Raw genomic sequence first — 72,089 nt, forward strand, 5'->3', positions numbered from 1 at the left:
ATTTTATGCACACACACACATGCACGCACCCCGTGTGCACAGAGTTATAACTACAAGGAGCATGACTGTCTCTCGAGATATGGCCAGACAGACCACCCTTGCAAAACCCTTCCTGACACAGAACCGTTTCGGCCTGGAAAAATAGAAAGGTCTCCACCTGGCACCAAAAAAGAGGGGTGTAGGGTGCCCCTACGGGGGACAAAAGGGGGCCCTTTGGCACCTAGTAGGATAACTGCTAAAAGAGAGAGCAATAATCCCCCAGTATCATCTTCTAGAATTAGTTATCCAAGTAGTGCAGTACCTTAGCAGTATCAAAAACCACTAAAAATCCAAGAAAATCAATATAATTGTATTTCCCCTGCCCAACCCCCAACCCCATTCAGCAAAGGCCATCCCACAGGGTGGCCAAGGCTATTTCAAGCCTGATCCAAATTCCATCCCAAAGCTAATTGAAATAGATTGAATTGGATAATCTGTTTCATTCAAGACTCAAGGTGACCAGCAACCAGCCTTTATGTATTAACCACTTCTGAGTCCAGGTTTGGCTTTTTCAGGACTGGTGTGCTAACTCTCCTTTAAAGTGGCTGGCAGCATTGCCACTTTGAAGGAGCAGTTGACAGCCTCCTAGATCCACACAGACATAACTTCCCTATTGGATCAAAAAACCCAGATGGACAAGGGTCAGGCACACAGCTGATTGACCAGACTTGGCTAATCACCTTGTCCCTAACCTCAGGCCTCAACAGCTGAAAACTGAACCAGATGGTGCTTTGGACACCTCTGCTAAGGGAGCATCATTGACTGTGCTGTCCAAGTCATGATAAGTATACATAACTATCTTCAAAGTGTTGATAAACACCTTATCAACATGCTGAGGTTTTACCATCTCTATTCCTGGCCCAGATTGCAAAAGGCCATGAACCACTCAGAAAAGTTCTTCTGGATGATCCTTGGAAAATGCAGTGCTGGTGGACAAGAATCTCTTTGCCACCCTCACAGCTACAACAGAAGCTTGATAATAAGCACAAACCTATATTCAGTTCATCTACATTCTAACCTTCTTCCCTCTTGTTTCAATGTCCTCATTCAATGGGTCTATCAAGGATCTACCTAGGATCTGTTTAGAGGGAAAGGATGCTTAACATTGATCATGACAGCTACCCCACAGATCTCTATATTTTACAGAGTGACCAGTAATTTGACAGGATCTCTCGCTATACCAGCAGGAAAATTCCCAGTTCTCTCTGGAACTCCTCAGAACCTATTACTCTACAAGGTTTTTGCCTTTGGCCAACTTAACATTCAACAAAAGCATGACTAGACCCGAAGGAACTGCTAAGGAAAGTAGGAGTCATCTGGTTCGGCAAAGAACTAGAAGAACAAGAAGAAGGGACAGGCATAACATATCTAACCTCCCTGTTCTGCTCAGTTGGCTTGTTGATCTTCGATGCCATATATCCCCTTAGCCATCACTGCAGCTATAGGAATACCTCCCATTCCTCCCCAGACAATCAGCTGAATTTGCCAGACACATGTTAAAACTTCAGTTAAAAGAAATATTTATGGCCACCACAATATTTAAGTCCTACCCACTAAGCATATCAGGTGTACATTCACATGCAAAAACTAAGTCCTTACCATGGCTACTATCCCTCCAAATCCAGTTCTTATCATCTCCATTCTTCATCACTCCAAAAGCCCACATAACAGCCCACATAAATGCACTCACTCTGGAAGTGCTGTGCACTTGCTGATGCTGGCAGCATGATGGTTCCTTGGAAGCAGGGACCAGATGCATTCAATCCTCAAGTGTGCATCCTGTGTCCTCTCCCCACCCCCCACCAGCTCCCTGCCTTGGCTGAGCCATGGAAGACATAAGCAGCTGCTGTGTGATCTGCAGACAGCCAGGCCTCCTCTGGAACAGGAGATGAGAGTGCCTGAGCACCTTCCCCATCCCCTCAGTTGTGCTTCAGGGCAAGATCCTGTTTGTGCAGCAGAGACTGCATGACAGCCACAGTGATCTGAGTGCAGCTCACAATGGCAGCTCTCCAAGAGAGGAGCCTCATTTCTCCCCATGGTGTCTCCTGGGATACCACCTGGGGAAGTGAGAGGCAGCAGGAGGTAGGAGAACAACCACAAGGATTCTGGTTGTCTGCCAGGCTCATCAGGGCTTCTTGGCACTTCTTGTCATGACATGGAAACTCTTCCACCAGGGAATACAAATGAGACAAAATCAAACCTGACCACCAAGAACTTTATCCAGATGTGGGAGATGCTTCTTTTCTTAAATTGTATTGTAGCTGTAAGCAATACTCATTCTTTCCGCCAGACAGTCAGTCAATATTATGCATCAGTCCTATTTGCATGACAAGCTTGTGCTGCCCATGGACCCCGTCCTGATTATTTAACCCCTGATGGTGGGTTTTGGTGTTGTGCAAACCCAGCTGGCAGCTATTATGTGAGTGTGTCATACGAGCACAGTCACTGGTAGTTAAAGTCTGGCTGCCTGCCACTTTTCCCATCTAGTGTTGTTTTCAGCAGTGGGTCAACACAAATGCACAGGACTACCACCAAAACATGAAACCCAGAACGACGTATAGTCCAGATGTAATCCGTTAGATTTGCCCTCAATTTTTAACTCAAGATGGCAGGAAATAACTAGTTTTCCTAAGCAATTTTACTTGCCATCACATCTAATAGAGAAAGACCAGTAGCTACCAGGTCGTACGAAATACACTGCCTCCTGCCGTAGTATGGACTTACTGTCATTTTTATTCCATTGATCTGCTTTTAAACTAGAGAGGACAATTGTTTTCTTTTCAAAATGTTGCTTGCCTGCAGCGGAAGAATCTCAGATCTAAGCTCACGTCTGGGACACATTTGCAAATAACTGAGTGGGCTGATTGGGATGCATCTATGTCACTGCTACCTGCCAGGAACACTGTAGCCAGAGAAAGGATGTTTAGTGGATGCTGTGGGGTCATTCCTTGATGTACATCTGCAATGACAGCTTACCTTGCCAAACAGCTTTGGCATTACCAGGGGGTATGTAGATTTCACTGCAGGCAGTGGGTACTTTGTTTTCAGTATGTCCCTTGATGCCAAGTGGTATTCCCATTATTCTTCTTGAAATATTTCCAGTGGTGCTTCTTGTCCATCAGAAGTGATTCTTAAATAAAAATGCCATTGTTCTTTCCAAACTCTTTAGTGCCTCAGAATGCAAGAAATAGAACCAGCCTAGATATTAGCGATAATGATGGTTATACATTCTGGATGTTCAGACATGAAAGGGAAAACATTAGGATAAATTACATATTAAAAGTCATTTTAGTCCTCTCTTATGGATGAAATATCTCTTCATAGCTATTCAGTTCCTACTACCACTGCACAGAGCTGACATTATTAAACAGTAGGGGTTTCTCAATATGTAGGAAAAATGATGCGGCTAAGCAGATTGAGAATGTCTGAAGAAATGGAATTTATATAGGACTGAATTTATCCCTCAAATAGGAATGCCCAAACCTTTCAAGGACTGCAAATTACCAGTTTTCCTAAATTTTTCTAGCACCTTCAGCTCTCATCTGAGAGGTTATTCAGAACAACAGTCTGTATAAAGAAATCCAGTCCATAAATCACTGTTGCCTTGATGTCAGTGGAGAGAATCACACACCTAATCAGGGTTAAGACACATGTGTTGTTTGCTGGGTTGAAATCCATGGAACAAACATGGGTCAAACACATATTAAGATGAGCATTCAGATGTACACAGAAGTGAGGATGCAGTCTGAATCACTTTAAATGCAGCCTGAATGTTCATTCGAATAAGTTTCCCCATTAACATTCTCAGCTAATTCATGCCATGTTGATCTATCTGGGAGTGATTAAAGCTGGATATATGACTTTTGTTTTCTAGCCTATGATTTTAGCTGGCAACAAAGTAAAACAAGCCCACAGCTTTTTACTAGGAAAAGGAAACAATCACACCATTTAAATGTTTCAACCTATTTTTTCCCAACTAACTTTATATCTGGAGTGACTTTGTCACCCCAACTAAAATGCCCCACCAAGATAAATGCTGCATATGAGAGGCTTTTCTTCAACTGAATAAGATTTGAATCAGCATAAGAATGGAGTTGTGGCTTCAGCCAGTAATTTAAGAATTAATCTTTTTCCAGGATTACATGACAATAACAGCTATATAACAATGCTTGGCCTATTGACCTGCAGTCAGCATACCTATAATTTGGTCTGATATTCAAATCAGCATAAAAACTTGTTTCTCTCAATGGATTTTGGTTGATGTTGTTGCTTGTGGTGGTTTGCTGGAGGTTTTTGCTCCAGCCCTTGGTTTTTAGAAGAGTCATTTTGTACTCCTAAACATGTCCTTTGTTTTGAGTTCCAAAAGTACCCCAAAAGTACCCCACAGGTGAAAATGTTGTGGCATTTTAAATCCCAGCACTGTGTTGGTTATTACACATAAAATGATTAAAGAAAGGACGTAACATGTAGAAACATGATTAATTACACTGCATTTGATGATGCTCTAGAATGACTACACTGTACACTTAGGTCTACATATGTGTAAATTACACAATAAAATGTGAGGCTGGAGTGATACAGTGAGCCACAATGCAGGATATTCATGTGGGAACAGAAATCTACCGACAAAGAAACTTGCAATGCCATAACCTGCTTGAGTGTGACATTGGTTCCACTGGTGGTCTCGGAAACACTATCAGCATACTTACCCTTCTCCTGACTCTTGCAACCACTAATAATGGCAACAGGTTCCTCCTCTTCTGACGTATCCTGAAGTTGCAGGGCTACTCCATCAGGAATATGGTGGGATACAACATTTGGACTGTAGTCTGCATCATCTAAAGTGCAACAGATGGCTTAATCCTGGGTCTAAACTAATTTGTAGAGACTTAACCACCATTTATTTTCATATCAGATTCTTTCCTTAAACCTACAGAAAAATGTCGGTATGGCATGGTGGTGAGAGTATCAGGAGATCTAAGGTCAAGTGCCCATTTCAGTCATGAAGGTCACTAAGAGACTTTGCCTCTCACTGACTCTCAGTGCAACCTACCTCACATTGTAGTGAGGATAAAACTGGGGAGAAGAAGGACCATGGAAGCTGTCTTGGATTCCTTGAAAGAGTAAAAACAGGAGAATAGGAATGTAATGATAAATAAAATTCATATTCAAAGCAGGTGCAGCAAACCACTCTGCTAACGCAGTGGAACATAAGAGTCATTAGCAGCATTTTATCATCAGTGACAGAGATCCTAAGCAGTGTCCTTGAAGCTAGACCCATCTCCACGGGCAACTTCTAGCAGTGATACTCCAACAGTAGTCCTCAGATTTTGCTTGAAATATGAAAGTTTGCCAGGGCCTGAAGGATGGTAGTTCTGTGTTTAGTAGCAGTCCTGTCATATTACAATATAAAGCAGACTCCTTGCCTCTGCAGCCTTAGGGCAATATAATGTGTAGAAGTCTTTAGGTCATCTGCCTCAATGGAATTTAGGATGACTGGACTAAGAAATGTAGGATTGGAGTTACTTGGTCTGCATGTACTGATACCACAGGGGAGCAGGTGGGAAGACATATGGAACAAAAAACAAATACTACATATTTTTGACCCATAAATTATTGCATAACTTGAAGAATTATACGATTTTTGATATTTTGGGACAAATGTTTTGACTTTCCAAGTGATGTTCTCTGAATAAAGCTAACCAGTTTTATTAATAACAGTTGTATCTTCAATCCTGAGAACCACACGCAACTGGAAGCTAGTAGTAGTGGAGTCCACTCTTTCCTCCTGCAATTTTCTTTAGCTCTGAAAAGTTTGAGTGACCCTTCAAGACAGTATGATAGGACTGCAGAGGTGCCTGGTGGGGAAATTATCCAAACCTGAGAGTTGCATCCTTCACCATCCATTCCAGTGTGTGGTCAAGGTGTGTCTAGAGCTAACGTCTTTCTTACAAGATAGGTTACTGCAGCTTCATGTGCTATCTGCTTCAAACCAAAGCCCATAAGAAGGGAAGAGATGAAAACTAGTTAGAGCATTTCAAGTCACATTGCCATGGGTATGCAAATAGTGCTTTTGCACAGTGGTTGTGTAGCTTTGTTCTGGTTTACAGGAGGATGGCTGATAATCCTCTTTTTGCTGAAGGGACCTGCAGTAAAAAGCAATGCATAGTGGTTCTCTGTAAGGATCTCAGACCTGCAAATGCAAACTCTGCCAATTTGATTCAGACAGACTACTTTATTTCAAGGAATCTCACAGCAAAGGCTTAATGGTTACACATGGACTGCCTTAGCAATTCTCTCAACAGATTGTTCAGCTAATAACTACAACCTTTTCAGAGAACCATGACAACGCAGTTGTGATTCTGTGGCTCAGAGTATAGGATGGGATGGGACAAATGATTTCTAAAGTCATCTTTCTCAAGAAACCAAAGATACCCTAATGTGCATACCCACATAGAGATCAGTCCCAACTTGCGTCCAGGCTTAATAAAGCCAAGAAATCAGAACATGTTCCATAATAAGTCTATGAAACTTTTTGTATGTAGATATCCTGTTGATCATATGCCCCAGCTTTGAAATCTCTGTGATGCATGGGTCCAGACACAGGGAAGGCCAAGATTCAAGACTGATTCTAGTCCAGGTGGTTCCTGGAGTCCACTTCATGGAAGGCACATAAACCATGGCACAGGGAGACACAGCCTAATAAACACATTCACTCTTTCAAGTTCATCACAGAGAATGTCCAGTGAAGCAAACAGATCAAGCAAGCAAACAGTTCATATGAGGAGAGCTTCCTGAAACCTAAGGTGATGGATCCAAACAAAAAGATGCAGACCAAGAAAATAAGATGTTCCTAGCAACATTCCTGAGGGTAAGCACCTACTTTTCCTTCATGCAAAGGCTAAGACAACGCTCCAAAACCATAGACTGATGAGAGTTCTTTCCCTTCATGAAAGCTCTTTTCCAACCTAGAAGTCTCCCTTCTATCTTCAGGGCTAAGGCTTCAACCCTAGCTCTGGAAATAACTTTCTTTTCTGTTGACTGCCTGTTCTTATGCATACATATGTAAGCCAAAAACTGCAGCTGCGTAGGGCAATGTCCTTCATCTGAGAAGACTGACAGAACCTTTCTTACATCAGCCTTGACTTTCCACATGGTTTTCAAGGCCTCAATCCAACCAGATTAGTTCTGCACAGATTTCAACTAAATCTAAGAGATTGGGACTCATACAGCCCCATACACCAGATATTTTGCTCTAAGCATATTTGGTTTGCTATATACATAATTGGTGTTCCTATCTCTGGAAGTGGAAACCATAGGATAGATTCAGAAGACTGAAATCTGGGGAAATCTGATCATCTGAATCTAAAACAGAAAAGAATATAATCATTTTAGCATAATTAGCCATACAATTAACCAGAGCATCAATCCAGTCCCTTTGCTTCTCAAACTATGTAGCCAACACACTTTATCCTCTATTGTTTGTTGACCTTCCAGTGATCTCTAAATTAATTAGACTTTGGTTGCCTTCTTTAGAATGCTGGCTGCCCATTCAGGTGTTGCCTTTTTAAAATTGATAGGTAGCAACAGAATTCATCTCACTGAAATGTAGAAAAACACCTATGTATGGCACGGCACATGTGAAATTAGTACTGTTACACCTTGCTGGAATTTGATCTAATGTATGGATGCAATATATTGTGTAATAAATGAAAGAATACAGCTTTATGAGATGCCATATTTTGCTGTGATATAAAAATATCCTGTAATAGGGTGACAGACTTTATTACCTTCCATAAAGATTTAGGACCTTCTCCAGTGAACATCCTGTTAGCTGTGTAAATTAATGTTGAGTCATCATAGTGAGAAGACTCAATTACCTTCAGTATTGAAATTTAGGATACTACTCAGGGGAAGGGGTCAGTCATAGAGCAACCAAGGGTACAATCAAGAGCAGAGGGAATGATTTTATAATGTATTGAGTCAATCATATCCAGAAAATCTACAAAACTATTCAAAATATGAGTGAGAGTTTCCAAAGGAGTTAAAGAGAGAATGGATCTTAGAAGAAGTCTAATCCTATTTATTTAGTGTTTTGAGAGTCAACGCATGCTCAGGGGGGAAAAGGCACTGCATACTCTAGCTGTTGTAATTACTTTTCTCATGGTGATACCCAAAACTGTAATGCCTGATCACTTAAACAGAAGCTACACATGTAAGGGACAAGTTTATACTAGGTCTTGAAAGCAAAGAAAATAAAATAGAAGGAATGATTTTAATGCAGTTGGTTGTTGTTTCCCTCCAAATGTTATCCCCTAGATCTTCAGTGCAAAATGCAAATATAATACCTGTACTATTGGATAGTTTTCTTTTTTTCTGAACTCGCTGAACATGGAAAAATGCCACCAAGCCACAATATACAATCGTGAGAGAGGAGAATGGCAGAAGATGTTTGCTGGTCCAGCTATCTGCCCATTCTCTTCAATTACTGCGAAATTACATCAATCAAAGATTAAGGTGTTTTGATTTTGTTTTAATGGTAACCGTGTCTTAAAGAAAAGAATAAGAACTCCTGACTTTATGAAATGGCCACTCAAACAAGTGCTTTAGGGCAAGGGGAGGTAAGGAAACCAACAGTATGGGGGAAGGGGTGTTTCTGGAAGGAAAAGATGCTGAGGTCAGGCCATAAATTGATAATCTTGGACTATGCATAAGGTTAGATCTACCTGTTCTTAAACTGTGCAAGGACATAGCAGATGCAGATCCTCTGTGATTAGAGAAATGACCTCTGTATATGCTCAGCAGTACTTTTTTCCTATATCCTAGACAGTTAATACTTACGTCCAACTGAACCACAAGTCCACAACATAAGAAGTTCTAAGAATATATATTCCACAAGTTAGGAAAGGTAGCGTGAAGTCCAAGAGGTCACCAGCTTAGTTAGCAAACAATGTTGAGTAAGCTGACACAGAGAAGATGTTCTTCAGAAAATGGAAGTCTTTCTCAAATGAGGAAAATAAAAGGGAAAAGAGAAAGCTTGGAGAAGGAAGCTGTAAACAGAGGATAAGGGGTGAAAAAAAGTATTTTGAGAATCATTTCACTAACAACATCAAGGCCAACAAGAAAGAATTCTTTAAATCTATCAGAAGTAGGAATTCTGTTGGAATCATTCAGCCCATTGAATGATATTGAAATTAAAGAAATACTAAAAGAGCACAAGAAGATTATATCTTCGCTGCAGAAGATACAGAAGAGATAGCTTAGCAAGCACTGAGGCTTTCAGGAAGAGAGGCTGAGTATCTAAGGCAAATAGATGCTAGAAAAGATGAGTTTCTCAAGCTTATCGGAAACTGGAAGTTAATAAATCACTTGGTCCTGATACTGTTCATCCTAGTTTGTAATGAACTTAAATATGAAGTTGCTGACCTTCTTACAAATATATGTAACATGTAAGATCAGCTTTTGTACCATGGACTGAAGAATGGCCAATGAAATACCAGTATTTAAAAAGAGATCTAGGGGAATCTGGGAAATTACATGCCAGTCAGCTTAGCATATCTTCCAAGAAAATTGGTTGAAAGTGTTATTAAAGATAAAATTAGTTAGCATATAGAAGAACTGGTGCTTCTGTTAAAGAACCTACATGGCTTCCACAAAGACATATCCTACCTCATTAAGCTTTAACAATTTTTAGGGTGTCAGTAGACACATAGGCTTGGGTTTTCTGGTAGACATTGTTAAAGAAGACTTTCAAAAGGCATTTGACAAGGTCCCACACCAAAATTTCCTTAGCAAACTTAGCAGTCAAGGAATAGGATGTAAGGTCCTCTTATGAAGCAGTAATTTGTTAAAGAAGTGGAAGCAGAGTGTAAGAATAAATGGTAATTTCTCCCAATGGAAGCATGTATACAGTGGGATTCTGTAGGGATCTATACTGATAGCCATTATTTCCAATTTATTCATAAATGATTTGAAATTAGGAGTGAACAATTGGGTGGCCAGACTTGCTGAAGACACCCATCCATGTAGGATGGTTAGAACCAAGAGGGATGGTGAGCTCTGAAGGGATCTCTCCAGAGAGAGGAGGCATTAAAATGGCAAATGCCATTCAATTTAAGCCAGAGTAAAATAATGCAGATCAGGCAAGAAGTGTAACTTCAAGTATATGCTGATGGTCTCTGAGCTAGCAGTGACTGGAGAGCTGGTTTCAAGTGCTGACCCAGTGCACAGCTGCTGTGAAAAAGGCAAACTCCATACTAGGCTGAATTAGGGAAGTCATTGAAAATACAACTGCTGCCACATCTAAAAAAGGTTATTGCAGAAGTGGAAAAAATACAGAAAAGGGCAATTAAATTGCTCACTGGGTTGCAGCAACTATCCTGTAAGGAGAGGGTTCAACAGCTGAGATTGCTCAGCTTAAAAGAAAGACAAGTAAGCAGAGATGTGATAGAGATGTACAGCTTATGCATGATGTGGACAAAAATGGAGAGGGAGACATTTTTTCCCTTTCCCATAGTATTAGTACACAGGGTTGTATTCCATCCCATGTATTGGAATGGAGGCAGATTTAAGACAGACACAAGGAATTGTTTCTTCACAATTCCAGGAATTTCATTGGATGTAGTGATGAGAATCAATTCTGACTGCTAGAAAAAGTAGACCAATCCATAGATGAAGTAGCTATCATGGCTACTAGTCCTGATGACTATATGCCACCTTCTGTAGCAGAGGCAGTATTCCTATGGACTCCATTTGCTGGGCAATTCTGGCAAGGGGTTGCTGGTGCATTCATATCCCACTCGTGGGCACCCGTGGACAGGTGGATGGCCACTATTTGAACAGTTTGCTGGCCTAGTTGCCCTAGTAGTCTGAGTTAACATGGTATTTCTTATATTCTTATGAGATGTCTTAGCCAACTAAATCCTACAAAAAGAGGTGAGGATGAAGAGCTTATCTACAGCAGGAAAGGAAGGAGAATTGTGCAAAAAGGACTAATGTGTGTGTGAAGAGTCGATGGAAGTATAAGGGGAAACTAGGAAAATATTTCTCTGTGTAAGGAAGAAATGTTGAGGAGTTTTTGGCAAGGATCAATGGAAAAGATAGCCTGTTTCTTATTCTAATGTATATGGAAAAAGACTTTTATAGAGAAGAAAAACTAGCTATGTGTTCAGAAGCATATTATTAACTTATTTCTGCTTCTGCATTCTTAGCCGTGATTTCACTGACTGATCTTGAACTGAGTATTTCTTCTTGTGACTCAGTTATCCACATCTGTATGGAACCAGTCTCCTTGAAATCACATAGAGGCAATATAATACATATATACTTAACCTGTAGAATTCTTGATGCCCCATGCTGTTTTTATCATCCGATTCATACAATGTTACTGCACCTTTTTTGCATAAGGAACATTTGAGTTTGACCATTTCGGCTCTTTGTCCACTAGTGCACACCCCTGGATTTCAGACTCTGCCCCTAGTCCCACCTTCACATGCACAGGCATATCCAGTTTTCATCTGTGCAACGCTGGAAGATATATTACAGTGAGAAATTAATGTCCTTCTTGAGTATGTTTATCTTGAGATTGATTCCAAGATCAACAAGACAGACAAACTGAAAATAGGTTGGTACTAAGGCTCATTGGACTGACCCCGAATGATTGTTAAAGCAGATGCACAACCAAAAAAAAAACCAACAACAACCTATCAGGTTCATTACATGTTTTAAATTAAGGTGCTATATGAAGAAGTGCCTTGATGTAACTTATTATAGTTCTGTAATGTGAACTTTGGGTTTTCCAGAAGACTGCTCACTGGCAATTCTTTAGGACTCAAGAGACATTTGCTATTCCCAGCCCATGAGCAACCCGATGGCAAGTGGCGGGCTGCAAAAGAAGCTCAAAGAGCTGCATGCAGCTCCTGACCCTCACTTTGGCCCCCTCATTCCATACCCTCTTCGGTTATCTAGTCAGCTCTTAGTAATGACACAGATGCTCCTCGATGCCACATTTCCATGACAGTCCTATCCCTTATCTAGGTTGTTTCTTTGCACGGAGGAGTTATACCAAATCCACAAGTATGCTTCACCTTTTGAACAACCGCTCCTCCAATCTCATTTATCATGTTTACACTCCATACTTGTTAACCTCCCAAGGTTCCTTTTTGCTCTGGACACTCTGCTTTACAATGACCTTGCTGGCCAGAACCATAGCCTTTCTTTTCCCTCAACTGAGCAGTTTCAGCCTCATGATGATACTTTCCCACCAGGTTGAAAAATCTTTTCCACTTTACAGGAAATCCTTTCTTTACTCCGTATCCCAATTTCAGATCATGACGTTCTCCTGCTATAGCCTACCAGAGAACCAATTGAGCTTCAATCTCTTCAATCTGTACCACGGTTCCTGGTGCCCTGTCTTTTACCTTTACCTTTATTTCCATGGTCAACTCAAAATGTACCTGATTCACATCCACCATTTCAGCCACTTTCTACAAAATGTCCATTTGAACTCTTTAAATCATTTCTGAAACAGATCTAACAGTCTGACTGCAAAAAAAAAAAAAAAAAAAAAACAGACCTAGATTTAAAACTTTCCTGAGGAATTCAGATCCTACCCATTATCTTTTATAAAAGATTTCTTTAAATCCAGTTGAAGACCCATTCTCATCATCTGGCATGCTGTTACAACCTTATCCAATTCCTCCCATTAAACTAGGAAGATACTACACAAAATCCATCTCTTGGATTCCCCAGTTCTTGGCTACTTTCTCCAATCCAGACAAAAACTGTTCAAGATGTTGTCTGGACACAAAAATTGTGACGTCCCCTGGGGTCCTACTGAGCTGGCCACCTTGTTGCTCCAGCTCCAAGCTCAGATGTTAGCTTGGAGGTGCCTCTTATCAAAATCACATTGGTCAGCATGGTGCCCCATCTGCCCATATCTTTTTCTGTTGAGCTTCCAGTTACACGCGGCTTCTATTTGTTGTGCTCCTTGAATTCCCACTGAAATGCCCCCATCCTGTCTGCATCTCTGTCTGCATCTGCATCTCCTCCAGCCTGATCTGTTCTGGACTCAGCAGTACAGCACTGCACAGCACAGGGATAACATTTGCCACTGTTGTATCATGACTTCTAATCAGCAGAACTCTTGTTTGCTACATTTCCCTCATACTGAAAGTGCTTTTCCTTCTTTGTCCATGTTGAAATAGTCCACCATGTCCATTTTCAGAGGTGATGGTGTTGGCTCTGAAAAAAGAAGTTCCCTTTTCCACTCTTTGAAACCAAACCTTAATATGTCTTTTCAATCTGTTTTGGTGTGGTTCCAACGACTTTGAGACTATTAACACCATATATGGCGACGTCCTTCTCACCCCACTACTACCACCACCTACTGGAAACTGCTTTCTCATTGGCAATCCCACTTATGGGGTTTTTATTTATACCTTTAGAACCCAAGGTGTGAGAAGATGATCCATTCCCACTGCTGCCAATTCTTTCGGAACATTTCAGAATTCCTCATTGTAATGAGAGGCGTAAGCCGCTTACGAGCACCAACACAAGAACCAGATGTCCTATGAATCCAGTAATTTATTAAAGGGATAGTTTGTACATATGGAATTATTAATATATACCCTAGGATTTTCAAAAGATTGCTTACTGACACATGGCAGGACCACAATGTGATATACAGACATTTCTGCACAGGCTACATTTTGCTGCACAAACTAAACCATATACCTCTGCTTGTTTGTTTCATCATTGTATAAAAATATGCACACATTTCTCAAGAAAGTACTCAGAGCATAACCCCGATTTTTCAGTATAACAGCTCCAAATGATGGACATAACATTTTCCTTCTCTCTTAATTATTCTGGTTTTGAGAAACAGCATTATATTGCACTCTGTCCAGATGAGCAAAGAAAGAATGGCACTAAATGACAGCTGGACCGTTGCTCTATACTGAGATTCTCCAAGGAAAGGAGAAGTTGATTTCAGCTTATTAAAGGAAACCAAATTACATCTTGTGTACTGACCATATGGACAGCGAGACAAACCCCTGATTGACCAATGAAAATCCTGTCACTTGGCTACGCTAAAAGGGATGTCATTCAGCAATATACTGGAAACACTCATTATGCTAATTTGGATAAATAGATGAAGGGAAACATCCCTGATGCATTTCTCTTTGCAGACAGGTGTGACAAAGGGAAACCTTATCAGGCAGGCAGTACAGCTTTTAAAGGATGCTTTTGAGGAGAAAGAGGAAGGCATTAAGGGCAGCAAAATGGTAATTTGAGAGGTAATTTGATTTTGTGAACTCTGTATGACTTTTGAAACTCCACATGAAATTTTGATGAGTGTCCATGGCTAATCTGGGAGGGTGGTAGGTCAGGCATGGCATCTACCTGCTGAATGTTCTTCCTTCCCTTAGAATCAGGCAGTCAAGGTGTGCGTTTCTTATTGAATTGTAACCTAATACCTAAAATAATGTTCTATGTTATGTGCATTAATGTTTGTCGACTTTAATTTGTCATCCTTTCAAGCGCAAACACTCTGAGGAAGCTCTTCGGTTACAGAATCTACTCCTTGATTCCTTCAGGATGAAAAAGAAATATATGAGAGAGAGAGAGAAAGCGAGCGAGCGAGCGAGCGAGCTCTTTCATGAAAAGAAGGTTTGGGGGAGGAGGTATGGGAGAAAATAATAAAAGAGTTGCAAGCTAAATGACTAAAGGATGAGAAGGGATGGGGGAGAAGGGGAGGTGGGGAGAAGCACAGCCACAAAAGTTAATGCAAAAAATGAAAGAGATGTGATGACTAAGCACCACATGAGTTTGTTCAAGGAAAGGATGCTAACGGATTTAGAAAGAAAGGTGAATTCAATCAGCAAAGGGGAATCTCTTCTCAGTAAGGTTTCCAAGGAGTCTTCCTCTGCTGAGGTATGGTTGATAATTGCTAAAGACTTTTTATTTCCCTTTCTTAGCAATGACAGAAGTGTCAGGAACAAAGATGACCAGGAAAGAGTAAAAGGAACAGCATTATACAGTTAAAAGGAGTATCATTCTTCAGCATGCTATTAAAATTTATGCAAGAACTATTTTAATCTGTTCTGTATACTTTAGGACACATTTTGAGAAAGAATGCCTAGGGTGGTACCCTTTAATTTTATGATGCATTCATTCTGTTCTGTCTGTTGTTCCCTGTCCTTGCCTCCACTACTGCTAAGAATGTGTATTTGGATTAGGTAAAAACCAGAATAATCTTTGTTCTTTTCCCTATCTTCTTTCTTTTTTTAAAAAAGCTCTTTTTCTTAATATCATTGAGCTACCACCGGATATGTTTGAGTATGTTGTGATATGGCCTTGACACAGCCACATCATTCAGTAACCTGGATTTGGCTTTGTATTCCATGTAGTATTCAGATTCCTGCCTTACAATAAGTGGGCTTTTCAGAATTGTTTTGTGTACTCAAAAAGTGCTGCTTGGTGAAAATGATTCACCACAATAATGAGTTGTAATAATGGTAAAAGGTACCATGGTATCACCCACAATTCCTGTGAGTACAGTGACAGTCTCTAACCATAGGAAAATTCTGTTTATCAAGTCTGACCATTGGCTTATCTGGTTTCATATCACCTGCATGGATTTGTAGCATCTTTGCAGGAATTCCAGAATTTATCTTCATCCTATCTGGGTTCCAAGCTTTTTCCCCCAGATCTGTTTGGAGATGCTGAAGATCAAACCTGAGGCCTTTTACATAAAAATCTATCCATGAGTTATATCCCTCACAGACAGGGGAACTCAGTATGGATCGGAATCCTTATGCTCATAATAAATCCAAACACGGGGGAGATTGGAATGCTGCTATTCAGGCATTTGGATCTGAGTTAAAGGTGAGGAGAGTCAACGCACTAGCCCTAACTTCTCCTTGTATGTGTCTGTTGTTCCCTATTCTTGAATGCTAGCTTTCTGAAAAAGAAAGGTTTCTGCTATCCATACTCAAGCAATATTCTTGTTTCTTTCTTTGGCTGCATATTGATCTAAGAATCCAAGAACAAGGAAAAAGCAAGGGAGGGGCAGGAAATCATTCCTTTGTCCGTGCTAGTATGTAAAAAGCTGTAGTTATACCATGCTGTGGCATCTTAGGTGTATGTGATGCATTGTCTGATCCTGATATAATACACAGAAAAAGTTATTTACTAAACAGTCCATATGTTCAAGATGCAAACAATAAGCTTCTGAATTTTTGGACCTTTGTTTTGGAAATAATTTTCAAAACTCTTTTGTTTATACATATGTAAAAGCAGGAGATTTCACTAATTATTCATGGGACTCAAAAAATGAGTATACGGTGCTAGTATTTAGCAAATTCTAACATCATTACATTGAATTGAAGATATTGTACAACTGTGACTTGCACATAATTAAAATAAGGCTCCTTCATTCTGGTCTTAGCCATTTTTTCAGTGAATTTTCAAACAGACAGTTAAAAAAATGTGAAATCAGTTTGGAATGTTGTAGAACTCTAGAGTTCAAGTCCAAAGTAGAAGTCATGCAAATTTCAATGACATCCCAAATAAAAATGCGTATTTCATGTCACCTTCCCCTACAAGAAGACATTTCATGATTAAATATAAGTAATTTGTTTATTACATATAATAATGGAAAAAACCCACAGTGAATCCCTTAGACCATAAACCAAATAAATGTAAAACCTGTGGACACCTGTATATACTCTTTTATTACATCTTTCTTCTTCCCAGTTGATAATTTCTTCAAAAAGAGATGATTTGGATGACTTCTGTGAAGTAGATACAGAGATAGGAGCTCAAACATTAACTAAGCCAGCTTTTCTGTTATTCCTTTAGATTTAGAAGTTGGAAGGCTGTGTGGTTATTCCTAGAAGTTAACAAGGGAGGAGTTGAGTTCCATCCCAATGACAACTCATGGGGCTTTATTTCCCTTAACCTTATAGGGTTTGACTGCCTGAAGCTGGGAGAAAAATCAGAAAGGAGGTTATTTATTTGTTTCGTTTTATATACCACCCATAGCCAAAGCTCTCTGGGCAGTTTACAACAATCTATAAAACAGAGCAATAAAATACAGTACAATTAATATAAAACAGCAACATTAAAAGGGTTAAAATTAATTTTAAAAAGCTTTAAAATACATTTTAAAATACAATAAAAGGACCCAGCAAGAAGAAGAAGAACCAGGATAATACCCTCAAGTCCCTGGATAACCAAGGAGATCTTTAGGCCTCTGTATTTTGGGCTACGTTTACCTGCCACTGAAAAGATGGCAAAGAGAAGATGCCAGGCAAGCTGCAGCAGGGAAGTTGTTCCAGAAATGGGGGGCCACCACAGAGAAAGCCCTCCCTGCAATTGCCACCCTCAAATGGGGCTGATACCCAGAGGAAGGCCCTGGAGGTTGAGCATAATGGCCTGGTGACATGGCAGGCCACCCTGGCTTTGGCGGTTGGGAACTACCCTATTATTTAGGAGGGTAGATAAAGCACTAGGCTTCCTGTACTGGGTCTTTTGTCTCCCTTCAGAAAAGAAAATGTCTGAGACTTTTGCCTGATGGGACCTCCACTCATGGACGGCCCATGTCCCAAGCAATATCTCCATTGCAATATCTCTAGAGCTAGTTTTATTATCATCAAGGTGAGGCTAAATTTACTTGGGTATTTCAAATGTATGTTTTTAATGGTATATTCTGCTCCTTTCCCTTTTAGCAAAAATGTGGGGTGGTTGTTTCACATGAGTAGAATGACTGGGGACAGATTGCTAGAAGAGGAGAAAGGGTCAGGCCCCCAGCAAGAAGGTTGCAAAAACTCATTCCAGCATCATTCACAGCTTTTGAATCTTGTCCTCTGATTCCCTCTGTTTGATTGTTCGTTCCACAGTGTAGGAGAATGACCCTTTACAAGGATACCAAATTCAGTGAGACCAAATCAATTTTCCAGTCCCACACTATTTTCAATACATTGAATCTCATGTCTATAGAACTTTGTGTCAGAAGGCCATCTCATGTATAAATCCCTTTAATCATAAAACCATAGCCACTAAGATAATCCCATTTTACTTTGAATGACTCATTATTTTTATAGGTAAGCTACCTCTGGAGACAAGATGAAGCCAAGAGGACTGAGTGGTATTCTAATGAAAGTGTTGTCAATCACAGCACCCCAAAACACCCAAAAGTATTTGGCCAGAGGAAGGCCCCAAAAATTGTTGTCCAGAGGGGGGCCACATAGTAAAAACACCACATTTATACTGCCCCAGAAGGGAGGGGGGATAAGAACAAAATGAAATTTGTGTAACTCTATTCCTTTCGGTGCCAGGAAAATACCTTTTCATTTTCCCAGAATTTTAATAATTAATCTGGTTTTATTCTTTTTTATTACTACTTTAAATGCCATGTAATTTACTTACTTTTTTATTGGCCATTGTTATAAGTTCTGTGATATTTGGGGGGGGGTTGTTCTCTGTAAGCCACCCAGATATTTTTTTAGTAATCGGGATGGCATACAAAAACCTTAAATAAATAAATAACTCACAGCTAACAAGCTAACCTAAGCTCAAATACAGTAATCAAAGGGATAGTGGAAACCACCCATAATGTTTGTAAACCACCCAGAGAGCCCTCTGGCTATTGGGGTGGTATATAAATGCAATAAATAAATAAACCAGTTATAGCCACCAAGAAAGTTGCAAATGTGCAGGGAGTAAGAACATGGCAAGCCTGTGTGAATCTTGAGCAGATAAGAAATAGACATAGGAAATGGCTGGTCCTTGACAGAAGAAAGCTAACAGCAGGGGATGGGGGTGCATACATTGATCTATTGATGCATTAGATGTGTATGACGTGACCTAATTCCTTACATAGGGTATAAAATACATGTACAACTTTCAAGACTGATTTGGGAAAGCTTCATGCCCCTTCTGTCTCCATTTATGCAAAAGTTCACTAGAATAAAACTGGTTTTGGTTCTAAGTCTTGTCTCGACCTCCTTTTGGCTTGGGGTCTGGGGTCCACCCAGGCTTGCTCTTGCTGTTGCCCAGCTGAGCCCATTAACAGTTACCATGCATTTCAATAGCTGTTCACCAAATCAAAGTCAGAAGGGTATATTGTACAGCACTCTTGCTTTGTGTTGTGTCCCTCTTGCTCTGGGATGATGATGCTGTATCAGGAATCCCTTGCTGATGCTCTTTTCTGGTTGGGCATCCAACTGAATAACCCTGCTGCCAGGCTCTGCTGCCTATATGAAGGGTCACCATGCCTGCCCCCTGCCTCCCACTCACCACGGTCCCCACCTCTGGATTTCAGGACTCTCTCCTGAAGAATTATCTCAGACTAGCTTTCTTTTTTTCCCAGTTCTGAGCACTGCTCCTTTCAGCTAACCATCAGTACCTCCAACTCTCTGCCAGTTACTCTTTAACTGTCCCAAACAGTTTCCAACTGATTTCTCCATGACCTTTTAAAATCTTTTAGCCAGTTATGTGCTTCCCTCATCCCTAAAGTATACTTCTAATGCAGTGTTTAGTCAATTCTATATACACTTGCCCTAGAATATGTGTTGTAATGGCAGCTCCTTGGCAGCAATAGCCTGGGGATAGGAGGTAGAGAACTAAGGGAGCAAGGCATTGGGGAATGATGGGAAAGATCAAGATCAATAAGACAGAGGTACAATGAGATATCAGTAAAGGATAGCTGAGAAAGCAGATCTGGAACACCATGTAAGCAGACAGGAGTGACATCCATTTGCACATCACAGTAGGTCACCATGGGCTCATTCACCCATGCAGATGCAAGCTAGCCACAATTTGGATAGTCATACCATGAGCACCACTGCATTATGGATTATTTGAGGATTAAACAGTCCTCAGATAACCCTAGAACAACCCATGACAGTCAGCACACATCTTGGACTCCTATAGGTGAATTAACATGTGGTACCTTATTGTGATGTGCAAAAATTGGCCACTGTGTTCTGAATCACACATTCAGACATGTTATGAACAACAGAATGTCAAGGCACTGCAAAAAGAAAGGGAAAATATACCAGATTCTTTTGGAGAGAAAGAGAGAAATAATGTCTTCTGTTCCAGGTAAGAGACTGAAAAAAATTGGGGTAGTTTTACTTTTTAATAGCAATATCAATTTGGCTTGTAATGACCTGACTGTAAAAGGTAAAGCTGTGAATTACTGGGTAAGTAGCTTCACGTTAGGGATGATTGTGATCCTCTGGGCAGGGCAGTTCCATGTCAGATCTAATCCATGTCTTCTGGCCACATTGCACAAAAAGCAACATGCCAAGATTAAATCATATACTACTTCAAGCCTGTGAAGTAATGTGCTACCCAATCAATCTAGACACCTGAATCTCATTTTCAGGATGCCAAAGGTTCTTTCGGTGATGGATCTGCTGGCTAGATGCACTGCATTATAATTTTCCTCTCAGGGAACAGAGGGATTATCAACAGGATTCATGAACCATGCCCTTAAGGAATGTCTCCTGAAACAGAAAAGTATAGTATTGATATGAAACCTTGTCCCCAACAGTAATTGAGATAATGATGATAATGATGATAAATAATGTAATTATGCCCTATATTTAGCTAGAAGTCCCACTCACTGAAGCAATCTGTTCTGAAACTCAAGTGCCAGCTTACATCTCCTGAGAATGCCACAGTCATTATATGGGTTTCCTAGGACCATCTCTCGTATGGAAAACAAAAACAAAAGCAGGCATGTTTATTGAGCTTGAGTTCCATTTTGCTTCCCTGAATCCTCCTCTGCATACTGGAGGGCTATATGGATGTGTTTAATTATTTGACTCTACTCAAACTCTGTTACAGCTGTTATCACGGTACCCTCTGGAGTGCTCATGATGGATCCATTCCATCATCCCTGCCAGATATTTCAGCATTTCTGAAAAGTTACAGGCTATTCTACTTCAGGTTTTACACTAGACTATAAACCTAGGCAGCACTTTACTTAGAATTACTGACTGTTCTGCATACACACACACACACACACCTCCATGTATCACCTTTCCATTGGAAAATGCTCAAGGAAGCTTACAATAACAGAATTTAAAATAGCAACCAACGGATTCCAAAATAACAGGGAAGCTTCAAAAGCTTGCTCCAGTATTTTCATATTCCATCCTCTGTGTTTCAGTCTTAGAATTATCTTTACTTCACAGATAGTAATCAGCCTTCTGTCCCAAATCAGATGTCCTGTTAGGGACAGTGCTTGTTGCTCTAAAAGTGAGGGGAAAGTTTGAAGGCAGCTTTTGCCAATCAGGTGCTCTTCAAATGTGTTTGATTCCAATTTCTATCAACCCGAGCCAGAATAACCATTTTTAACTTGCGTCCTTTTCAAACACATGTTCAGATAGGCACATAATTTGAAAAATATGTGCAAATAGGAATCATTTAGCAACTTTATTCTTGTTTATTTGATACTGGCAAATGCCCAGCTTACAATCACAAAACCAAACAAGAACATTGAAATAACCAAAAATATAATAAAAGTGTCAACATAATATAACATTAAACATATATATTCAGATGTTTACCTTAAATGCCCTTTCAAATGGCATTCGAGGTGACTAACAATAATAAAATCAAAAAAATACTGTCCCAATTATACACACACACATATTCTACTCCCAAAGAGTGTTGGGTTTTTTGTTCTAAAAGAATGAAATATGTACAGAATAATTATGTTAATAGTGAATCTATTGGCAACAGGAACTATTGAACTCCAATACAGCTCATATTCTACCAAAAAACGTGGGCACACTGGACATATGAGGCAGAAAATCAAACACAGATCATACTGCTTTACACACAGGACTCAGATGTGAGGAAATTAGCTTATCCAGCACCCAGTGTCTGAAACAGGGACAGTGGCACTTAGGAAACAGGCTGGAGATGTTTATGCCTGCCTGGTTCCATTGTTGCTGGGCTGGATTCCAGAACTGCTACCAAGAAATGGGCCTAAACAAATTGAGGTTCAAGGTTACTGGAAATAATGGAAATATGTAGAGGGAAAAGGGCAAAAGAATAGTTAGAAAAAGGGTTTAGCAGCACTTATGTAGCCAGTTTGTTGGGACAAAATAACTTGAAGAGCTAGGCAGAGCTAATGGGGAAGCTAACATGTAAGCCTTGACCTCTCCATTTATGTACATGTCCTTTTTGTTTCCCTCCCATTCCATACCTTCATTATGAACACTTTCTATTTTATCAAAAACCTCTAAAGACTTCTGATAATGTACAACAGTCCACAAAACTGGAAAAATGTTTTAATAAATGTTTTAATAAATAAATAAAATAAATAAAAAAGAGAAGAGAGACCCAAAAGGGAACCAGGCCATCATCCTTTGTTCTGAGACAGAAACAAAGCACTGAATGTTAGGTCCAAAGAAGAACAAGTTATCCAAGCAACCACAAAACCTGAGATCTTGTATAATAGGACAGCATACATAAGCTTTTAATTAATTAATTAATTAATTAATTAATACAATAACTACAAATGGAGAAGCAGGTAAAAAGGAAGTGCAGGGAGACTACAATTTGTACAGAAATGCCTTCCAGAGGATGAGATACCTTCCCAGTGGACAATCCTCAAGAAGAAACCAGGCATGGAGGGGTTTCTGTAACACAATAGGAAGAAGGCCCTTGGGAAACACTCCTAGTCGCTGCATTTAAACAGAAACAGAACCAGGTGTTCTGGAGGGTAGGATGGTAAAGTTCTCTGGCAAAGCTTCAGAAAAGCAAAGCAAAATCATTTCAGCAAAAAACAAAACAAAATGCAATGAAGCTAGCTTCCAAGAGCCTATGGGGCCAGCTAGGATTGCCTGAATGTTAAAGCAATGGAACCAAGAGATCTGGATTGGGCGCAGATAAAGCAACCAGAAGTAACTCAGAAATATAGCTGAAATGACCTAAAGTCCAGCTTTAAACAGTGTTGCCAAATAAAGCCAAACAGAGGGAAAATGCCCCAGCCAGTTTTAACCAAATCTAATCAAAATGGAAAAACAAGATCTTTGCCAAATCTAATCAAAATGAAATTTTCATGGAACACTGCACCCTAGCAGGACAATCTCTGCCTGACTACCATACATAATAATATTTCTGCAGCATCTTGGTGATATACAGGTTTTTGCCTGGATCTACTTATACCCAGTTCCTGATTAATATGTCCAAATCCCATCACGAAGCACTTCAATTTAGTGTGGGTGATTAGGAAACTAAACCATGGGTTTGTTTCTTAAACTTCTGCCTTGCCTTTCCACTTAGCAGAACAGATTCAACTAATTTAAACTTTATATAATGTTTGTATTGTGTTCCTGAAGGCCTAGAATCCAGTTAGGAAAGTGAAGGCAAATTCCCAACTGTGGTTAACTTTTTAGCTCTCAGTTTCAGCCAGTATAAACTTGTTCTAAAATGTTGAGAAACTCCGATAGCATCAGAGGCCATATAATCTGAAAAAAAGACATCCCTGCTCATCCATGACTAATATCAGTCCAAAAACGAGACAGCGAAGACAGCACAAAATAATCCAAAACACCTAACTGGAGACAGACTATAACAAAGTATCGTTGGCAGGCATACAGAATAATGCATGATGTCAACAAACCCTGTCATCCAAAGTAAATAGTTAGGACTGCCGTCAAATTGGAACCAAGGGAACTGGCTTTTGCTCTTTGTGATACAACCAATCCAATCTCCAAACCGATTAAAAAAGTTTTTAAAAAATCATAAGACTGAAGGGACAAGCAAGCAATGGTCAGAGAGATTAGAACCAAATCAATCAAGGAAAGTATCTCTAAGCTGGAAAGGAGACTTCAACAGACACACCACTAGCCCAACATATATCATAAGACTTTTTTTTTCATTTTTAATGTATCTTTCCCAAAGAAACTCCCTGTGTTAAAAGTTACGCGAACAAACACCGTCTCTCAGTCTCATCCCAATAACATGCAAAATCAATATTTTACACTGTGCCTCACATTATGGAATGGATGAACGCCAATGCGAGTGCATGTCTGGGGCTCCTGAAATAGCTAATACAAGGACAAGTGTTTTAACTTTAAATTCTTTATATTTTACTCGCTCTTTAAACACTCGGTACATTCTACTCACTATTGTAAACAATATCAGGTGCAGAACATAATAGCTTTGCATTATTTATCAGTCAGGTTATCTGCACAATTATTCAGAGATCATGTTTAAATAACTTTACCCTTGATGGGCAGAGCAAGGTTCCAATGAAGAAGTGAAGAATAGAAGAGTAACATTTATTTATTTATTTATTTATTTATTTATTTATTTATTTATTTATTTATTTTTGGTAGGCTTCACTAACGGCAGCCCACTTAATTTCTCTCTGTGCATTTGCAACTACTTCGTGCTTGGCTTGCACATCACATTGTCTTGATCTGGATGACAAGATTACCCACTGTGGGTGATCGGCCACAGTGGTCTGCTGTCCCATCTAAAGTAGTTCCAGCAGGCTGGCTTATTTTCCTCAAAGAAAACTGGTTTGTTTTAGGGTACCACATGGTGGCTTGTTGTATCTTCCTAACCCAGCAAGGCACCTTCATCACATTTTGCTAAAAAGGGCTACAGAGCTGCTTGGCAACCATAATACGTGCGTCTCTTGGTGAATGTTGTCTATCCACACACTTTGCTCTGCAGCCTCCACCCTCCCCAATGCTCTCTTCTCTGATTTTAATGCAGTTTCACTCCAGTTTGTGATCTACCCCATGGCCAATACGTGGGCTGCCATTCTGCCAAACTTAGTTTTGTCTTTCTTGAACTCCTGCACACCTACAACAAAGATTTTGATGGTCCCTGAAGAAGAGGCCCCTCTTTTTGTAACCAGGTTAGTGTGGGTAGTACTTTGTCCCTTCATCTTGTACAATGATTTGATGTGTAAACATCAAATACGTTTCTGCCGTTGATCTGTACCAAGATCACGCACACCACTATGTGAAGACCTCCCACTGTCGTTGCTTATTCCTCCTGGAATATAGAGAACAAATCTATTCTTTTCCCACATGGCCTTGTCTGTATGTGGAAACCCATAATCTGTCATTTGTCCCTCAGGATGAGAATAGAGAGATAAAATCATAAATAGAACAACATTTGCTCCAGGTACTGTAAGAAACATAGCTGTACGACTTTTTTCAGGTATCGTGCATGTTTTGTCACACATCACAATGAATTCTACAGGCACACATCAAGCTATTCCTCCCACTATATCTACCCACTCCAGATGCTTCAGCCCAAGCATCCCATGGCTGGGCATGTGCTGCATCTTGGACTCTGATTGAAGCAGAAGCAATCCACATCTTCACAGAGTTCACCCACATTTGTGGATTGAGGTTGACCCTGGCAACTTCATACATTCTAGAAAGTCCAGAGGTGCAGGAATTTCTTCAGCGCATTCAGCATTACAATCTTTTCTCCTGTTTTTCAAAGGAGATGTTAGTATGCCCATGCTATGCAGTGTCCCATCTGCTACTATTTCAAGACCACAGATTATGGCCCGACACCAAAAGAGTTCTTAATAGAACCTTTTGGGCCTACAGTACAACCCATGATTCTATCTCCACTTCATCTGCTTCTAGGACCAATTCACAAACTACATATCCCTTGGATAAAAGGAACCTCAAGTATTTTCCTCTTGCTGCAAAAACAAAGACAAAAACAAAAACAAATTGTTTGGCATGCTGCATGGACCCAGAGATGCTGCATCTGAGACCAAGGCCATGGGTATGATCTGGAGTACTTCCTTTCCAGGGGAAATGCATTCAAAGCTGTTTCTCCCCATGGAAAGTATGGATATTGAGAGCATACCAGGAGAGTAGACTTTCCAACCTGTTTTACCCAGGCAGCTGTGTCCACAGGAAGAATAGCTGTGGACACATTAAGAGTATTGCTGATCTCAACCAGATGGTGATGTAGTCTCTTGCTCCTACCAGTGAAGCCTTAGATGTGGTGCTGAGTCTGAGAAGCCCCTTTTTCCTGATCTGTTTTAAGTGAGGAGGGAGGCAAGCCATCCTCGCTCATCTGGGACTTGGGATGCCTCTTCACAGATCCTAGTAGCCGATCCTTTACTGACTTTCCAGAAGTGGGCTGCAACAAAGTCCATGAAAGAGGGGACATATCTGAAGAAGAGCAACTGGACTGCCAGAAGCCACAGGGTCACATAACCAAACAAGGAAACATCAGCGGAAGTGCCACCACTAACCAGTGAACAGAGGGCAGTGCATCTCCAAAACAAGCAAGGTGCAGCTTACAGGAGACTTGGTCACTGCTAGTAAAAAATCAAGGGAGTGCATATAGGAGCTTTTCAACATAATGAATATACAAGAAAATAGAAGAAGGGCCTCTAAGTGATCCTGTCTGGTCAACTTCGACCATAGCTAATTGTGAATGCTCTTCAGGTGATGTCGTGCGTGCACGCTCGGAAGAGTCCCTTACATGCACACAAGAAGAGGAAGCTTCCCATGAGAACCAGAGCAGCAAGGAAGAGTTATTTGTGGTGGCAGCTGAACAAACTTTACTCCCCACTGTCACAGATGCTGAGAATAAGAATGGGCCAGATAAGGAGGTTCAGGCAGAAGACAAAACAGAGGCACGAAAAGAGGTCAATTTGGGAAAACAGTCTTGCAATCTGCTGAGGCAACATGTGAGAACCTAGGAGATAAGGGGCAAGGGGGATTCAAGGATGCTCGTTCTCACAGGCTTATGCGCAGACGGGGACAGCTAGAATCAAGACTGACTGAGCAACAAAGAGAGGGGTCACAGTGCTCCGCCCTTGAGTGGGCGGCCACGAAGGATTCATAAACCAAGGGTGGGTTGAACTTAGGATGAAAGGACAACTTTATAGCCTGCTTGACTGTACTTGCAATAGTGTTTAGAAAAAAGACATTTGTAGTATCAGCTGGAGTGATTGCTTTAGTTGGGAAGGAGCACCAGCCACACGACAGGTGAATCAATGCATGAAGGCATGCTAGCCTCAGACTTCATCTTTGAGCAGGGAATTAATAGAGATGTGTGAGGAATCCAACAGGCCCCCTAGTTTGCCAGCCCTGTGCTGGTACACACTTGGTATAGTGCAAGTTGAGCCGGCCTGCTATGGTGAAAACTGAGCCAGCTCATAGATTTTCATCTCTAAACAGAGGTCAAGTGGGGAGACTGTGGGAAATACAATCAGTGTAGTGTATGTGTAGAGTGAGATAAGGCATTGGGGGAACACTGGCCAGGTAAGGGGAATGTATGCTGGATAGTTATGGCTGGGCCATATTCCAATCCTCCTCGCATCTGTCTGTCCCATGCCAGTCAGGAATGTTTGCAACCAAGACAGACTGGGGATTCTGCCCAATCTGTAACCTATCAGTCTCCATACCTAAACTGACAGCGGTGAACTTGGATGTGATTTTTGGGTCCTGTAGAGTGTTGGTACTGAGGGACTTCAAAATTCACACCAAGGACATCTTGTCTGTTGCATCTCTGGAATTCATGGCTTCCACGACAACTGTTGGACTATCCCAATATGTCAACTCAAAGTGAGGCTCCAGGAGTAGCAAAAAGAGGGAAAGCTTTTTCTGTGGTGTCCCCATCATGAAATGATCTCCTCACTGAGGCCCACCCTGTGCCAACCTGTCCTCCTTTCAGTGTCAGGTTAATATGTCCCTTTATAATAAGGCTTTTGGCTTTTAGATTTTAATTGGTATATCTAAGGGCTTGAGGGGTATACCCATACCAGGTATTTTTACAGGGCTTTCATTGTATGGGGTTTTTGTTTAGCTGTTTTAAATTTCATGTTTAATATGGCTACCTTCACCCACTCATCTTCTCACATTGGTATTGTTCTTCCATGAGGACAGAGCAGATGAAATGAATTTTGTTCACCTAATTTATAAACTCTCCCTCGTCACAGGATGTCAACATAGTGGGAAAGACCCACACAATGCACCTTTCCCTTGAGGTTAAAGCATTAATACATACACCGCAGTGAAGCCATTCCCATGAGTGGTAGAAAAGTAGTAGGTCCTGTCATAGTGAAAGCTATTTATATGTCCTGAAAAGCTTTTTTCAAAGGTTAAATACCCATATTTAGAAAGCTTAAATGGGTAGTTAATAAGGATTTAATCACTTGTATCAAGTCCATACATAAAAATACAGATTGTTAAGAAAGTTAAGAGCCTTGAGCGCAAATGGATATTAATTGTATAAATCAACACATTGAAGGTCATATGGTATAAAAGGAAAGTAGAAAAAGTACATGTGTTCGAACTATTACAACATTGCTCTTGCAAAAAATCAACCTAATTGTCAAGAGTGGTCGACAAATGAATTGGCAAGGAACTAAATGAGGTCTCTGAGCCAGATTTCTTCCCAGCAGAGGAAAAAATGAATCTATTTATTCAATCTTGTTGAAGAAAGCCAAGCAAATAAGATGTAAGATAGTAATCTGATACTTCAGGATTCAAAACTAGTCCATCAGGCATAGGAAGTAATATATTATTGACCTAAATAAATATTCCTTGCTAGTATCTGTTCAGACACACAAACATCCTGAAGAATTTTCCCATGGTTAGTAGATTTCATTGTTTACACGTGGATGTTTAGTTCTTCCAAAGAATTCTAGAAGCAAATTAATTTCTTACATAAAAAGGAAGATGGTTATGGATTTCACTTTTGTTAGATCAGGGTCAAAGTAAATTAACCTTGGCCTTGGTCCACAACTTCCCTGTAATGTGTAGTGCGGGAGGCACTACACAGATGTGTTCCAGTGCTTTTATATCTTACAAACCGCAGCCATACAGGCAGGAGTTGCCCTTTGTCTTTGTGTCCAGAACCACTTCAAGGATCAGGCTGGACATGGAAAGCTGGGTAAAATTACACCCACAACTTTATTAACTTATCTTCAGATCACTTGAAGCTCTGAAAGGGCTTAGCTAACATGAGCAAACTTTCCAGCCATACGTTTAGTCATTGAGGGGTGCCTTCCTGATTCCTAGCTGCTTGATCCCAATGAGTCTGTGTGATCTAAAAGTGGTCCTTCCTTAGTATGAGTCCCACAATCATATGAGATGGGGCTGAAGGGTCCCTATTTCCCTTTAATGGTACCTTCAAGTGTTCGTCCGTGACCGACTTCCTGAATATCCAACCCACACTGCCCACCAGTTACCTTGCTGCCTACCTAATAGCAATAGCCCTACTAAATTCCACCTGCTTCCCAGATTGCTCAGTGCAGGGCAGGTCCTGAGCAAAACAGACCTAGCTGGGCAAGTGCAACCAGAAATGCATGTAGTGAGACAAATAACTGGCTGGGCGGGTGAATGTCACCTGAACAGAAAGTGACCAAGGGCTGGGCAAGGCTGGCTGAAAGAACACACAGACACAAGACTGATGCAAACATCATCACTTAGAATGCCATGACATAGCTATCCTGCCCTGCAAGGCTAGTTGCCTTAGTATTTATTAAACTTCTAACAGTGTGCCAAGAAAAAAAAAAAGAAAAAGAAAACAGCAGACAATTACCCACAGCCTTACAGTCTGAAGAAATGACACTTCATCCTTTGATTGCTTCACGAAGAAGCAACTTGAGTAGAAATTCTTACAAGGGCAGGAAGTGCTTTCATAGAATTCACCAAGAAACTGCTAGGGCATAACTACAAGCTAGCATCATGTCGAAATAGGTGGAACCAACGTGGCATAAGGCGTACCATTTAAAATCAAATGTCATAAAAAGTCCATCCTGCCCCAGACTGGTTTCTGTCATCTCATGTGCAATGACTTCGCTACAGGTTGAAGAAACACAGAGAAGATAGTACACAGCTAATGATAACAAGCAGAACAGAGCTAAAAGAGCTGGGGATGCACAACCCCTCTCATTCCCCCTCTCTACAATGCAGCTACCTGTCTATATACACAAATATTCATGCAATATTTGATTCACAGCCCTGTTCAGAGGCTTAATCAATATTTATGGATGGATGTTCATAATGCTACCAAAATTTAAGACAAGATTGCATAAAGTATGCTCTTCCTCACCTGCCAAAAATAATCCCACTGCATCACATCATTTCTATCTATCCCTAGGCACACACCCATCCTGGTCTTTTATTTTAACACACCATCAGCTTTAACATTGTCAAAGGTTAGAATATGAATTAGTGTTTCTGCTAAGAGAATTACTTGTTTTTTATGTGGTAGAGTTAAATTGGATTTAACCATCAACCTTTCATATATAATGCATCCCATATCCCCTCCCCCACAACATGCGCTCTAAATTTAATTAAAATAACTGAAATGAAACTAGAGATAATTTGTTTTTTAAATAGACTGCCACATGCTCCATTTACATAAAACCCATTAGTTTGCATTAAATACAAATTAGCTGCTGATATGAATTAAATCACATATAAATAGTTCAGAATAGCCTCAGTTCCACACATTTTAATTAATATAACAGTTAACCAGATTTATTTGTAAGGTAATCAAGAGTCTTATTCATTCTTCAGTACAATGAGCCAGACAATGCAGGACTTGTCCTGCAACAGTGGGCACTTTTCACGGCCACAACAGAGGGTCAGACCATTGATGGGGCTGATACTTAACAAAGAAACATTGAGTCAAGGCGGCGAAGGTTGGTCTTGGAGAACGGAAAAGGTTTGCCAGCTTTTGACTTAATTTGTTGAACAGTTTAGTCATCCCCTGCTACAGCAGGGCAAAACAAGCGAGGAAACACTGAGATTGTTACAACTGCAATCTAATCATAGGATCTAGTTACATCATTTTCACTGTTCCACACAGAGTTTGCAAACAGGACACTAATGCCTAATGGTCATTATAGTTTCTTGTTTTCTTATGCAGCAATTTCCGTTCTCAGTAGAACTATAATATAACAAAAGATATAATAATAAATAATAGCATGCATCCTATTTCTGCAAAGCAACCTGCATGCTTACATGCTTTTGTATTTTTAAAACATATTTGCAGTTGCTCTTTGTTGCCTCAGTTCCAATGGCCAGTTTCTAAATGAAAGGTATGATCAGAACTCCAAAAATGTGATGGATCCATAACATGTGCGAACGCTTGAAAAACTAGAGATTGGAACTGAGACTGCAATACAATACACAGTTCTCTGGGAGTAGGTCCCACAGAATTCACAGGGTTTTCTTTGGAGCAGACTTGCATAAGATTGCATTGACACATGTTTGCATTTATGTGTAACTCCCATTAATTTCAATAGGCCAGGTTCAGGCATCAGGAATTTGTCCTTAATTCTGCCTTAGTATATAGGAAGTCACATGCAACCTAGGATACATGCAGACAAGGATATGTACCATGTACTCAATTTCTTCTTCCTTTTCTTTGAGAAGTTTAGTAGGAAAAAGGATTCTCGAAATGAGGAAAATCAAATATATTTATGACCATTGTCGCGCAACCTTGGACTTTACCTCTCCACGGATATTTTATTACAGTGAGAATCAGTGTTTTACCCTTTAGATGTAGCTGATTTTCACTTAACTGTGCTAATTGTTTTTTTTAAAGCCATGCCACAAGTTTTTTGGTATTTGGGAAAAAAGCTAAGATACCTAAGTTGGGAAATGATGCAGGAATTGTTTGGAACTTTTGATTTCCCTAAGGACACACCCAGCTGTTAAATAGCTTTTCATTATTTAGTCTTTGAAATGGCATAGAGCTATGACATTTTTGTGTATTGTTGTTGTTGCTGCTGTTAATTACTCCATACATACTGAATTTTAAGTTTTACCCATAGCAAAGGTAGCAATAAAGAACTAGAATGGGAGGAAAGCAATTTTACATTTTGGCCTATTGTTGCTGTTTGCTTGACACACAATCTCATGTGCTGCTGTTATAGTTACTAGCCTTCTGAACTGCTGCTTGGAGCAACTTCTTCCATCCATCCCTAAGCACAGCAGCAAAGATCTCTAAAACCAGTTTTAAATAATTTCTCACTGTGTGACACAATGGTGGGCAGCAGTCTGTTTGCGCGTGCTTTCAGCGCCATGGGACATTATTCATGTGCTGATAATTTTACTAAATGATTATGTACCTCATTAATGGTGTCATCCCTGATTTCACTTTACAAATATTCATAGTCCAGCCAAAACCATAAGAAAGTGGCTTATAGAACAAACTGAGGCATGCCTTCCTCCATGTTATGCAGTGTCAGCCCCGTCCCTCCCACCAAGTTTCTGTTCTTTATGCTGCCCATTTCCTCTTTCTTGCTTCAGTTGTTTGTTTGTTTGTTTGTTTGTTTGTTTAGAGGGCAGTGCCACTGTGAAATCAATTGCAAAGTAATCCATCACCACCTTTTCTTGATAACAAAACGGTTCACGAGTAATTCCATTAATCATTGTTGAAGCAAACATTCAGTGCCGGTTTTGATACAGGTCAGCATTTTAGTTTTCCCAGTGCTCATGGGATCAACATCCAGAGGTTTCTTTTAGGTCTTATTTTCCTCCTGGCTTGTGTAAACATCTGGCACAGGGGCAGTGGCCTGTGAGTCAACATCCTGGGTGAGGATTTCCCAAGGGCTTGCTGTAGGCTTTGACAGACGGCAGAACTTACCTGTCATCAGCAGCTGTCAAGAGTGGGAGTCACCACCTCTTTGGGTTTCCCATGGGATTGTTAGTATTGGTGGAACATTGTCATTATAAATGAGGGGTCGGATTTAGATTGCTTGCGGGTGAGAGCTGGCAGAAAGTAAGTGAGAGAAAGGTTACATTACATTATTCAGAGCTTCATAGGTAACATTGTTTAGACTGGCAATTTCACTAATTGGGTTATTTGATTTCTCAGCATGTTATAATTAAGGAATGTGAGTTCACAATGTATTTAAAGTTGAATAATTTCATTTTCTGCATTTTTAACATCATATTTTATTTACTGGCCTTTGGCAATAAATTGCAAGTAGATTGCACTTTATTGAATTTTGAATCTGCATTTAGCACTCCATTAACTATTTTTGAGCTATTCAGTTATCAGTAATTTTCTGCTACCCATTGTTCAATTGAAGCTGCTATCAGACTAGGAGATACGTAAGGTGCTGAAGAAGGAAAAAATCCCAAATTGCACTAGTGATGTGGAAACAGAGAGGTGATATTGTGGACTGAATGGCTCATCCAGGAGGAGGGTGGTAAAACTATGTGCAGGTTTCCACATTGTGACAACTTACAAGCCATGGTGGGTGGGCTATAATGTGAAGAGTTCATGGTAAGTCCAACAGACAACTGGGTTGTTCTTTCCCTTTCTTCTCCTTGGTCCCCCAGGTGGTACCTCAAGGAGGAGCACAATAGGACTGAATCTTCTCTCCCTGAGACTGTTTTCAGCTCCCTGCAGTTCTGTTTGCACCTAGAGTCTTGGGAAAGAGCACAAAATGTGCATCATCTTTAGGAGTATCAGGGCAAAATAAAAATAGATTCTTGCCACAAACAGGGTATAAATTCCCTGAATCCTTTTCATGCCTTTGGTTTAGTTTGATAACTTACATTTTGACAGCTGACAACAAATGAGCAGGACAATGAAGCCTCTGGACCCTCTGTGGGTCAATATCCAGGGTTGCTACCTGACTACAGGTACCCCCTTGACATTGCCTAATTGAGGCTCCTGAGTTCCCTACTCACACAACTGTGTTCAAGTAGAGATGGTCAAGTGTGCCTTAAATAGTAATAATTCTGCAAATATTTGCAAAGGTTAAGCATATGTTTACCAGCCACAGACAGCCGCTCCAGGGTGCTATTTGGGCACTTGGGCTGTCAAAATGAGCATTACAAAAGACAGCTGTCAGGCCAGCTTTGTCAATCTCCAGAAAATAAAATGCAAAAAAGCTATGGGGAACTGAAAACAGCATCAGGGAGAAGGAAAATCCCACACCAGACTTTTCCAAAAACTGTTTGTCCACCCATGAGGTAGCTGGTCCTGGTGATGGCCAGGATGAGCTCAGGAAGAGTGGCAAGGAGGGTTTGCTGTTCTCACTGAGTGCCTTGCTGTTGTGATCAGTCATCAGGGCTTGGATAACTTAAGAACACAACATGAGAACCCGAACAGTCCCTGGTTCTCAGCATGGCTTGTATGAAAGAGACAAGTCACTGGGGGTTTCATGACTCATATTCAGACAGTAAAATGCACAACCATGGCTCATGGTGGGTTCTTGCATCATGAGAACCAGGTTCCCAAGGAGCAAGGACCCCCAGCCTTTTTGAGCCTGTGCATAGATTTGGAATGTTTAAAATGTGTCATGGCTGTGAACACAAAAAGGGATTTAACACAAAATTGCCATGGAGAAATGAATTCAGAAATGAATTCTATTCTGACTCTCATTGTATGTTTCCTCATGGGGGGTGGGGGGTGGCATAGAAAAGGGAACTCACACACCTGAAAAACCCACTGCTCTGAAACCAAAATATTGGAAGAAATGTGGGGAGAACAGTGTAAAAATAAACATACATGAGGGGTCATCTGAGGAGTTTTCCATTCTCAAGCTGTTTCTGATGACTCCTCTCTGATGTAGGAACACAACAGTCCATTATGGACAGCCAGAATTGCAAAGTAAGCATAGCAAGTCAGAAAGGGTATCCCAGGCCATCTAGTCTGATCCCTGGGTCCAGCTGGCTCTGCTCATGTAATACCCAATGTGTGGTTGTCCAATATTTCCTTGAACATCCTCACTGACGGGGCCTCCACCATCTCCCATGGCAGCCCATTCCATATCCTAGGAGTCCTAATCATCAGGAAGTACTTGCAGACATCCAGCCTGAAGCCTGGTTCCTTGAGCTTTGCCTTATTGGAATGCATTCTGCTCTCCACTGGAGGGAAGAACAGATCATGGCCCTCTTCCATATGACATCCCTTCACATACTTATAAGTTGCTAAAAAGATCCCCTTGGAGTCTCCTCCAGGCTGAAAAGACTCAGTTCCCTCAATCTCATCTCATATGGCATCCCCCGCTATCTGGCTACCATCCTTGTGACCTGATGCTGAACTGATTCTAACCTAGCTATGTCTCTCTTATCATGTGTAGCCCAGAACTGGACACAGTACTCCAGTTTTGGGCACACCAGAGTCGTATAGAATGGTACTAATAACTCTTTCAATCTGGAAGCCACACTTCTGGCTATACATCCAAGGGTCATATTCACCTTCTTATCTGCCATGTCACACTGCTGGCTCTTGTTTAGCTTGCTGTTGACAAGTACCCCAAGATCCCTTTCACAAGTGCTGCTGTCCACCCACTTTTCTCCCATCCTGTACCAAAGGCACTTATTTCTGTGTCCCATGTGCAAGACCTTGCACTTATCTGCATTGAATGCCATCCTATTGTCCCCTGTCCACTTCCCCAATCTGTCCAGTTCCTTTTGAATCTTGAGTACGTGCTCCTCGTTGTGGCCACCACTCCCACTTTGGTATCATCTGCAAATTTGATCAGCAGACTGGTTACCCCCTTCTTCAGGTCATTGATAAAATGATTGAACAGAACTTAGCCCTGAGGGACTCCACTCATTACCAGCTCCCATTCTGATGATTCCCCACTGAATAGTCATCCTCTGCTTGTGGTCCATCAACTCTGTCCTAATCCATCAGACAGTGCATCAGTCTATCCCGAAGCTCATCGACCAGGATATCATGGCTCACCTTGTCGAAGGCTCTGCCAAAATCCAGATAAACCACTTCTTGCTACCTCCAAATCTTGTCACATTATTCCAAGGTTCATCTTCACTGAATTCCATAAGGACCTATTTTTATGGAAGCCATGAGTTAGTCTGCAAAGTTTCTCCAATAGCTTTCCCCAATCTGGTCCCTTAAGATATTTTGGGGTTCCCATCAACCCCATTCAGTATGGAGAATGTTCAGGAATTATGTAACAACAACAGTCTCAATCCTATGAGTTTTATACATTTCTAGGCCTGGAACATTTTCCTTTAATGAGTTCTATCAGCATGGCTCCTAGTGGATTGCACAGCAGATCTTTGGGTGTTCTGTCCCACTCATCAATTCCATGTCAGAAAGTATCTGATACCAAATTAGTAAACATTTTCAGTACAGAGGAATGGGTGAACATGCAATGTTTGAGCTTCATGAATTTCTTCAGTTTTTTTCTTGAAACTCAGTTCACCTTATTTGCATTTCCGTAGCTCAATATCTTTCTTCCCCCATCAGGGAAAATGCATACTCAAAATGAACACTCTTTCCCCAGAGGCTAAATCATAACATGTTGGTCTGGAGTGGGGAGAGGCAGAAGTGCACACTTGTGCTATTCAAATGCTAACACCAACTTGGAAAAATACAAACAGTTCCTGCAAACTGCACTCCAGCTCGCATTTGTAAGCCGTCCTGAGGCTTGTTGCAAAGGACGGCATAGAAATGCTTAAATTAAATTAAAATGAAATTCACATTTGGGGTTGTATATATTTATATTAGAGCATCAGAAAAGATTTTTGGCGCTGACAGTTGGATAATTCCCATCTTTGTCCCAGATCTACTCCTCTTACTAACAAGAAGAAAGGGAAGGGGAATACATCCATTGAACCTGCCTATTCTTTGCATACAAGTTAAACCGGAGAATAGAATGTGGCTCATAGGCCTAGTGTGGCATTTTTTAACAAAGGCAGAGAGGGAAACAGTAATCAGTTATGCTATATTCTCAGAGAAATCACTTTTCAAAATGTTCATGTGTATTTTATGGCATTTTGAGTACAAAGCAGCCAAGATGCTCCCAAATCACATTGCATTTCCTACAGAAATTTCATGTGGCAAGTAAGATTATCATCATCATCATCTGCTATTACTGCTATAGCTAGTACTACTAAAAATATTATGTGACCCTAAGCACTATTCTCTATACTATTACAGGAGTATTGGATGAACTGCTAAAAACACTTATTAAAAGAGAAAAGAAGAAGATCTTTCTGGCACTTTTCTGTGTGAGTCACAGATTTGCATGTGTTATATGATGGAACTGGTATATGATTAAACTAGTCCCACTATTTTTTTTACAACAGAGAATATGGACAGTAAAACCAAGATATATTAATGCTGTTATATCTTTGGCAGTACTGACAGCAAGTGAAGAGGCACTAATGCAGAAATCTTACAACTGCTACAGGTTTAGGACATGTAGCAAAATCAAGGTTGCAGCTGATCTCAATGGTTCACATAATTCAGCTACCACTTCTCTAGCTACTAGACAGAATAAATCCCTGATTGTGTACACTGCTCTTCTCAAGGAATTGGCTACTATGCTTTCTCTCCTGAAGGTTCAGAGCACAACTTGCAAAAGAGGAAGGGCATTAGCTCAATAGCAGAGCATGTGCTTTGCAATCCAAGGTCTTGGTTCAGTCCCAATAGGGCTGGGAAAGTCCTCTATCTATAACCATTGGAAGCTATTGCCCTTTAGTGTAGATGGATAATACTAAGGTAGATGTGCCAATGGTTTGATCTGGTATTAGGCGGCTTCCTAGGTGGATGCAGTGTTACAGCTCTTTCTCTTGTGCTTCAACTTGTTAACGGAGGAAGAAGAGGTAATAAACATTTTGCTTTACAAAGCTAATTGAGGACCTAGTAAAAAGCCATCGCTTTTCTATTACTCTTCTGGGAACTCAGTGTTTTGCCAAGTCCATGCATAAAGTAAAATACTTTTACACCAGTGTAAATACATAGATATGATACTGATGAACTTTGTACTACAAAACATGTGAATCTGTTCTATACTGGTAGCCTGCTGGGCAAATATTCTACCATTTGCATTCAGAGGTATGCATTCTACAGCATGCACTGGGAATGCGACCTGTCTTGGCAGAAATGATCCCATTTCATGCATAAGGAAGAAGGTCTGAACAGGGCTTATATGGAACTGATCCAAAGCTCAGTGAACAACTTGTTCAGCTGGTTGGAAGTTGAGAACAAAAGAAAAGCCCTGCTAGATCAGACCAATGGCCTACCAGTCAGAGGTCGGCAACCTTAAACACTCAAAGAGCCATTTGGACCCTTTTCCCACAGAAAAGAAAACACTGGGAGCCACAAAACACTTTTGACATCTGAAATGAAGACAATACTGCATATATCGTTTTTTACCTGTATGCTATGTTTAAAAAAAACTATAGTGTGTTGCATTTATGAAATCAATGAACTGCTGAAGAGAAAACAAATTTTTATTTCTGCATGCAGCAAAAACATTTTGAACTCCAAAAAAAAAAAGACGCTGGGTTGAAGGTTACTTTCAAATAAAATACTCAATGTCTACTTGAGTCCTCCTTATATTTATGAAATAAAAAGCTGAACTTAAATTATGATTTTTGCTCAGATCAACCTTCCGCATCAGTTCCGAAATGGCTTTTTTTCTTTCATCTCCATCCTGATATTTATCATCAAAGGCTGTGTGCATATTCTGGAAATGTCTTGCAACATTCTACTTTTTGTTGTTTGCCAATTTCTCACCACATATGAAGCATACTGGTAAAACAGTCTTGTCAGCAGTGAAAGCAAATTTAAACATTCTGTTTTCTTCTGAAACTTTTTTTTTCTTGGATTTATCCATGGTTGGCCTACCGGAGGCCGAAAAGCTCAATAAATCATGTACCAGCGGGTGTCGCACATTGGCGGTTGTGACGCATATTTTTAGTGACAGGGAGCCGCAACAGAGGGATGAAAGAGTCACATGTGGCTCCGGAGCTGCAGGTTGCTGACTCCTGGCCTACCTCATCCAGCATTCTGTTCCCACAGTGGCCAAGCAGCTGCCTGTGAAAAGCTAGGCATAAATGCAGTAGCATCCTCCTGCTTGTGTTCCTAGTTCCCTTAGAACTGGCACCCAGAGGCCTGCCACCTCGGTACTTGCACTAATATGCAGCCATCATGACTAGGAGCCACTGATAGCTTTATCTACCCTAGATGTATTTCTCTAATTCCCTTTTAAAGATGTATTTCTCTAATTCCCTTTTAAAGCTGTCTAACTGGCCAACACTATAGCCAACACTATATCTAAGGTATCATATAGGTGTGTCTGCTCAAACGTTTTCTCCACACCATGCATCTGAAATGCTCTGTCACCAGAAAAGAATATGCATACTGGGTCTGATGCATGGGCTAAATTATTGCCTCTTTTCCCCCTGCATAAAGGAAAGGGGGCAACCAGTGCTGAAAGTGGGCAATGCCAGAATGCCAGTGACTTTCTATGTTGAACAGCCCATGTGACACAAGTTTCATTGAATCTGTGCATTTATGAATGTGACACTTGGTAAAGCATATTAAACACATCAGGTAAGAAAGCAAAAATAATATATATTGTGATTTGCTTGTAATAGTGGCTTTGGATAACCTATTGTGTTGCATTATTCTAATTCTTTCAATAAGACTGAATAGCATTATGGATCCCTACAAATTTTGTCTCGCTTCAGTGTTTTATGCTACAGTGATATACTAGAGCTTTATTTTGTATAAAATGTTTACAAAAGTACTGTAGTACCTGATGTTAAGTATCAGAAAAGCAATGGTCATAAAGTACTGTCTTCTGACATGATTATGATAAAGTTAAAATAATAGTTTGACAGAAACATAATGCGGACAGATGAAGACATAAAAGAAAAGAGGGAATAAAGTTGAGTCACTCATTTGTATGAAAATAGGGTATCTTCTGTAGGGAAGTAGGCTGAGGAACTCTTTTGGGCCCATGGACTCCCCTGGCTCTGGGCAAGGACACTAGAGAGTTTTCACTACTGGCATGCAGCTGTAAGTGCAGATAGGGCTGGATCTTGAAGCCAAAGTCTGTTTCCTACAAGTGCCCCCACGTACATATTACCTTCCCATGAATGGACAGCACGTATTATGCACACAGACCTTCCATATACATACTGGGCAGCTTGCTGGAACCTCTGCCATATGGTTCTGCCAGCCCCTTGGGGGGGAATAGCTCCCCCCACCCGAGTCGGTTTTGCTTGGCCTTCCCTTTCTCCAGTACTGGTCAAGCAGATGCTTGGGAACTTCTCCTTCAAGGTAGTGCTCAAAGGAACCAGCTCCCCTTTCTCTACTCATTTGGGTTACTAACTTCAGGCAGGGCCACAGTGGACACCTTTGGGCTAGAGGGCCAGTGCAAAGTCTAGTAGCTTCACAGCCTGATCTCACAAGTGTCTGTTTGGACAATGCTATATGTACTTAGGGCACATTTATCTAGGAGTAGGCCTCATTGAACTTGTGAATACGTGTGCTAGAACCGCACAGCAACATCGGTAGATTAATAGGGGAAGGGCTGAGGTTAAAAGTCATGTGCCAGTGCAAGTTGTACAGACCAGCCAGCTATCACTTCATAATGTCAAATACAATCTGGAAACAAAGGAAATAAATAAATGCAAATATTTATTTTCCTTCTTGTTTCTACACAAGCAAGCAGATAGTTCAAGGTTGAAAGCACTATGGAGTTCTTATAAGCAGTTGGAATTCAGAAAGTGCAAGAAATTGCAAATGAAACTAAATGCTACTTTATATTGTAAGACCAGATGGTTCACAAAACTGGTGGAATTGGACTTGCTTATTGTCATCCATGTTTACTTTATCCAGTTATTGAAATAAATATTTCATAGTCCCAATTCCTAAAGGGATAAAAAGTGGTATTTCCTTCTACTAATGCGTTGTAGCCTTACTTTTTTATTATTGTAAGTCATATGTTTTTAAAAGCCACTCTGCACATTTTTTCAGATCATCAAAAAAGCAACTCTATTGAGGTTTGTAATTTGCAAGTTTATTTAAATGCAACTATTAATTAAAACATAGCTGATCAATCAATTGAAGCATTTTCTGCCAGTTGGTAACTCTGTCTTACTTATCAGCCATCACAGAAACAAACAGCAGGATAAAAAAAGATGTGTGGTTTCTAAGACAAGGCATTTCAGGAGACTATTTTAGGTGCCTCCGGTAATATTTTAACTTAGTTCACATATTGCTATGTCAGTCATATCAGTGTCATGTTCCATTATGATTTATTGCAGTAGATGAATGACAGATTGAAGATGTATCACACAGAAAGAAGGAAAGAAAGAAGAGAGTAGGAAATATGTTTTTCAATGTCCTTTATAGATATAACTGAAAAAAGGATCAAAATGAAAACTTCCACAAAATGGCCATTGCCTACAAAATAATGCAACATAAGGATGGGGATGGACAAGAAATTAGTTTCCATTCATTTTTCACCATGATGTATCCAGTTCATACCTGCCAGGCCTGAATGCAAACCCAACTGCAATCTAGTCTCAGATTTCTGAGCTTGTAATATGAAACATGCAACAATAGCAAATCTTCCATAACATCTGAAAAATGTGCATGAAAACATGCACATTTGAAAAGTATGCACAAACAGCCTTTTGTTCATGGGACAAACAAGTGCATATTTAAACTAATGTATACATTTAGAAAATTTCACACAAGCATTGACAAATGTTAGGGAGCTCACAATTCAGTAAAAGAGTGAAACAGAACAAGCTTTAAGGTGGTAAACAGTGAATTTCCATGAGCAAGAGCTTGCTGAGTTGCACATCCTCTAATAAAGAACTTAAAAGCACAATCCTATGCATGTTTAAACAGAAAAAGAGGCCTACAAATTATTTTGTTATTCTTTCCTACTTTTGAATAGAAAACCTTCTGTCCTTATTTCAAACTTTTGTAAAGCCTGCAGTACACAAAACATTTAACAATTCTCAAATCAGAGTGATTCATTTTTTGAATCTGAAACACACAATACCATCTTATCTGGTATACGTGTATGCAGAAGAAAATCCAACTGAAATCCAATCCTACATATGGTTAGATGATAGCAGCCAAACAGCTCCCAGCATGGCTGGCGAGGGAAACAGTGGGACTCACAGGACTTTCTCCTGTCTCAACATGCATAGGATTGTGTCCTGCAGTCAGGGAAGACATTTCTAATTTCACATAGAGCTGCACTCTTCAGTAATGACCAGTAGCGTAGGAGGGAGGAGAGAAGGTATCATCATCATAAAGGACATTCTATAGCTTCAAAGATGCCTCCATTATTCTAGCACAGGCGGGTATGATAAGCATTTGAATGCTATGCCATCCTTTGCTCATGTTGTTACACATAATCTAGCTGGCTTCAAGGCCTCCAAATCACATTCCTCCTAACCATGGAAGCCAGGATGGAGGCTTTCATGCCTTACACATGGGAAGTTACTGCATCAGGAAAACAGAATGAAGCAACACTCAGGCTCACAAAGGCTTTGCTATAGTGAAAGTTATCCCCAATTCTGTGCCATTGCACAGAACATTAATAAATTTAAGCACAACTCATTTGCTGTACTGGGGGAAGTGTCAATGAAAGTGTATGGGCTCTCTGCCTCTCCAACTTGATGCAGTCCTACCCAATCTACCTGACCAATTTAATAAGTCTCTCTCTCTCTCTCTCTCTCTCTCTCTCTCTCTCTCTCTCTCTCTCTCTCTCTCTCTGTGAGTGGCACTCCACTTTGTGTCAGGCAACGCTGGAAACTCCATGCTGATGAATTAAGATTGAACCATTGGTCCACGGATGTTATTTTGTGAACTGTGAGTATACACAGTGTACATATGTGCAAAGCTATTCCCTAGTAAAAGCACCACCCTGGAAGGTAAGCACCTCTGAAAGTCCATCTCTGTCTTTTAAAGAATGGAATGGTCTCTTTGTTCTGGCCCAGGCAATCGATTAGAATAGAATCCTCATGCTTGCAGCAAAAAAGCCTGCATGGATCAACTTTACTCTGGCCAGCTAGATTCCCCATCTGTATATTTTATGTCTGCTCCACTTGTATTTGCTTATTTATTTCTTAAACAAATATTATATCAGAAAATCCAGCCATTTGCAGAAGTGGGAGAAAACGTGGCCTTGTCTCAGACAGGGATGTTCCGTTTTCCCTCTTTCATTTTCCTCATTTGTTTGTTCAGTGCTTGTGCCTCAGAGCTTGCCCACATCCATTTTCTAAGTCCCTAACATTATTTCCCTCTGTACTTGTTTCTATGAGAAATGGGGTGGTTCCAATGGTTTCCCAGACTTAAGCTAATTGTTGGATGGGTGTTTGATTGCTTTTTGATGACCTTAACTAGTGCTGCCTATTTTCTACAGGTAAAAAGGTGAGTTCTTTGTGTTTGAGGACTGCTGTTGATGAGGTAATTTCCAGGTGTTGGTGTTTCTCTCCCTCACCTCTTGGTGACCCATGCTGCCCTCTCAAGACAATGGTCACCTTCCTTGCAGGATCATTTTGTCTAATCTCTGTAAGGGGAAATGTCTCATACCTGCCCTTTACTCCACAGGATTCCAGGATTCATTATTTATCATTCACTCTTACATCATTCTCACTGGCTATCCCAGAATAGTAGCTCTGTCTGGAACTCAAACGTATCTCAACATAGTCCACGGCTTGCAGGCCTGCAGCCATGGTCCTATTGCATCATCTGAGAACTCAACTGACTTTGTGGCCCTAATATTGATATATGCAGGAGCTACAGTGGTTCTCTTTGACAGCCACGATCACATGCTGAGTTCAGACCCTTATGGCTCTCAGAGAGACCCACTGCACAACCAGGGCATCAGTCCAGAAGTGGAACAGGGAGGCTCCTGGCTCCTGCCTGGGAGCATTTCATTTCATTTCTGTGCCACCCAATAGTGAAAGCTCTCTGTAAAGTTAACAATTCAGGTAATACAGTAAAATAGAATGTAAAACAGAAGTACAAGAAAAAGATCATGGTGACATAAGCCCACATTTGCCTTCAAAGCCATTAAGTGCCTTGGCCTAGGAGGAAGTCTTCTTAACTTGGGGCCAAAAGGGTAACAGAGTTGGCACCGGGCAGTCCTCGGTGGGAAGAATGTACCACAATCAGGAAGTGCACTCGGGGAAGGGCTCAGAGGAGTTGATTTTAGTAACAGGTAGTCTGAGGTTGAGCTAGACACATATTGTGATCCTAGGCAATGTTGGGGTTTATCAGTTAAGAGCAGGCAAACACTGAAGAACAATAGCCAGGTGGACAGGGAGCCTGGGAAGAAAGAGAGAGTTTTTATAGACCACCATGCCTTCAAGCTGGTCCTGATGCTGAGCCAAGTAGTCTGGTGGACATAGGTGGGAAAAGAGCTCCTCCCACATGCCTACACAAGTCTTGGTAACACATGCAAAATTGGATTCCTCATCCGCCATTAAATGGTAGGTGAGAGAGGTCTTATTTTAGACCAATACAACATTTAGAAGTAGCATGCAAAGCACTAAAGGCAGGCTGTTTGGGCAGTCCCCAAATCTGCAGATGCAAGAAAGACCAGAACACAGCCTAGCTATGAACTGTCTTGGCCATATTCCCTTACCTGGTGAGCTCTCTTCCAGAAGCTTTATCTCCCTCTACATTGCTGGGGTCCCTCACAGGTCACCTCACCTGGCACCATAGTTTCCCTCCCAGCTGCACAGTCAAGGCCTAGGAAGACCTGGTGCCCTGATTGTGCAGTGGGGTCTCTCTGAGAGCCAATCCCCCACTGAGGGCTCTGAGCAAACCAACTGGCCAAAAAGTTAGGGTGTGCCCCCCTTTGGCAGCATTGGTGTGTCACTACTAACCTGACAAATAAGTCCTCCCCAGAGACAACCCAGTTGGCTCATCTTGCAATTAATTTCAGGGAAAGTTCCTTCACCCATTACTGGTTATAGCAGCTTTTCTAGAAAGCAGAAGTATTGGAGTTGCCCTAATAAAAGTTATAAGTGTTATCAGTTTTTTGTAAAAAAAAAAAAAAAAAAGGTGCTGGAACTCAGTTGCTGCCGGCAGTAAGCGCGTGACCACACACACCAATCCCAACCCGAGCAGCAAGAGCAGCACCCTCACTATCTCACTATCAGATAGCAGACACAAAAGCAGCCTGCAGGCACTATGCTAATGATGTTTGCTGCTGATCTGCTATGATTCAAAATCACTTCATAAAATCCATTGGAAAAAAAATGTGCCGGAACACCGTGCCGGTGCGTTCTATGACAAAAAAAGCCCTGAGTGTTATACTTTAGAATATAGAAAGCTCGATGCAGCATGATGTTTTCCCAATGTTTCCCTGAAGATTTCTCAATGTTCCTGTATTTTTCTTGTGTGCTTCTATATTGTACATCACCCATTCAAACCCTAATTCTCCTCCCACTCATGAGTACATGACTCGTAAATCACTCTGTGTATGTTCTGTTCCTGGTAGCCAGTCTTAGTCTGCTGCCCCCCCCCCCCCGGCCACCAGTGCTGTTGTAATTTAGGGATTTCTGTTGCTGTAAATAAACTGAGTGCTCTATTGTACACTTCCAATGAATCCAGGTATTCATTCCAAGCAGGTCTGAAATCCTGACAGGAGCACCAGTCCACCAAGAAACCCGTTGGCTGTATAAAACTCCAGAAATCCTGGTTTGCTCCTGCAGCTTCAGTCTGCAGGTCTTGATTACTCCTAAGAAATCCATCCCTTTGTGCTTTGGTGTTGAGATGCAGAAACTGCTACTTTTGATTAGAGGTGCATTGTTCATGTTGTCGCCATCAGCAGCAGGGTCCTCTTATATCATGCCCTAAATTTATTGATTTGACTTGTGCCCTGCCTGTCTACCAAGAAAACTGCATTGAAGGTGGCTGAGTCACCCATTGCATGGTTAATCAGGCAACTGCTTCAAAAGGATGCGCACCTAGTTTCTTCAGGGTTCTGTTGAGAAGTTGGTGGGTAGTGGCACCTTCAGGCTTGCATTGGTGTGTTGTTTATGCAGCTGAGGCTCAGGTTGTGATGGTAGCTGTGAATACAGACTTCTGTTGCTTTATGCTGCAGAATAATGAAGGAGGGACAATGAGAAGAAAGTGTATGGGGTAGGGGGTAGAGAAGCAAGGTCAAAATGGAAATAGGCATAAAGAGAATGCTTAAAAAGTACTGTGCAGTTCAGCCCAAAGGTGTAGCCTTTAATACTCGGAAGAAGAATATACTGTGGTGACATGGACAGGTTAAAAATCCAGTTCCTCTTTATTAGCAATTACACCTCATGGCATGTAGTAAGCTCATGAACAGCACTTTTTCCTATCTTTATTAGAAAAGAATCAAATTGGATCCTTCTAATATTTTGTAATGCTTTCCTCATATGTCTCACTAAAGAAAGTAAACTTGGATTCAGAAATTTGAAAAGTTTTGATTTTGTGTAAAAGAGCATTCTCAAGTGAAATTAGTAAATGTGACTGGACAGCAGCTTTTCATTGATTCTTCATATCAATTGTTTCTTGGTCTTAACTGTGATCTGCAAATGGGCTCAAGAGATATCTAAATTACCACTTGCTCCCTCCCAATAGCCTTATGAAATGGGTAGAGAAAGGAACACACTAACTTAGCTTGACATTTTTTAAACAGGTTGAGCCTGAGGATTACAGGAGGGCAAAAAAGATTAAGAGATTTTTTGGGGGGGGGGGCTCTTCTTCAGTGGTGCAACAGAGGTTTTGGATGCAGAAGGCTGGAAAAATTCTTGACTGAAACTCTGGAGAGCTTTTTCCAGAGAAGCTGCTTCCCTTTTGCATTGTGTTGTTGTGGAGTTCCAACCCCATTTTTATCATTGTCATGATCAGCAGCAGCATAGATTCCAGTCACAGCTTTGAAGTCAGGAGTTTAAAGTCACCTGATACTCCTTGCAAAAGGATTTGATGCTGGAATGGGAAAATGTCGATCCAAGGAGTGCTTTTGTGTAGCCATATTAATTCCTCTTTCCCCCCACACTGTACCTAAAGTTCATGCCTCAGGCTTCCCCTTTCTCTAGTATAGGCTGCTTATTATTGGGAATTCAAAAACGGCTTCATTTGTGTTGACCCCTTGGGCTCTGCCTCCAGGGTCCTGCTTTCTGGCCCAACAGTCAGATGAATCACCAGTTTCCACTAGGCTCAGCTACACATGATAGCAGCAGACCTAGTTGTCCAAATCGGGATTTAAACTCACTTATTAAATAGTGGTGTTACTTAAACTCACCTGACTCAGAATGTGAACTGGTCCAACTCATAAAGTTCAGAGCATAATGAGTACGAACCACTCTCCTAGAGTTTTTTCAACTCAATTACAGCCTGAACTGGGCTGCCTCCATCATTGTGCTTTGCATACCACAGTGGCATGACAGGAACAAAGTAATTAGACAAATAGCAGAAGTCCATGGACAAAGATCTCTGGGGAACGTTATCTGAGGGATTCCTGATTTCCATATTAAGGTCATGGACACTAAAGGAAATTTATATACCCTTGGGTCCTTATGTAGCTTGCAGAGTGTTCAAGATACCAAGGAAAGAGAAAGGAGAATTCCCTAATGCTACTGGCACCATGAACCTGGCTAAGTTGAAAAACCGAGGGGTATATGAGGTTGGGCACAGAGTTTATGGGAGAGTTTAAGATGCTACCTTTCTCCCAATTACTTTTCTGGAGAATGAGGCTTCTTAACGTAAGAAATGGGACCAGGATAAAAGGCATGTATCCAATGGTCCCAGGGGTGGGATGCATGGTTTTTGTTATGTTATAGTATAATTTTAATATTACATTTTTCTTTTAGTTGTATTGTATATTTTTATGTAAAAATAATACAAATTTAAAAAGGAAAAAAAGCCCAAGTAGTGATCTTGCCTTTAATCTTCTGTGCTAGAGAGCAGGTAGAAGCAGGCCACACCACAGCAGAGCCTCTTGCACACTCGCTAAATTGCACATCGACTGCACCTGCCAGTTCCAGGCTCAATGCAACATCCCACTTGTGAAGCTAGAGCTTCTCTTCCCCTCGTCCCACTGCAGTCTCCCACATGTCCCTCAAATATACTCTGGAAGGTCTCCCAACTGTCTGGAACAGGATTTTTTTTGGGGGGGGGGAGAAAGAGGTGCTATGTGTATGATATGAGCTGCCAGTGACGACCATTTCCTTGGAAGAAGGACATCACTTGATTCAAACCTCTGTCCCTCAACCCTCTCTCATCCAGTGGAATCTTTTATTCTTGACCACTGAAAGGATGTCTTGACACATATAATGCATAGGTTCTTCCAGGAGATCAAGGGTCCTCTGCTATGGATGAGCCATCTGGTCCTATGGTAAGGAATATGTTTTGTGGTGCATGTGCATTTGGACCCATTTGAGTCCTTTGGCCAAATAGGTGGAAGTCAGCAAAAAGACCAGTGTCTGTGCTCCCCTCTCACACATGTCCTTTCCATCCATGAATGAAAATGTGTCAGCTGTATCACAACCCCTCTTTCCTATGCCATTTATGGCACATGTGTTACACCAAAAAACACACACCACCCAATTATATTAACTCCTTACTTCTGGGCATGTGTAAAAGCACTTCTTCTACATTTGAAAATTATTTCAGGATGTTTACACACACACACACACACACACACACACACACTGTAATTACTCAGTAGTGTGGAATTTAGTCCCCAACTTAAATGTGTGAGAGGAGACCAGTAGGTATATGAGGGACAAAATCTGAGAGAAAATCTTTCTCATTTGAAGTATACCAGGGTCAAACATTTAATGACAGCATCTGACCCACTGTCCTATCCTCCCTGAGAATCTAATCATTCCTCCTTTACAGACACAGTGCCCTTCAGGAACTGAGACCTGGTGTCACTTTTTTCTTGCTCTTTCGAGATGAGTGAAGCGAAATAGTTCAGCTGCCGGAAAAGCACGGTACCCAACGTCATCAACAGGCATTAAGGCCTGCCTTGTCCTATGCATAATAGAAGGTCACAAAAGAAAAATAACGAGAAGCTAGTTTAGGAAAGAGACTGGATGGAAGCTGCTACCAGTGTGCTTTTAAGACTATGTGCGCGCACACACACAAACTTGCCCTTTCCAGAATTAGAAAAACAGTATGGCAGGTGGAATTTACTGATATTGCCAAGGACGCTGGCCATCACAATGGTACTGAGTTTTCCTGTTAGTGGCAGCCCCTGGTGAACAAGCCAGCTGACCTGTTGCCATAAGCAGCAGTTTCGCTTACCATTGTAATCTCCTCACTAAGGGTGGAGTGGAGGTATGCAAAACTCTTGCTCCTGTCAATAGTGAATAAGCTCTTCACCTGATCAGTAATGGTATATGCTGGAAAGAATGGGGGAAACAGCTATCAGGAGCACATCAAAAGTGTCCCTAGGGAAGGTCTTTGCATTCCATCATGTCCTTAGTTCTCTGATTTTTTATTTCTCTTCTGAATGGGACTGCTTGTCCTTGTAGGATCATGCCTGCCATGGGCAGAAATCTAAAAGCTGAGCATAGCTGGCTACTCTGTGGAAGAAGGCAGAACTCAAATATGCTGAGGTGTCTAATGCAGCAATGCACTGTATGTGCTGCAGGATTTCCTTTTTCTTTTTACTAGAATCCCTGTGGTCCATTGATGCTTTTAAATCTGTAAAGCAAGAGTGCACACCCAAGAAGGCTTAACAGTTAAGGCATAACTCATCTGAGTAAGTGTTTTTTCTTTAGCAACAAGGAGTCTCTGATTGGCTCAGACTATGGTCCATCACATGCATATTCCTCGCTGCAACATGAGATCCTATGGATCAAAGGGAGAGTAGGAAGGACAGGCAAAGCCCAGTGGGAGAAGTACCATCTCCTCTGTTTTATCAAGACATGATCCTACCCTGACACCATGTACAGAGTATGAAAAAAAGGCCAGTTTCCGGTTTAAAATAGAAACTGAAGTCTCTTTGCTGTGCAGAGGGCAACTTTATTGAATTCCACCTCACCTTCCTACCTTACACCGTAAAGACCAATAGGGTATCATGCTATACTTGCAGGAATCTCAGTAACTGGAAAAGGAGCAGTGGTCCCCCTGCCCACCCACATACCTTCTGTATCCATGGAAATCTCAGAATAAGTAGGAGTAGCAGGAGATTGTCCTGAGTGTTGACTAAGAAACAGCAGTGCTTGGTAAGGAACTGGCCACAGCAATAAAACTGATATGGTGAAGAGGATCTTTCGATTAACTTGATTCCAAACTGTTTAACGTGTTAAAGGTCAACAAGACAGTTTTAAATCATGCTTGGAAATACAGTGGCAACCTGACTGGCTGGTACAGTACATGATTCAGTTGAACAGACTGCCTCACCTCCACCCATGCTAAGGTGCACCAGCTAAGCCATCTTCAAAGGCAATACCACGTAGAGTGTGTTATAGTAGTCCAGCTTGGACATTGTTAGTGCATGGGTAACTGAAGCAAAGTCTGCCTTCCCCAGATGGGGCCTAAGATGGTCAAAGAACTCCTGGACCTTGCAACCACGAGTTTCTCCAGCTAGTAGAGGGTCCAGAAGAATCCTCCAACTCTGCTCTTGATCAAAGGTTTGAGTCCTGTTTGAGGTACAGTGCCCCATCCAAGGTAGTCCCAGACTGCTGATCCCCTGATTCGAGAACACAATTTTCCCACAAAAGCAGATCATTTCCCTGATCCCATTCAGAACTCCTGTGAGGTCTTTCTCATTCAGAGGAAGAGACCCTGGAAAATTTTGCTCATGAGAACTTTCAAACCTGGGATATGAATTAGCAGAAGCAGCTGTCTCCTCAGAACTCCAAAGTGGTAAAATAGCTGCTGTGGACAAATCCCTTGAGAAACCACAGAAAGCCAGAGGAGGAGATGGGACCAAGAAGCCTTTTCCTGTTCGTTAGTACCTAAGGCTGTAAACATCCATGAGCATGTGAGATCACCTCAGCTGCAGCTGAATTACTGACTATCTGAGACTGAATGCCCACCCCCTGCTTTGTTGCTCTGGCTCACAGCTGCCTTGGAACCAGTTCAGAGCCTTCTAGAGATGACAAATCAGCGATGCCTCCAAAAAAGGAGTAGGCTATTTAGATTGCAGAAGGTTTTCGCAATAGGTTGCAACAGTTTATTCCATGAGGAAGATCTAAGAGATCCCCCCACCCCGCACAAGATTGAAAAAAAATGTGCTACAATCTTCCTGCATGATTTCTCATGTGACCGTTTATCTGTGCTTAGTCATTAGTAATAATACCTGAACTGCCTTGTAGTCCTCTGTTGTGCAAGCTTCCAATGTTCAAATCTGTAATCCCTGCCTTTCAGTGAACCATCCTGGTCTGTACACTACAGTTATCTCATGCTATAGATGTCAATCAGAGATCAAACAGGATACCTGCTCCCCAGATACCAACTCTACACAAACATAACATATTATGCTTGGAGGGATCTAGTTCTTAAAAGCTGCTTATCAAAGATCTCCAGAACAGTCACTCTACAGAGAGCAGGGTGCCATTCCCAGGACTGTCAGCAAACAAGTCCCTTCTCTAAAGCATTCATAAAACTCATTTGCACATGAATCCAGTGATGGGAATCAGTGCAAAGATCACCCCTGTGACTGAAAGCATGTTGAATGAATGGAATTCTTAGAATAAGAATAGTTTTGCTGACAACTCAGCAGAGCTATTTAAAGCCCCCAGTTTATGCCCACACAGCAGCTAGGTCAAAGTTCCTGTCAAGATAAATGCCGAATTTGAGGCATTTATCCTACCTTTAAAGAATGCAGTCATTATATTTTAAAATAACCCATTGACAGGAATACCCACATATTTCTGCCTCTGCTTTCAGAATTAGTGGCACATGATGCACACAGTTTGGAAGTCATGGTCATGAATCCCTCTTTTCTCACTTTCATGTTGCCTTATCAGTATAAATAAAAATAAGGATAATAACCACCACCAATACAATGCTCACAGAAACCTCAAGTCTTCTGTGTAGATACCTGTCAAAGGGAACGTACAGCCAGTCAGAAATTCGCTGCGGCACATTCTTGCTTCAAAATGATATTTTCAAGCGCTGTGTGCTATTTGATCAGCACGAATGCAGTGGGCAGCTAGGTCTGGACCTTGAGACCGAAGTCTAGGGATGCAAATGACCACCCAGAGAGAAGCAGGGGAAGAAGAAAAGTTCTTTTTATTCCTGTAGAAGCGTATGATTCCAGCCAGTTTCAAATGGGATTATTTATTTATTTGTGCATATTCAGATGATGATGATGATTTGGTTTGGTCGACCATTGTTCTAGGATGTGAGGGGCATAAAAGAAGTTGTAAAACCTAGAATAGTGATGTAGGGGAGAAGCAAGAGAAGCATTAGTTTTGAGCTGCTTAGGTGCAATCACAAGCCGTCTAAAGCAGTGGTAGGGGCATAAACTCATTATGGCCAAGATCTCAAATTAACTAGCCACCCTATTGCATGTATAAGTCAGTTATACTGAAAACCTGATTCATGGCATGTCCATAATGCTAACTTTAATAGATCGATTGATGTGGTCATGCATAGTTTTCTACATACCTTTTAAACAGTGCCTGCAATGGCATACTCTTCCCATGCTCAAAAGATCATTGAGTTTTATCATTTGCAATGGGTAGAAAATGTATGACCAGACCACCAGGATCCAGAGGATATTTGGAGTAAGTTTCAGAGGCACACAAGTCCATGTTAGAATCTTTAAGAACACCATCTTACAGTTTCAAAGGCATTTCTAGCTTTCACAGGTGATTTAAAAACACGGGATCAAAAGATGAATATTTTTAACATTAAGAATATAAGAATTGTCAGACCAAGGCCCAACTTAATTCCAGTTTTCTGCTTGAAAACATGACCATCCAGGTGCCTTTGGAAGCACACGATCAGGGCATAGAGATGATGCCCTGATAAACCTGGTTTCTTGATAAACAGTGGTTCCCTACTTACTTGGCAGACTCTCCCTTTTGGGCTGAGTAGATAGGCAAAAGTGGGATGATGGATCAGTGAAGGTAGGCAAAGCTAGCCTGGGGCACCATGGGTTGGGCAGCTGCAAAGCATGGGCCCACCCAAAGCCAATCAGGGCACTGATGGTACCTGGAGGGTGGAGCTTCAGGGTGGACCAGAGAGGTATCTTCCTCTGTTCCATCCCCAAGCTAAAAATTAAGAGCCTGGTTGCAACTTTGGCATTGCTGCTGCTGCTGATGTCTTCCCCCTCCTGCTTCTCAGCAATCCAGCAAATTTGGCATGGAGGGTGTTTAGCTGAATCATCACCTCTGACCAGCATTAACCAGCAGAGAGATGACTACCTGACTGGATCCTTGCTCCTGTGCCCCACCAAATTCATCCCAGCTGTAAGCAATAAAAGCACATACAATTTTGCATGTGTCTTTATTGTCCTCCACCTTCTATGCTCTAAAATCTGCACTGCCTGAACAATCTGATAACCTGCAGTATTTTACCTCTAAATATGCTGTCTCCCATTTTGCTATAACATTTAATACTCATTGATACGGTGCCTGAAAATAAAAATGCATGCAAAAAGAGGACTGATTCATCATGTTTTTCAGTGCTCTTAATGTCAAAGACTGACTCAGGTTTTCTAGACCTAACGTAATAGTTTCTCGGCTTTCACAGTTACCATTTTTAAAATCCATCATTTTCTTTGTACAATATGACTTTGTAACTCCTCTGTAAATAAGACTACCCCTGTTGTATAGGAAATCAAAGCAAAATCTTGTAACCAAAGTTTCATCATTTACAAAAAAATCTCCATGAAAATAATGTGCAAATTACATTCATCTTACACAATTAAAATACTAAAGTTAGGTGCAGTTGTCTAATATAATCTTCAGTAATCAGACTGAGCATACATTCATATATATGGACCTACTCTGTTACTTGACTTCAGTATTATCAATACTTTCAAAGCTGATTAGGTTACACAGATGCTCGGCACAACAGTATAAGACGTACACTTGCTTGTTTACTGAACAGCAGTTACAGTGCAGTTAGTGTCAGTTAATGGAACACATTACCTATGAGCATAATGCTAATCAATCATATTCCAGTATAAAGCTGGCTGCTGTATTAATGAGTGTAATTGTGTACTGATTAACCGTTCAGCTGTAAACTGGCCTTAGCCAAAACCAAAACCAAAAAAAAGGTAAATTGCCTTTTTTCTCATTTCTGAAAGAAATGAAGTTCACAGAATCTACCACTTTATTTCATAAATTTCTGTGACATGAATCTATCTCAGATAGTTTATGTCACATTATACATATTCATAATGACCTTGGAATTATGAATCTGCGCAAAGCAAATTGGGTTGCCCCCCACCCCTTCTGAGCAAGGAAGGTTTAACACTTCTTTATAAACAATTTCCTACCCAACACTAAATCTCTCTTTCATAGAAAAATGGCATTCTTTTAACTGACAAATTGTCTCCATAAAAGGCAAAATACATGGAGAGCAGCACAATCATAGTCATTTAGGGAGCAGACAAGTGTGTTAAGGGGATTAGACTTTTAAGAACAGCCACGCTGGGTCAGATCAAGGGTCTATCTAGTCCAGCATTCTGTTTGCACAGTGGCCAACCAGCCATTGTGTCAACAAAGTCACATCATCACTGCAAAAAGTGATACCTTTAGGTTGCAAGCCTGCGCTCCCATAAGAAATGTGATTCTCCCCTTCCCTGCTTGGAGGCAGAGTCCCAGTCTAGAAAGAGGAACTAGAAAGAGGTATGAATATAGATCCCCATCGCTTCTCCTCCAAGTCAGCACAGAGACCTCTCCGGGGGTCTCCCTCTCCTGAGTTCAGAAGGCCAACCTTTGGAAGCAGGGAAATACATATGTCAATCTATGCTGGTGACTGGTGGGAGGGCATCCCTCTCAGGCCCTGGCCCCACCCACAGGAGCATTTAGGCAACTTCAAGAGCTCATCTGAATGTTTCTTTGGAAACAGGAGGAGTAAAATTTCTTTCCATTTGTGCACAAAGGAAAAATGCCACCTACCCTAGCCCTCTGTTTCATGGATTGCCAATAGGGGATAGGGCAGAATGGAACATTCAATATTGGAGGTTTTAGCCAGGAGCTTAGGATGTCTCTTTTGATAACTGGTATCAGCAATGTAAAACACAATAGAAGAAACCATTGTTTTTAGTACAAATTCCTTTAGTACAAGCACAGAATGATAAACTTTACAAAGAGGGCAAAGCAATAATACAAAGGCAATAATAGTCTGACCTGAGCCTAAATTCTATTCTATCCCACACACAACCTCCAATTTAAAAGTGCTAGAAGCTACAAATGCAGCATATTCTTAACTCAGTCCTGTGGCACAAAATACAAAAGTTCTGTAAAATTAATAGAGAACATATGAACTATGCACACTGCCTCTTTTGATACATGTTGCTTCAGGGATCCTAGCTATATCCTTGTCACATGTGTGGCTCCATCTGGTTAGACTTTTATCCTATGGGGTGATGCATTGACTACAATGCTCTGCTTACTAATAATGTTGAAGTACAGTCTCAGTTTGGCCTCAGATACAGCTGGGCCAAATATCCCTCCAGCACTTTTACTGAGTTATTTGAAAGTAAGATGAGTATCACCAACTTTGCAGGGGGTGGGGTCTGAACAAACTCAAAGAACTTTCAAGGCAGAGTTTACCATAAAGACAAGTGAAGAAAGGATTTCTCTTCCTGTTTTTGTCAAAGAAACCCCCCTAACTTTACAGCTGATTCAAGCAGTACTTTGGCCCTCAGCTGCCTAGTGATATTCCTTCATAATTACCTCAGAATGCTTCTTGGGAATGAAATCGAAGAAAATAAAAGTTTCTGAAGAAAACCAAATGTTTAATGATACGTGGGTAGATTCATTTTCTTTTACTGCTGATGAACTTATGGGGTTTGCTGTTTAATGCATGCAACCCTTTAGCACTGACTTTGACTCTTCAGGAAGCTGTTCTCCTATTCAAAATACATGAAAGGAGTCCTACTAGTTTATAATGTAAGATTAAAAATAACAGCTTTTAGTGACTGAACAAGAGCTGCAGCTAAATCATAATGAAGATATACATAGCATTAAGGTAAAAAATGATAAATGCAGTGTTATCTTCATTTTAGATGTCAAAAGGGTTTTGCAGCTCCCGGTGTTTAATTTTGTCTGGGAAATGGGTCCAAATGGCTCTTTGAGTGTTAAAGGTTGCCGACCCCTGGGTTAGGGGATACCCTTGGGCACCTCATACATATAGTAAGCCCACTAAAAGTTATTGGAAAGTCTTCATTTTTTCCCAAAATAATGAGACGTTCTGGGCCAAATACAGCCCAACTCTAGCTTCTGTACAATGAAGACAATATCATCATCATCCCTCTCCACTGTCCATTATCCAAAACTCTCCAGTAGTTTACAATAATTCGGTTATAGGTTATCCTGCCACATGCTTCACTTGCCAACACTCTTCCCCACTTATGGTTGAGTTCTGCAAGTCCTTCAGCTGTGAATTTACAGCTGCAGATGCATAAACACAAATACGTATCACTTCTATGAGGTTCAATGTCACAGTGTTGCAGCTTTGGCAGCACAAGATGGCAATATTGGGTTTGTGCAAGCACACTTGGGCACAATCCTATTTAGCATGCACTTATTTGACAGAAGATAAGATTGCACAGTTAAAAATGTACTGCTCAACATATTTAGAATCCCATTGTTCTTGTTGACTGAATTCAGTTCTAGTGCTTCTCAGCATCTTGTCATCTGGAAAAAAGATGGGCTTTACTCACACCTGCATTTCTTGGCACATGTTCTGTAGCCAAATTAATATGCTACCTAAAAATAGAATAAAGTTGCCTTTTACTTTTACTTATTAGTTTGTCCTCTTTTTATAATTTCCACAGAGAGGAAAGAGGAATTTTTAAAATACTATATGAGAAATGCCTATTTTCATTGCTACCACATTTTAACATGTAATATCCTAACCTAGCCTCTTGTTATAGTGTTAAACTGGGGATTCTGTTTCAAAAAGCAAACAAACCAACAATCCTGAAATGCTTATGAGTTAAGCTATCTATAAAATACTATTTACTATTTTAAGATGAGTTTTTTCTTCATATACCTGTATTTTAGTGTGGCACAGCCTTTGATTTAACCATTTCCATACAGTGCTTTGCACAGTGGAGATATCAAATAAATGCATATATGTAGGAGAAATAGTTGCTATCAGACTTTAGAATCTGTCAGGTACCATTATTCCAGATTATAGTATATTCACAAATTAAATGTTCAAAATGAGGAATGTAGGGCTTCATTCAAGGGCAAATTGAATGGCTTTAAGTTCAAAGCTTCAGAATGATTCATACAGAAGAATAAAATGAACCAAATCATTTACACATGTAACTATTTAGAGCCTATACATTCCAACTGATTTCAGTGAGGACAGAACAATCCTAATTACACCAAGACAGAGAGTTTAATACCACTGATGCACTGCTGAAAGGCATTGGATGCGTATGGACAGGGGAAAGCAAAAGCTGTGTAAAATTGTCACACTTGTCCTCATTGTCCCTAAAACACTGCCATAATCCACTAATCCGACACTGTCCTCGCAATGACAGCCTCATGCCTCTCCTACATGGAGGTAGCCAATAAACTCAGGATGATCACCGGAGGGGACACAGCACACACAGCCTCCATCAAAGCACGCACAACATGTGTGGCACCACCGCACCTTCAATCCACCAGTCCTAGTGGCTCAGGAAGCAATGAACCCACTAATGCTTTAGAGGCAGGGAATCAAATCCCCCAATGCTTCTCTTATGCCCCACTTTGGAACATAAGGCACAAAGACAAAGGAGAGATTGTAGATCAAGACATTCGGTGGAGCTTATACCTGAGATAATAGCCCAAGCAAGGGGAGACATAGGCAGAAAGCCCAGATTTACAGCACTTCCTTCCTCCACCTGGGCACAAAGTAGGCATTTATGATGAGGTGAAGGGAAGGAAGAAAACTGCAGGAGCTCTAATTAGATCTACTCTTTTCTGTATAATATGTTCTGACCTGGGAACTCTGTCTCCTGGAGTAGATTGGAGCCTGGAGGTGGCTGGAGGGGACTGGACCTTGGGGCTGAATTGAACCCCAAGGCAAGTACTCCTTAGAAACAGAAATGTTGTGGTTTCAGTTTGTGTGCTGATCTGTTTTGTGCAAAGTGGTCCTCCTTTATGTTCCTCCTCACCAGAGTCCCCTCTTGAGAATGCTACATATGCATGGCATGAAGCCAGAGAGATAGCATGCCATGCATGCTATGATTTTCCTGGGTAGAGTGGTGTGCTGTGATTGGGTGTTGAATTATGTCGTATCTCAAGCTCTGTTGTGCCAGTGCAGGCAGAGCAATTGTTGATGCAAGTGCTACTAAGATGCTATTAATGCTTGTGGGACAAACAATTATTTTTCCATTGGGCCTGGGAAACAATAAGGGAGTCTAAGGAAGGAGTTCTGCATTTGGGAAGCCACCATAGTAAAGGTTCTACCTCCAGTAGACACCCTCCTAACTTCTAAAAGCAGGGGCATCCCAAAAAGAAATTTCTCAGATTCTCAAGTGAGGGGCTATGTTGTACAGCGGACTTGCTCAAAGTTCAAAATATTAGAAATACTGAATTAATATTCTAAGTTTCTACCTTGAAATGGTGCTCAGGATGGCTAACAAGGAATATGACAAAATCTCAAGTAAAACCTAGCATAAAAATTAAAGTAAATCAATAAAAGAAAGAAGCAGCACCCAACTGATCATAAATTTATTAAGCAACAGACCGATTTATATGCCAAGCCCTGCCTAAATAAATTTTCTTTGCCTCTTACAGAGGAAAAATACCAGCATGAGTTGGAATCCTGTCAGGTTGGTAGGGTAGAATTGTGAAAGGTTGGTGGTGATAAGTTACTTGGACCAGATCAGGGCAGTTTCCTGAAGCTCTGAAAAGTCTTATAGGGGCCAGAACCCAGGCTACCTTTCCAGCCAAATGGAAGATGTCATAGCATGAAGCCCTCATATACAAGCTGAACAGCCTCTTGAGACAAATAATTGTCTCAGGATACAGGATCAGGTATTTCTGCCTAAGAGTATTGAGTTCCTTTTAATAATTTAACAGGTTAGAGTCCCCTGAAAAGAATGAAGGGTGCCATCATAAAGAAACATGTCACAATGCAATATTCCTTCTCATACCTTGTGCTTCAGGAGACAATAGGATAAGCATTATATATTGTAATTGTCCTTTCTATTTCATTGTGTCACCATCAACAGGAGTAAGATGCAAGCATAGTGCCGTATCTGACTGTTACTGGGAAAGTCTTGTTTCCAATCTTCACTCAGCTATGACGTTTTCTAGGTGATCATGGGCCAGTCACAATCTGTCATCCTAACCTATCTCACAGGGTTATTGAGAGGAAAATACTGCTTGTTAGAATCATACGTGGCATCCTAAGGTCCTTGGAAGAAGGACCTAATAAAAATGTAATGAATAAATAAAACTTTGTCTTATTTAAATGAGCATTCCACACTAGCGGAAATAAAACGCACTGAAAAACATTTCGAGCCTCCTTAGATCAACAATCCTATAATTCATTAATAATATTGCAGTGATAAAATATCATGAAGAAATTGTACTTAACATACCAGCTAATAAAGGTCTTTGGGGGAAGATTTGTGCTATGATCCTGAGCTTTGTAATATAGACAGAGCAAAGCCTTTAAGCCTGAATGTGCTGAAACGTTAGTTTTCATGCATTGCAGGATGAACCTCTTTAGCTATAGCTTTTAGCTCCACGGAGAGAGAAAGAGAGATCCCAAAGGACTTGTTTGAGCTACAAAAAAGTTTCACCCAACAGAGTCATTGCTGGAAGCACCAAATATTGGAAAAAAAGCCACATCCTCTGGCTCTTTTGACACCTCGCTGGAAAATATGAAACGTTACAGCTTTCTGAAATGTGATCCACTGAAATCTAATTAAATATTGGCTATTCAAATTACAGAGAGGCAAGCCAAAGGGCCCCTGGGCTGGACTGGCAAAACTCACACACTGATGATATTCACTATTGGCCTCATGATGAAAAGCAAAGCTGAATGCTGCCAGTTTAGATATTTTTATTTAGTGAGTGAATTTTAACAGAGTCAATAGAAAGACAAGAGAAACAAAAAGAAATGAGTTCTATTTTTGGGTTACAAAATCTGCTGCATTCTGTATTTCATCTTCTTTTTTTGACAGACCAACATTTAAAAGAACAACAGTTTTTTATTTATACTTTAATTTGCTTGGAATTGACATATGGCCTTTTACAGTGTGCATCTCCCGCATGTGTTAAGAAACAAACAGTTGGTAAAAGCTAAAAAGGAGATTTAAAAAGTATGGACAGCTTCGTATAAGAGCTTTTTATCTGTCAAACACACAGACAAACACACACAACCTGACAAATGTGACTGTTACATCTATCAGAAACATTCATTCACTGAAGACAAAGTACAGTGGACTGTTCTCTTGGGAATACGGACTGTGTGGTTGAAGTGCCACCCTGGCAGCTAAAGATCAATTTTGAGTAATTCTCAGCATTTCTTCAGGATAGAACAGGGCTGGTTTCAGGTGTGGGGGAGTCCTAAAGAATGTAAGAAAATGGGAAAAGCCATGTAGGGCCAAAGGCCAATCTAGTCCAGCACTCTGTACACATGGTGGCAAACCGCTGTCCAGAGGATTGCTCAAGAAGGATGGGCACCATGTGCCCTGGAACAGGCTGTCACCCACCCTCTGTCAGCAAATTCTGGCAGTCTTCTCTGGTGACCGTCCCAGCAGTGGGAGAATCAAACAGGAACCAGAATCTCAATCTGCTCTCTCTCTCTTTCTCACACACATATGACCTCTGAATAAAAAGACTGCTGATAAAAAGGAGTCTGAGTTGTGTGTTTATTTGCAAGATTTGTAAACACAGCCCAAGAACTTTGGTTGGTGCAGAATAGGGCCACCTGTCTATTGACCAAGACAGGCCAAAATGAATGCATGAGCCCTGTTCTCTACTGATTACACTGACTACCATTTGAAGTAGGGGCATGCTTCAAGATGCTCATATTAACATATAAAGCAGGGGTCCTCAAACTTTTTCAACAGGAGGCCACTTGAAAGACAGTGGTGGCAGGCGCAGGCCAGTGAGGCGGAGATGCCCACGGGCACGGGCTCGTGAGGTGGCGGCAGGCGCATGTGTGGCGAGGCAGCGGTGGCAGCAGTCACAGGTGCGGGCACAAGGAGTCCAAAACTTCTGAGGCGGGACAGATAAATGGGCATGGCGGGCCAGATCCAGCCCACGGGCCGTAGTTTCAGAACCCGTGATTTAAAGCCTTCAACAGCTTAGGACCTGGATAACTTAAGAAGCACTTCTTGCCTTATATAGCTATCCAGATCCTAAGATCTTCAATGGAGCTCCTTCTTCAAGAGCCACCTTTGAAGAAAGCAAGGGTGGTGGCTACGAGGAGAAGGGCATTTTTGTTAGTGATGCCCCATTTATGAAACCAACTCCCCAGGGAGCTGAGCCTGGTGCCAACACTTTATTCTTTTGGCCACAGGGCAAATCCTTTTTATTCTCCCATTATTTTAATTGCTGTCTAGAGATGTGTTTCTAAATTGGTTTTTATTATAATGATTGGTGACATTGGTTCACTGTTACTATCTATTTTGTGTTATTGCTGTTTAGCTTAGCTTATATTTTTGTATAGGTTTTTGGTTGCTGTTACATTGTTTTAATGTTTACCTATGTGTAAACTGAGCCAAAAGCAATGCACTGAGGGGACAGTATATACATTTTTAAATAACTAAATGAATAAAATGCCTGCTTCAAACAGAATACATTATCCAAATAAAATTAGATGTTTCCAATTCACTTATAATTCCAGCTTTTGCTCTTCTTTCTGACAGTTTTACCCTGACAATTTCATTTACCCTGACCATGACACTGTACAATAACAGAGAACACGGGGAGCTGGAGTGAATGAGAGGTTGCCCCATGTGATTTTGCTGGGCTGCATCATTTCAGGTTGCAGGTGGAAACCCAAAAGTTTGAATGCTTTTCCACACAGGAAAGAAAATTCACATACAGCATTAGCAGATCTCAGTCTGCTTAGAGACATTTTAAAATATAGATAATGGTATATACATGTAATAAATAAATGTCAGAAGCAGACCTAGAACTTTCCTTCACATGCTGCTTTCTGTGCCTGGGGCATATACAGGAAGGACTAGGAATGATCTGCCCAAATCAAAAACTAAAAGGAAGCTAAAGTGCCAATTTAATCAACATAAGCCTGTTGGTAAGTGTAATGGAGCAATCATTTGATAGCTTTGCTGTGTGTCCAAGTTCTGATTTTTTCAGTATGGCTGACATTTCACCACTCTGTCAATGATTATGTCTGAGTTGTTGGAAAACTGAAGAAATATAGCAGCTCTTTCACATATTTTAGGATTATGTGAATTAGGACCTATGTGAAGGCCAAAATTTGAGATGCACCACAGAAGATGGGATCCAACAACCCCATTTTTATATTCCTGATCATTCCTGAGATATCATTTTGAGGTACATTTTATACATGTGAGAATTCAAGATAGAAAGATAAAACTACATTAAATAATTTCCTGATGTGATTGAAAAAAACCTTTTTCTAAAATGTTACTCTGATCTCTTAATATGTATTACATCCACCCTGTTTCCTGAATATTTTCAAAGAGGTTTATGTTTCTTCAAATGCGTACATTAATGAGATCACTTTATTAAGCCTGTTTTCAAAATATAAATGTGTAGTCATAATTGAATAAAGGGATAAATAAAAAATGCAAAACAGGAGAATGTTGTTTATTTGCTCCTTGATCAGTTCCATTCTTCCATTAGATATTTATCATTCAAAGTATTGGGCAGAAGTACAGGGCAACGTCTGGAGTCCATCTGAATATAAGCAGGTGGTGTTCAGTCTTGCCCATGCTGCTCTGCCAAAGCATCTTAGCTCTGCTATTCAGTAGCATCCCTCATATGCAACCACAGTCCAAACCCTTTTGGACTCAGTGGGAATCTTTTAATTGACATCAGTAGATTTGGATATCACCTATAGTTCCTGGCTTGTATTGATTGGAAAGTGCCAAGATCACAAAAATTTGTCAAAATGTGTGTCAGTTCTTTGATGCAGATTAATGAGTTCCAGAGTGAGATTCTTGGTTACTTGCATCTGAAAGCTCACAATTCTCATTTACCCAGGAATTGGAAGTTTATTACAATATGAGCAGATGCATAGTCCTACTCAGATTTTACTGTGTCAGCAAGAGGCATTTTGGATTATTGGTTTCATTTCTTATATTTATATGCCACCTTTCTTCCATCAGGGAACTCATGTTGACTAAGCACTGGCCAGACCTGGATCTGCTTTGCTTCACGATGGTGTCTCACTTAGGTATCTTCAGAATTTTTAACTTATGATTGGCAGTCGCTCATGAGCTGAATGAAAAGATTAAATTGTCAATGTTTCCATAAATATTACACAATACTGTTTGTTGCTTCTACATGATTGGATCTCTAAGAAATAATAGTGGAATGAATTATGTACCGTTTAGAGTTAAGACTATAAGAACATAAGAAAAACCATGCTGCATCAGACCAATGGATGATTCAGTCAAGCACTCCATCCATATGGTGGAAATCACCTGCCCACAGGATCTCTCAAGCAGGATGAGTGCAAGAATTCCACCTACTCAAGTTCTTCAGCAGGGGATGCATGCAGGTATACCGCCTCTGTTAACAGAAGCGGCACACAGGCAACAAGGCTAGTAGCTAGTAGCACTGTGCAGTAGGGAAATGTACATTGTACATTGTTCCTGAGTTTCTGAATATGTATATTTGTAAATGTGTACTTTAAAAAACTCAGAGAAAAGTCTATGTATATGTATATGGAGTTTTAGCTGTTGTGATATGGAACCTGGGAAGATTCTTATTTTCATTTGGATTTGTTATGGTGGATATATATCGTAAACCGTCTTTCATACAGTGCCTGAAGTTTGAATGGTAAAGATCACAAAACAATAAGTCAAAGGACTTTTACACCAGCTTCATCAGTTCGGCTGGACAGAGAAATAGAAAACATGTCAATTTTTCCCTGGTATCCAGCTTAAACATCTACCATCACAACTGCTGAACTTTTTCCCCCTTGCTCATTAATCTATCCAGAATTTCTCCTAAAAACTGCCATTGCATTTGTAATACCACACACAGAAACTATTTAGGTTAGAGCCACTTTTACTCTGGAAGAGATTTCCCTATCTTGTATAGCCTTGGCATCAAAACAGCTGTTGGTTCAATAAAGGGCTGCAATCCTGATGGATGTTAACAAAAGATCTTTATCACTTCAAAAGATAAGTGCAAGACCATTCCTGCATGAAAAAAGCAACTCCCTTGTTTGTTTGCATGATAAGTCACCATTCAAAAGGTCTTCTGTTTTTTTCCTTTCCATTTTCCCACTTTCTCTAAAGGCCACTTGAACAAAAGAGAAAAAAACCATGTGGAACAAAATTAAATTATTTTGAAAACGAATCTTATTAATAACAGCATGACATAGGAAATCAATTTACAGTCCCATAATGAACTGTGATGTTGTGAGCAGAGGTTGCTGATGAGGAAAGAGATGAGAAGTAAGAAGGAAATATTCGTACTCTAGCTACTTGGAAATCCATCTCATTAAAAAACGAAAATTCTCCAGTAAGACACATTGGATAGAAAACATAAATGTCCTGAAACAAAGTATTTCAGAACCTCAATTTTTGTCAGCTCTGCATTTCACTGGTTTCTTTGTGGTCTACAAAATTACAGTAGGGCATTTTTCATAAGAAAACAATTGCATGACCTCTTTGCTTATTCCATTTCAATTATTTTCTGTATACTTGTAATTAAAGAGTCTGGGTCTCCATGTCAGCCTTGACTTGCAGTGATCAATACTATCACTACAAAAGGAAGAGAGATGATCTCCATCATTAGCAGTGTTTGCTTATACTTGTACAAATGAGATCAAAAACAACATACATAGCAAGCTGTGAGTACATGACATTTTCCCAGTAAGAGTTTTCATTATTTCAAAGTGGGCATAAAAATTCCCACTTAGGTACCATATGTCACCTAAGATTTGAGTTCCACCAGAACCCAACCAAGGTGACATTAAGTGTGCTCATTGTGAGAAGTGATCATGGTACTAGTGTAATCAGATTTATGTGGCAAGGAAATCAGGTCTTTGAAAGGCTCACACAGGGCCACACTTTCCAGTCTATGAACAAATGCAACGAAATACCGAGTGATAAGGAGACAATTTTGCTGAGGAGCAAGAGAAGAGCTTTGAATCTGTATAACATTCAAAGCCATAGCTTTGTTGTCCTTCAGTGGCAAATAATCAAAAAACATGTTATTGAAAATACAATTCATATAAATGTGTCAGTAGTATATTATGCTTAAATCCTAAACATATTTTTCACAAGTAATGTACACATAAGCTGACATATTTATGTATCACTTATGAATCATAAAAGGAAACTACAACTCTCAAGAATTGTTAACATACTCTGCATCTCACTTTTACAACTTTTTCCCATGATTTTCTCAGTTTAAGCAAGCAGCACTCTGAAATAAGTTTTTGAATTTCCCAATAATATATCCATGTGGAATTTGTTCCATCTCTGAGCAATCTCACCACTGCAACTATCTGCAGGAGAAACAGTCCCAGCTATCAGAGGTTCTTGGTTTGTTTTTTAGCAATGTTTATACTTCTAAAACGTCCTAGTAGATTGTTGGAAAAGACCTAGACATGAAATAGTCACCGACATTAGATACAATGATGGCGTTCAGGTGGTGTGATGCACTCCCATGGCTTAACATGTCATCTAAATTCAGCACTATTCCCATGAAAGCACTGTGGGAAGTTCATAAACCATGAGAGTTACCCATGGCTTGTTGTAGGGTTTAATTAACTAACCACGGTTTTACATATATGAATACAGACAACTTGGGCACTCTCAAGCCCTAAATGAAGAGTTCCTCAGCTAAATTGACAAAAAAGCGTTACTGCTTTGCATGGCAGTTATTCACCCCTGGCTCCTGTCAATGTCAGGAAGATGAACATCGCTTGGGAGTAATGCCACGCTTTCCCCAGCATCAGCAAGAGTCCAGGGGAAGCCACTGGCTTTTGCAACACACCCCCTCTCCAGGTCCTCCTCGAGAAGAACCAGTCACTTGGTTTTGCTTCCTTATGAGCACCAACTTTCAAATGCTGTCATCCTTATCTCCTTATAGCTTCTGTAGTGTTCCCTCCAGTACTACAGAAGGGCCTCAACAATGAACCCAGTTTTCTAAGAGGGCATTTTTTTTTTTATTTGGAAAGTGCAGGGTTTTTTCCATCAAAATTCCTAAATGCTTTGTAAACATTTGTTCATTAAAGGAGAAAAATAAGAAATTAGTATTACCTACAGTGAAGAACAATAGAGAAACAACATGGAAAAGGAATTTATTCTGCAGAAATCAAGTAGTGAGGATTCATCTGACTATTTAACTAATGTTATGCAACTGTCTAGCAACAGTAGCAATAAATGCATAAATAAACCAGCTGCATATCCCTGTATGATCTGGGACTCAGAAAGGCAGTGCATTGTCCGTGAATGGCTGATAGTAAATTCAGCTGTTCAGAATTTCCTTTTAGGAAAAATGATGGTTCTGACTCCTACAAAGACCCCACCGTTTTCCAGGATGGAGTACTACATTTTGCTTATTTGAAGAAATGGAAAACAATCAGAAAACAATTGCTTTTACTTTTTTCCATTTAAATAAGAACATCCCTTTAACTGATTCTTTTCTTATGCTGAGAGAAGAATATGATATATAATTTCATTTTGAAACGAACACATTGGTTTGTAGCAGGCTTCCTTCAACATCCATGCCTTGCAATCATTACAATCACACTGCAAGTCTCCTGCAGAGCTTCAAGTGCCTTCAGTATATACCGCAACACACTTTCATAAGCAAGCATCACTTCTTTTTTGCTTTCAGTTCTCTGCAATCATTTGAGCTGTATTTTTGAGGTGGAAGTAAATTTGTTGCTGAAGAAGACAATAAAATAGCAAAGCAGGGGTGGGAACAGAGGAATGGGTCATGTGCAGTGTCTGCAACTTATGCTGAATATCTTCAAATTATCTATGTAAATACATGCAGTCTGTGAAATACTTAACAAGGTATAGGGAAAAGATACTGTAGTGCTACTAAGTTGTAAACCATTTGTATAGAACCATCTATCTATCTATCTATCTATCTATCTATCTATCTATCTATCTATCTATCTCTCCCGTCTGGGAAATTGAACTCTACACATTTTCAGGATCTTCTACCAGTTTAAACCAGGCCATTATTAGTATCGAATAAAGGACAAAATTACTTCATGATATGTGAATTAATGATGGATCACTACATATACTATCTATACCAGTGTATAAGACAACCGGAAACTGAAATAGCAAGGCAAAAGTTGGAGGTTGTCTTATACACCAAAAAAAATCCCTCATATTATATTTATCTTTTTTTTAAAAAAAGGATAGCTTAAAAAGACAATTTACAAGTTCATTTTTATTAATAAACATTTTTAAAAGCTTCTTACTGGTACTGGTGGAACTCATTCTGCATTTTGCCATGTCACAAATGTTGGACGCATCCTCAGGCCAGGTTCCGAGTCTGGGCAGCATGCATTTTGGGCTGGCAGCGACAGCAGCTGAGGAGACTGCTCTGCACCATTTTGGCTATCTGTGGAGCGACACAGCACTGCTCGCCTTCTCCTTCTCACCTGTGAGCCCTTCCGTGCTGCCTGCCAACCTCCCCACCCAACCCCACCTACCCAGTTGCCCCTGTGGGCCACTGTTGGCCTTCAGCTTTACAAAACCGTCTCAAGTAAAACTGGAGAGGGAACGTGACTGTTAGCTAGAAGAGAGTACCATGACATCACAAGCTAGTCTAGAAGCTTCTAGCTGAAAATGTCACACATATACAGGCATTCAAGAACCTCTTGAAACTGAAAAATTCAAAGCAACAATTGGGGGGTTGTCTTTTCCACCCAACACATGAAAAACAGCACCCCCAAATATTGATCTTATCTTATACAGGAGTCACTTTATAGGCTGGTATATACATTAACTGTGATTTGACATAGGGCTTGTTTTTTGTTTTTTTTCTCAGAGGCCTTCATGAGAGCTCCTGGAAACTGGAAATAATGCCATGGAAGAATCTCCTGAGGAAGGAAAGATGTTTTATATTACTCCCACCATTATCATTGCTACTGGCACTGCCCTGGAAGATCCCTGCTGAAGTGCCCACCATGCTAAAAAAAAGGGGGGGGGTTCATAATACTACCATCTTCTTTCTAATTGGTATGGCTACTTTACCTTATCCTTAAGACTGCACACAGAACTCCATCCTTGTAGGATACAAGCCATAATGCTCTAGTTTAAAATATTCTTGAATCCCAGATATAAACTGATTCAAATAGTCAAGACTGGGTAATCCAAGTGGTTATACACCAATTAACTCCCAGGACTGCACCACTTCAGGGTGCATGTGGGAAATTTACAGGTTTGAATGCTATGACACATCAAAATTCATTCTATTTAGACACTAAAAAGGAGGGTGAACTAGAATCGTTTGTTTGTTTGTTTGTTTGTTTGGTATGTTTATTGCCTTTTTCCTTTCAAAGAGTCAGGGCTACTTACATCTTTCTTCTCTTCATCTCAGTCTTATCTGCACAACTACAACCCCGTGAGGAAGGTTGGACTAAGAGTCTGTGTCCCAAAATCACCCAGTTGATTCCATGGCTGAGTAAGGACTAGACCCCTTTTCTCCTGAGTCCCAGTCCCACACTCTTAACCACTGTAATATAGTGCCTCTCCGCAATCCTCCTCCTTGAAAATTTGTATATCCTGAAGCAATACAGGCCTGGAAGGACTCTCTGGGGCTTGACCATTCACTCAGTAACTGCTTTCTTCTTTTCCTTACTCACTTTTGTCTTAGGCAAGGAATGTGTTCAGTTTCCATTGAAAATTTGTGCTTCCTGAACCAGGACAAAACAGGAACACACTTAGATGTTCAATTCCATATTTTTCTAAAGTTTGAGATGCTGTTGGCACAGAAAATATATAGAAAATATGTGTTGGCACAGAAAATATGTAGAAAATATGTGTGCATTTGATAAGTGCATATATATGGAAACTTAATTCAATGGAAAGATTGCTTGCTAAAATATGTACATTTGAAAATTGTGCACAAAACACATATATTGTTATTAACATTTCTATACCAACCATAGCCAAACTCTATGGACAGTTTACAGCAATAATCATAGAATCATACATTCAAATGACCCATCCAGGTTCTAACCAGGCCTGACCCTGCTTAGTTTCTAAGATTAGTCAGGATCAGACACTTCAGGCTATATATGGGGAAAATACACAAAAATGTGTAGAAATTCTCATATGGATTAAAACAAAAACTGATAATCTGATTTGAAAACAGGATAGAATTACCTTACTAGCGGAAAAATGACACCTGAGTGAAATCAAGGTTCACAGACTAACCTGTTCCTAATCCCCAAATTGCTGAAAGGAAGAGAAAATTATGGCATATTTTGTTTTGCATTGTTCACTGGTGCATTTGGATAATACTCTGTGGAAAACAGAATAGCCAAAACATGCAAGCACAGTCAAACGGAATGTGCAAAGTCATGTCTGAAGTAGAATGTCGTTCATGGGCTCCTAATTCCCAATTAAGACAATAATGTTTAGACCTTTTCTATTAGCAAAATCTTAGAAAATCTGCAGGACAAATTAAAACTCAATCAATCCACGAGGATAAACAATTCCTCTGGTTTTAATCTTTACTTTTCTGGTTCTAATTTTTTGTACTAGTTTATTGTGGAAGCAGGAACTCCAGCTGGTTGGCTATGTCTGTGAGAAATTTTGCTTTTACTGTGCAAATGCATTTCTGTTAGCAATTTCCTGACTATTTCAGTGAATAATTTTACTTATGTGTCAGCCTCAGCAGGATGGAGATATTCTGAGAAAGGGCTTCAATGTGAATTCCTCTTGAGCTAATGAGAAAGCGCTGTTTCACCTTTCTAGACAAAAATCAGTGCAGATATTATTGTTTTTTAAAAAAACTAAATTGCCACTGAAAACCATGAACAAAGACATTTTGTTAATTTGTGCAGCTAATGAATATTTAATACTAAATGTTTTGCCTTGCCATTGTACAAAGCAATGTCTTATATATGTTCCTATAATTAAATGGCAACAGATAGCATTTGAATTGGTTTCTAGGAAGATTTGTTTCCATTTTTCAGAATGTTAGAAAGGAAGCTTTAGTTTTGTTCCCTGACCTTTATGTAATATATTGTAGCCCATAATGGAATGTAGCACAAAAAGCAATAATTCTCTTCTCTTCTCTTCTCTTCTCTTCTCTTCTCTTCTCTTCTCTTCTCTTCTCTTCTCTTCTCTCTCTCTCTCCCTCTCCCTCTCCCTCTCCCTCCCTCCCCCCTCCCTCCCCCTTTCTCTCTCTCTCTCTCTCTGGTATTAGCATTTACTGTTGCTTACTGTTGTTTCACTTTATTTTTCTTAATAGTGTCATACAAAAATAAACATATTTCTAAAGAGATTAGAATGCTTTCTTCTTTTTTTACAACTAAAACCTTTACAGATGTCCATGCCTTAGAATTATGGTCTTATAGTGTCAGTAGCTACTTAAAATCTGGGGAAGGGGTCATCAAATAATGTAAAATCTTATCCCCAAAACACCTAATATTTTGAAATCAATATTTTAAAAACTAAACATAAACATTTTAAGTTAAAATATTTATTCCAGATTGTGGGTTAAATTAAATCTCACTAGCTTAAGTTTCATTCATCTCAGTGGATCTACTCCAAATAGTGCCAACATCAGATAGAACCATTTAAGAACAAGGTCTTGGTCAAATGAATAAAGTGATCCATAGTCAATTGATATTCCATACATGAACAGAAAAAGGAAGGTTACAGAAGAAAGTTCAGGAACATGGTACAGTGTTCCTCTTTTGGTGAGTGCATGAGTTCTTCCTAGGAAGTGGGAGGAAGGCCAGGCTGCAAAAGAGGACTGCAGGCAGGTAGCACAGAACTGCAGGGAAGCAGTCAGGAAGGCTGAAGCTAGAAATGAACTGAGGCTAGCAAGGGATGCTAAAAGCAACAAAAAAGCCTTCTTTGGAAATGTCCAAAGGAAAAGACAGGAATGAAATAGGGGTTCAACTACTCAGTGCGGATGACAAAATGATAACAGATAACAAAGAAAAGGAAGAAGTAAAATCCTACTTTGGTCCAATCTTCTCCCAAAAGAAGATCTGCAACTGTCCTGGCGAAGGGGAAGTACAAGCTGAAGGAGTGGGGTGGCAGCTCAAGATTGATAGGCAATTTATCAATAATAATCTGAATGAGTTCAAATCTCCAGGACCTGATGAACTCCATCCGAGAGTCATGAAGGAGTTGGCAGAACTCTCAAAACTACTTTCCATTATCTTTGAGAAATCATGGAAAACAGGATAAGTGCCAGATGACACGAGAAAGGCTAATGTTGTCCAGTCAGCCTGAGAAAATCCTAGAGCAGATTATAAAGCAGTTGATCTTCAAACACCTTAAAAACAATGCAGTGATTACTAGAAGCCAACATGGATTTCTCAAGAACAGATACTGCCAGAATAATCTGATTTGATGTGATAACCTCCTTGTGGACTGTGGGAATACTGTGGACATAATCTATCTTGACTTTAGCAAAGCTTTTGACAAAGTGTCCCTTGATATCCTAGCAAACTAGCAAAAAATGGGCTAGATGGAATAACAGTCAGGTGGATCCACAGTTGGATACCGATGGCACTTTCTCAAACTAGGAAGAAGTAACAAGTGGGGTACCACAGGGCAAGGTCCTGGGCCTAGTACTCTTCAAGAAAGAAAGAAAGAAAGAAAGAAAGAAAGAAAGAAAGAAAGAAAGATGATAGGTTATAGTGCAGGGCTGAAAACAACAAAATGAAATTCAATAGGAATAAATGCCAAGTTCTGAACCTAGGAAAAAGAAACCAAATACATCTTTACAAAATGGGGAATACTTGGCTCAACAATACTGCAAGTGAGAAGAATCTTGGAATTGTTGTAG

This window comes from Varanus komodoensis, unplaced genomic scaffold (assembly GCF_004798865.1).
Source record: "Varanus komodoensis strain SLA01 unplaced genomic scaffold, ASM479886v1 scaffold5, whole genome shotgun sequence".
Classification (NCBI taxonomy): domain Eukaryota; kingdom Metazoa; phylum Chordata; class Lepidosauria; order Squamata; family Varanidae; genus Varanus; species Varanus komodoensis.